Source organism: Gossypium raimondii, chromosome 4, assembly GCF_025698545.1.
Source record: "Gossypium raimondii isolate GPD5lz chromosome 4, ASM2569854v1, whole genome shotgun sequence".
Taxonomy (NCBI): Eukaryota; Viridiplantae; Streptophyta; class Magnoliopsida; order Malvales; family Malvaceae; genus Gossypium; species Gossypium raimondii.
In genome coordinates, this window is record NC_068568.1 from 14554805 (window position 1) to 14626893 (window position 72089).

General features: G+C 33.4%; 4 protein-coding genes and 1 long non-coding RNA gene across 11 annotated transcripts in view; 2 read left to right on the top strand and 3 right to left on the bottom strand.

Annotated features, from left to right (window-relative positions):
* Window positions 1–376, top strand: part of LOC105768105 (uncharacterized) — a 785-nt gene extending 409 nt beyond the window's left edge. The window contains exons 2-3 of the long non-coding RNA XR_001125771.2: window positions 1–94; window positions 252–376. The exon at window positions 1–94 is cut by the window's left edge and continues 59 nt beyond it. This is a non-coding gene — a long non-coding RNA (uncharacterized LOC105768105). The remainder of the gene's footprint in view (window positions 95–251) is intronic.
* Window positions 377–19770: 19394 nt separating this feature from the next.
* Window positions 19771–25334, top strand: LOC105768098 (uncharacterized). Of its 5 annotated transcripts, XR_008195114.1 has the most exons (12): window positions 19771–20293; window positions 20739–21053; window positions 21141–21249; window positions 21338–21431; window positions 22077–22167; window positions 22310–22393; window positions 22961–23057; window positions 23156–23243; window positions 23416–23521; window positions 23609–23701; window positions 24291–24422; window positions 24525–24674. XR_008195114.1 is itself a non-coding variant. In XM_012587843.2 (11 exons), exons 1-11 carry the CDS (start codon window positions 20123–20125, stop codon window positions 24921–24923), a joined length of 1647 nt encoding a protein of 548 aa, XP_012443297.1. In that variant the 5' UTR covers window positions 19775–20122; the 3' UTR covers window positions 24924–25334. The 5 variants fall into 5 exon arrangements, 4 of the variants coding, with proteins under 4 accessions (XP_012443297.1, XP_052485357.1, XP_052485358.1 ...); XM_012587843.2 differs by lacking the exon at window positions 24291–24422 and having other exon boundaries at window positions 19775–20293; window positions 24525–25334; XM_052629397.1 differs by lacking the exon at window positions 24291–24422 and having other exon boundaries at window positions 19775–20293; window positions 21141–21243; window positions 24525–25334.
* Window positions 25335–28917: 3583 nt separating this feature from the next.
* On the bottom strand, window positions 28918–31890 carry LOC105768099 (probable E3 ubiquitin-protein ligase LOG2). Its single transcript, XM_012587845.2, has 3 exons — window positions 31031–31890; window positions 29572–30067; window positions 28918–29286 (listed from the first exon to the last, which is right to left on the bottom strand). The coding sequence occupies exons 1-3, from the start codon at window positions 31507–31509 to the stop codon at window positions 29170–29172; spliced, it is 1092 nt and encodes a 363-aa protein (XP_012443299.1). The 5' UTR covers window positions 31510–31890; the 3' UTR covers window positions 28918–29169.
* Window positions 31891–41733: 9843 nt separating this feature from the next.
* LOC105768100 (V-type proton ATPase subunit G1) lies at window positions 41734–43891 on the bottom strand. Of its 3 annotated transcripts, none has more exons than XM_012587847.2 (4): window positions 43741–43891; window positions 42776–42869; window positions 42272–42372; window positions 41734–42085 (listed from the first exon to the last, which is right to left on the bottom strand). In XM_012587847.2, exons 2-4 carry the CDS (start codon window positions 42861–42863, stop codon window positions 41942–41944), a joined length of 333 nt encoding a protein of 110 aa, XP_012443301.1. In that variant the 5' UTR covers window positions 42864–42869; window positions 43741–43891; the 3' UTR covers window positions 41734–41941. The 3 variants fall into 3 exon arrangements, with proteins under 3 accessions (XP_012443301.1, XP_052485359.1, XP_052485360.1); XM_052629399.1 differs by lacking the exon at window positions 43741–43891 and adding an exon at window positions 43511–43654; XM_052629400.1 differs by lacking the exon at window positions 43741–43891 and adding an exon at window positions 43515–43652.
* A 27428-nt stretch (window positions 43892–71319) lies between these two features.
* The window catches only part of LOC105768096 (aquaporin PIP2-2), a 1334-nt gene continuing 564 nt past the window's right edge, over window positions 71320–72089 (bottom strand). The window contains exons 2-4 of the mRNA XM_012587833.2: window positions 71928–72089; window positions 71708–71848; window positions 71320–71613 (exon numbers count right to left, since the gene is read on the bottom strand). The exon at window positions 71928–72089 is cut by the window's right edge and continues 134 nt beyond it. Coding sequence (XP_012443287.1) covers window positions 71494–71613; window positions 71708–71848; window positions 71928–72089 — 423 coding nt within the window. The 3' untranslated portion in view covers window positions 71320–71493. The remainder of the gene's footprint in view (window positions 71614–71707; window positions 71849–71927) is intronic.

Genomic DNA, 72089 nt, shown 5'->3' on the forward strand with positions numbered 1-72089 from the left:
AAACTTTGCAAAAATGTTCGAGATAAACTTTGAAAATGAAAAAGGGGAAAAGTCTATGGTCTGGCAGAATTCCTGGGCATATAGCACTCGAACGGTAAAATAATTTTCTCTTTACTTTATGTGGGCATCATTAATCATCATTAATCTCAAGTATTTTGTTAGGCAACAACATGAGCTGGATCATATTCTAATCTCTCGAGGCATATGTAGCTCATTTTTCTTAAATGATGTTTTATGTTTTGTATATATAGGAGGTGGGAGAAAGATATGAAAGCTCGAACAAGGGGTGAGATGGGAGCAGCTAAGTCTCTTTATACCCCATTTGAACAGCCTGAACTCCCAGAAGGTACTTGACTCCATCCATGCAGGCATTTCTTTTAAATAATTTAAAGAATAATTTAAATATATTATGAAATTAACCCTTTTCCATCCAAATTTCTTTAGAGCAAACAAGGTTTTATATATAAAATTATATATATTGTCAATGATTATGTTTGATTGATTCTACTGAGTTCAGAATCTTGATAGAGCTGCTTTATAAGAAGCTTAGTTGGCATTTCAATTTTTCAATTCATCTATAGATAAAATAACATTTAGTCTTTAAATTTGTCAAATTTTTAATTTTGTTCTTCAATTTTTTTATTCTACATTAATTTTGAAACTTAACAAAATTTTTCAATTTAGTCGTTAAGCTTGGATTGAATGTTACTTTATCCCTTTCTTTAAAGTCGGTTTCAAATAATAATTGATAAAGCTTAACTATTATCTAATTTTATATAATTATCTTATTTAGGTTATTAATTTTAATTTAATAGTCTGATTGTATATCACTTTTCGTGAATTAAAAAAATCAATTTCAATTAAACCTAAACAACAATAAAATTGGTCAAATTACATTCAATTCCATCTAATAATAACCAATAGATTGATCACTTGCTTACAAAATTATAAATGGAATGCATATACTAAGCGTGATATGTTTATTACATTTTGGGGTTTGATAAATGGATCATATTGAAAATTTTTATTATATTTAAGTTTACTAAATATCATCTACTTTTTGTTTTATTGCCGTTTTTTATAGTTGCCTTATTGTTACTAGTACTTTATCTCATTTGTTTTGGTTTTGGTCATTTCCTGTATTAGAAAGAATTCATAGTGTATAAGTTAAAGCAAACAAAAGGCCTATCCTCAAGCCAAAATGCATGGCTGAATAAGTAAGTGTCTAAACCATTTTTTTGAAAAAAACAAAAATTTTAGGTTGTCGACTTTAAAAAATAAAAATTGGGAGTCGCTACCAATCTTTTATTAAGGTGTGATTGGGTCACCTAAAAATGACTTTGGTCTACAAATTTTAGAAAAACGGGTCCGGGAGTTGGTTACGTATGAGGAAGGATTAGCACCCTCATTACGCCCAAAAATTGGTACCTAGTTAATTAATTAATGTCTTAATGTCGAAAATTTGAAAATCGTAATCCTTAGCAAAAACTTAAAATGTTACGTATTAAGACCCTTATCATTTCAGAGAAATAAAATACCACACCCAATACGTTAGGGCACGACATTCTAATTTTCCCCAAAAATGAATTAGGGCAAAATACTAGTGCAATAAAAAATGTAAAAGAATATTCATTTATTCAAGATTTAAGAAATCGCGGCCCAATACGTTAGGGCACAATTCCTCTAAAATCTCAAATTCGGAATATTTCCTTTATTATTTTTTAAAAAAATATTCATTTCTAGAAATCAATGCGTCACATCCAATACGTTAGGACACAATGTGTTGAATTCCCAATAATGAGTTCTTATTTTTTTTTATTAAAGAGAAATCCTCGATTGTTAGATTTTCAAAAAAAATCGGAACTCAATACGTTAGGGCTCAATTTCCTTGAGAAATCCTAAATACGAGTATTATCTCTATTTTGAAGCGTTTTATTTTAAAATTAAATAAGAGATAGGGTAATATTATGTTGAATATGTGAATGAATGCCCTAAACAAATATCAATAATAAATACAACAATTTCATAGAAATAATATGAATAAACAAATAAATAAACAAAATAATGACGTGCAAAATATCAAATAAATAGGCAAGATAATAATAAAAATATGCAAACATAAATTAATAAGCGAATAAAAATACTGTACACATAAAAAATACATAAGTTTTAAACAATTAATATAATATTAAAATTAATTAAATAAATTAAACATGTGTATATAAAATATAAGTATGCGAAAATTTTAGTATAAAAAACATAAATACATGCTTAAATATACATATAAAAAAATAATAATTGCATATGAGAATTATAAAATAAAAATTAAAAGAATACAATTGCATTATCAAAAAAATTGATTTTTAAAGAAAATATGAAAATGGATTAAATTGGATTGCCAGTAAAGATTCGGGGTAAATTTGCAAATAAATAAAGTCTGGAGGACTTAATTGAACGCTCGAATTACATAGAGGGGCTGGAAGGGCAATTTTTCCTTCTCCTCTAAACGACGCTGTTCAAATTAGACCAAATTGATATAAAAATAAATAAAAGGGTAAATTAAAAAAAACTTAATTACAAAAACATTAAAAGGCGGAGGGGCTAAATAAAATAAATAAAATTCGCAGTGGTATCACCTTCTCCTTTTTTTTTAAAAATCGTAAATAAGTAAAAAATAATTAAAAGAAAAAATAGTAAGCCACCTTTAAAAAACTGTCAATCGTTCTCTTTTTCTATTCTTCTTTTTTTTTTTACAATGAAGAGAGAGGCCTCTATTTATAGTTAAGCCTCCCCAAATCTAACGGTACAGATCAATTACATCAACAGCTGATATTAAAGGGTATCTACAAATTAAATCTCTAAGATTATAAAATCATATCTTCTAATATTATATATCATATCTAAGATTATATATCATATCTAAGATTGCATATCATATCTAAGATTATATATTATATCTAAGATTGCATATCATATCTAAGATTGCATATCCCTGAAGATTATGTTTCCATAAGCTTGTAGATGGACCTTCAACCTTTTCAAGTAATGGGTAATTCCGATCGGGCCAAATGATATTACTTTGGGTTTTCTTTGTGAGCCCGGGCTAAAATTGGGTATTACAATTGCCCCTCTTTGCTCGTTGTGTAATAGGAACTGAGCAAAGACTTTAGAAATGGCCAATTTTTGCCCAATCACGCTGGATCTTAGTGCTCTTCTTCTTTAAGCAGCCACATTCCATCGTATTGCATCTTCAAATGTATAAGAATTGGTGCTTCAATCTACTCCATTATAGTATCAAGGAGATAGGACTTACAATCTTCAACCTATTCCACTGCTGACTAGGGAGATATGTTTACTAGCTTCAATGTACTCCACTATAACCACAGGGAGGTAAAATTCGCTATCTTCAATCTGCTCCACTACTGCTTAAGGAGAGAAGATCTGAAATCTGAAATCTATTCCACTATTGTTCATGGAAGTAGAATTACTGGCTTCAATGTACTCCACTGTAACCACAGGGAGGTAAAATCCGTCATCTTCGATCTGCTCTACTACTGCTTAGGGAGATAAAACCTGAAATCTTCAATCTATTCCACTGTTGTCCAGGGAAGTAGAATTACTGGCTTTAATGTACTCCACTGTAACCACATGGAGGTAAAATCCGCCATCTTCGATCTGCTCCACTACTGCTTAGGGAGATAAGACCTGAAATCTTCAATTTATTCCACTGTTGTCCAGGGAAGTAGAATTACTGGCTTCAATGTACTCCACTGTAACCACAGGGAGGTAAAATCCGCCATCTTCGATCTGCTACACTACTGCTTAGGGAGATAAGACCTGAAATCTTCAATCTATTCCACTGTTGTCCAGGGAAGTAGAATTACTGGCTTCAATGTACTCCACTATAACCACAGGGAGGTAAAATCCGACATCTTCGATCTGCTCCACTACTGCTTAGGTAGATAAGATCTGAAATTTTTAATCTATTCCACTGTTGTTTAGGGAAGTAGAATTACTGGCTTCAATGTACTCCACTGTAACCACAGGGAGGTAAAATCTGCCATCTTCGATCTGCTTCGCTGTCAATGCAGGAAGGCAAGATCTGCTATGCTTAACCTGTTCCACTACAACCGAGGAAGGCAAGGCTTTATTTTCGATCTGCTTCGCTGTCGATGCAGGAAGGCAAGATCTGCTATTTTCACTGATCTATTCTCTGGGGAACATGACCTGTATAATGAACCTAATTATGCCTAATGATTAGGATGGCATGACCAAAATGGATCAAATGCTCCTAACTAGACATGTGTGAATGGTGTTTGCATGAATGCAAAATTTTATTTTTCAAAGAATGATCCCGCTTAGGTTGTCATTACTCGAAGTTTATTAAGGCTTTGTGACTGGCGTGCTACAACGCCTTCTTGCTTGATTGGCTTTTCTGAAGAAACATTTAGCCAAGTTGCCCCCCACTGTGAACCTCCAAGTTTAATCCATTTAAGCGCAAAAATTCATACCATCGTTCTCTCACTGTAACCCAAGAGTATATGGCTTTTCTTCAATCCTTTCCTATCACAATTCAAGGATACAGGATCTAAATCTTTCTAGTCTCTTACACCATTCCCAGGGTGTCGTACCAAAGGCTCATGTGCAAATGAAGGCTCTCTTCCCGAGGCAACCTCTTTCTATTGCCTGGTGATCATTACTTGCTTGTTGATTTAGGCTTTGTTATCAACATGACATCTTATTATTTTGTTCAACCAATGTTTTTAGCAACAAAATCCAAAGAGAAAGTCCTAGTTTAGACTCTTCCTTTTCAGATTTTCAACCTTTAAACCTGGTGTGTTCTAAATAATAGTCTTGTTTCAGGCTCCTGTACTATTTAGAAACTTCTAGAGTAATATGTAAAACTTTCCTTGTGAAAGTTTTATTAGTCCATTAATCATTATTCCAATGCAACATGCTTACAAAAAGGTCATAACAATGGATAAGAATAAATTATAATAAAAAAAAAAGATAACAAAGAATTGATTGGGAATGTGTATCTTTGAAAAGAATGCAGTATTCCAAGAATAACAAATTCAATAGTATAAAAATTGGGTGCCCCAGATATCGCAGCTTGAACTTCTCTGTACAAACTTTTTGAATATCCTTCTGAGTTTGACATGTGTTTAGGAGATCCACAGTACTCTGCCAATGCCCCAAGATTTTGCCTACTCTTTCCTGTTGATTCAGATATAGCTAGATCACCATATACCCCAATCTGATCAAGATTCGAGTTGCTCTGATCACCTCATGCCCCATTTTGATCAATATTTGAGCCGTCCTTTTCGGGTTTTCAACTCAAATCCCCTTTGGTCTTAAGGCGTCCTTTGCGGATTTTCACATTGGCCTCTCATTTTTTTTTGAAATATTTTTTATTGAATCTGAACTTGTAAGATTAGGCATGTCTTTGTTATCCCTTCTATGAAAGTCGATGCTTTACCGGATAAGGCCTTCCATATAAGGTCCTTCCTAGCTTGGGATGAAGTTCTTTTTGTATGGGAAGGATCTTCTTCAATACCAGGTCTCTCTTAAGGAATTCTTTAGGGCAGACCTTTTTTGCAAGCTCACATCATTTACTTTTGGCGTATTTGACAATGACGGATAACTTTGAACATTCTTCCTCAATCGATATTGGATCCAAAAACTCAGAGAGAAAGAATCTTGTCTTCAATAGGCAAAACCGCAATGGACCCAAGAGAAAGACATTGCCCTGGTAGATTTTGTTTTTTTTGTTTTTTGTTTTTTTGTTTTTTTTTTGTCATCCCCTTTTTGGCGATATGGTATTAATCATGAGCAGACTGCAAACTTTTGATATTGTGCTGTTGTTTAGTACATTGTCAGATATGATCCTTTTGGCGTTCCATACTGATTCTTCACGAATTTGCTAACGGTCGACTTTGTGACATTAACATATGAAGCAGCTTCCACTCATTTAGTAAAGTAATTGACGACCACAAAGATGAATCAATGATCGTCAGACTCTTTTGGCTAGATTGACCAAATGACCTTTATGCCCCACATATGGAGAAGTCAAGTATCTCAATGATTCTTTGTAGGGTAAGATCCATTTCTCGACTTATTCTACCATCTTTAAAAGGTCCGGAAATAGGCTACAATCTATGTCATCTTCAAAGTCATGAGATCCCTCTAAACACATGTTTAGCTCAAAAGGAGATTCTGAATCTGTAGCAGCGTCACTCATGTCATTGATATCTAGGGACTTATAGTAAGTACAAAAGAATATACAAAGAATGTACGAATTTAAGAATGATTATTTGTACAATATAATTATGAATGTGGAAGAAAATCCAAAAGAATAATTATAAAATATATTGGCTCAAAAATGAATGCAAAGATGTATTTTATTAGAATAATGACGTTCAGACATGAGCCTATTTCGCAAAGGAATTTTTATCAGTTTTAGGCTAAAAATAACAAAATTGTTCTGAACATTTCTCTAAATAAGCTCTAAAAAACTACAGACGTTTCTTCCGCAATTCAATTACTTAGAACACTTCTAAGTTTATAAGGGCGAATATCTTCAAGGACCATTACAAATTGTGTCTTCAAAAATGGCATTGATGTGAACGCCTCTCAACATTTCTTCATACATCCCATTCACCCCATTATCAAATGTGATTGGGTAGCGGATCTTCTACACTGGATGAATCGCCAAATTTGACAACGCCCATACCGATAAGCCTTTCAACCACTTTTTTAAAGGTAATGCAATTTTCTATAGAATGCCCCGTAATTCCTGCATGATAATCACATTGTGCACTTGCATCATACCATTTGGGATACGGGGGCTGTGGAGGCTTTACATGTAAAGGAGAAACAACATGCGCATTGAATAAGCTTTGATCTGACTCTTTGTACGACATTGGAATTGGCGTGAATCGGAGCTTTTCAAGATTGGCTTCACACCTAATTCTTGTCTTGATGAACTCTGTTGATTAGCAATCGATTTGCCGTACGTATTCACGTTGGTCACCTCATTTTCCTTTTATTTTGAGGCTTGCCTTCTGTTATTTCCTCCAGCATCAATCTTTCTGCTCCTTATGGTGCTTTCAATCATTTCACCATTCATGATTATGTCAGAAAAGCTTTTTGTTGCACTCCCTAACATATGTGTGATGAATGGGGCCTTCAATGTATTAACGAAAAGCATCGTCATCTCTCTTTCTAGAAGAGATGGCTGAACTTGGACGGTAACCTCCCTCCATCTCTGTGCGTATTGCCTGAAACTTTCACCAGACTTCTTCTCCATGTTCTGCAGAGTAATTTTATCAGGTACCATGTCAGTCATATGGCTGTATTGTTTTAAGAATGCCTGTGTTAGGTCTCTCCATGAATTAATCTGGGTACTGCTCAATTGATTGTACCACTTGGATGCTGCCCCTGTGAGGCTATCTTGGAAACAATGTATCAGCAGTTGGTCATTATTAACATACCCAGTCATTCGCCTACAAAACATGGTAACATGAGCTTCTGGGCTACTAGTTCCATTATACTTCTCAAACTCAGGCATTTTGAATTTATAAAGGAGTACTAAATCCGGAACCAAGCTCATTTCTTTAGCGTCAATTCCATGGTAGCCCTCAGTACTTTCCATCGCTTTAAGTTTTTTCCTCCAGCCATTTGTACTTTTCTTCGAGCTGTTTCGGCATTCACCATTTATTTTCTCAACTGTCTCATCGAAGTCAGGGATAGCGGGATTAGCAAGGTTGTCTCTAGGGTTAGAGCCTGATCTAGCTTGAAAGTTCATTGGTGTTACAGCACCGCCCTGAGGGTTGATGGTAATGGAGGATTTGCGCGGATATACCTCCGCTTGTTGAGAGGTAAGTTCTAGGGAATAAACAGGTCTCTCATTGTCTCATTCTTCAATATTGAGCACAGAGCATTTTTCTTTATCAGTTTCTTTGTTGAACCATTGAGTTAATTAAGCCATCATACTCCCTTGAGATTCCATCATTTTGTCTATCATTTTTTGCTGCTCATTCATTTGCTTTTGAAGCTGCTCCTGCATTTCCTTTTGGGATTGTTCTAGTCTTTCCATCCTTTGATCAATATCCTTAGTTTTCGATCGAGTACCGTAGCGGTGTTTAGTAGGCTGGTTGGTTTCCAGATTAACTGAGCAGTGATTTAAATTAATTAGAATTTTTGAAGAATTTTAATGCTATGATATCATGTAATGCGAATGCATAAAATGAATGCATAAAGAGACGTTGATTCTGATTTAATTCCATTTAGAAAGCTTTACTAGAAAACAAATCTCTTTACATAAAATGGATATTTATATGGCCTTGCCCTCATAGGTGGAGATATTCGATCCTCTTCTTCATTCGAGCATTAAGATAAATCTCACCAACTTTTTAAAAAAAATGTCTCTTCCATCTCCTTTTTTGCTCAATTAGGTCGTAACTTGTTGCTCACTCATCCTCGTGATGCTCGTTGGCTTCTCTTTAAGAAGGTTCAGCAGCTCTCAAATAATCTTTGCATCTTGAATCCTTGGGCAACGGAGCCATAGTCGTGTAGTCTTCCATTAAATTATCATCCTTCTCTTATCACGTGTTTTTGGACCATATTCAAACAACAATATTGTCATCCACTTTATCAAGAAACTCATTTCCTTATGACAAGCTCTCTATTTAGCAACTGAACATGAATCAACACCTCCTTTTTTATGATGAAATGAAATGTCATGTCATGCAATCAAAATAAAACACAAAAAGTCAGTATCGAATATAAACATAGAATATAATCAAGAAAGAGTAAAACACCTACTAGGATATCTACTAGGGTTTAGTATAGTTCTACCTAAGGTGAATTCCTAAAGTTCACTATATGAAGTTCGGCTTCTAGGGCCAAGGTACCCGAATCAGCAGATTTCTCGATCTTCACCCATTATAGGCTCATATGGACCGAGTTCAGTTCAGGGGAATACATTTCCCTATGGCTACACGGAGATGAAAATCTCACGAAGACATAGGTACGGATGTATCCCGGAAGCAATCCACTACCCTACACGGAGGTGAAAACCTCACGAAGGCATAGCTTCTCACTCCCACTTAAAAGGGTAAAATTGTTCAGCTCATGGAATGTATAATGCAAACAATATTTAAACAAGAAGATAATGAAGGATGTCATGAGTTTTTTTTATAAAAAATATTTTCTCGACTATAAGACAAGAATTAATCAACTTTGTGGCTCGACTCTCTTAAGTTCCCCAGTGGAGTCGTAAAGCTGTCGAAACCATTTTTTTGAAAAAAACAAAAATTTTAGGTTGTCGACTTTAAAAAATAAAAATTGAGAGTCACCACCAATCTTTTATTAAGGTGTGATTGGGTCACCTAAAAATGACTTTGGTCTACAAATTTTAGAAAAATGGATCCGGAAGTCGGTTACGTATGAGGAAGGATTAGCACCCTCATTACGCCCAAAAATTGGTACCTAGTTAATTAATTAATGTCTTAATGTCAAAAATTTGAAATTCGTAATCCTTAGCAAAAACTTAAAACGTTACGTATTAAGACCCTTATCATTTCAGAGAAATAAAATACCACACCCAATACGTTAGGGCACGACATTCTAATTTTCCCTAAAAATGAATTAGGGCAAAATACTAATGCAATAAAAAATGTAAAAGAATATCCATTTATTCAAGATTTAAGAAATCGCGGCCCAATACGTTAGGGCACAATTCCTCTAAAACCCCAAACTCGGAATATTTCCTTTATTATTTTTTTAAAAAAATATTCATTTCGAGAAATCAATGCGCCACATCCAATACGTTAGAACACAACGTGTTGAATTCCCAATAATGAGTTCTTTTTTTTTTATTAAAGAGAAATCCTCGATTGTTAGATTTTCAAAAAAATCGGAACCCAATACGTTAGGGCTCAATTTCCTTGAGAAATCCTAAATACGAGTATTACCTCTATTTTGAAGCATTTTATTTTAAAATTAAATAAGAGATAGGGTAATGTTATGTTGAATATGTGAATGAATGCCCCTTAAACAAATATCAATAATAAATACAACAATTTCATAGAAATAATATGAATAAACAAATAAATAAACAAAATAATGACGTGCAAAATATCAAATAAATATGCAAACATAAATTAATAAGCGAATAAAAAATATACTGTACACATAAAAAATACATAAGTTTTAAACAATTAATATAATATTAAAATTAATTAAATAAATTAAACATGTGTATATAAAATATAAGTATCTGAAAATTTTAGTATAAAAAACATAAATACATGCTTAAATATACATATAAAAAAATAATAATTGCATATGAGAATTATAAAATAAAAATTAAAAGAATACAATTGCATTATCAAAAATATTGATTTTTAAAGAAAATATGAAAATGGACTAAATTGGATCGCCAGTAATGATTCGGGGTAAATTCGCAAATAAATAAAGTCTGGAGGACTTAATTGAACGCTCGAATTACATAGAAGGGCTGGAAGGGCAATTTTCCCTTCTCCTCTAAACTACGCTGTTTAAATTAGACCAAATTGATATAAAAATAAATAAAAGGGTAAATTAAAAAAATAAAAAAAAACTTAATTACAAAAACATTAAAAGGCGGAGGGGCTAAATAAAATAAATAAAATTCGCAGTGGTATCACCTTCTCCCTTTTTTTAAAATCGTAAATAAGTAAAAAAATAATCAAAAGAAAAAAAATAGTAAGCCACCTTTAAAAAACTGCCAATCGTTCTCTTTTTTTATTCCTCCTTCTTTTTTTTTTTACAATGAAGGGAGAGGCCTCTATTTATAGTTGAGCCTCCCCAAATCCAACGTACAGATCAATTACATCAACGGCTGAGATTAAAGGGTATCTACAAATTAAATCTCTAAGATTATAAAATCATATCTTCTAAGATTGCATATCATATCTAAGATTATAGATCATATCTAAGATTGCATATCATATCTAAGATTATATATTATATCTAAGATTGCATATCATATCTAAGATTGCATATCCCTGAAGATTATGTTTCCATAAGCTTGTAGATGGACATTCAACATTTTCAAGTAATGGGCAATTCCGATTGGGCCAAATGATATTACTTTGGGTTTTTTTTGTGAGCCCGGGCTAAAATTGGGTATTACAGTAAGTACTATAGTTTAGACAATCATTAGAAATAATGCCTATTTGTGACACATGGAAGAGCTATGATTGAGATTGTTTGTTAGTATGGTTCAACTTGCTACTAAAGCTGCACATAATTGTTTGTTATATATATATTTTTTGAGTCTTAATGGCTATATATTTTTTTTTATTTTTAACATCTCTGTTGTTTACCAAGTTTGTTAGTTTATCTGATCATTTGGTTTTGCATCCTTTAGATATTGAAGGTGTAGCAGAGATTCAATCTCTTCAAGTTGGAAAAGCCAAGGCTTAGCACTTCTTCAAGTGGAATGTTATTTAATGTTGCATTCCATGGTCACTTATCCTAGTCAGAACTTGAATTTGGTGTTATTGAAAGTGTTTTGTAGCTACCTTGTGTACTAGCTTTTTTAACCATGATTGTTAATTATTATGTGTTTTGTAGCTTCTTTTATAATTGGCCGAGTTAATATAGATTAGATGAGTTGTGAGGTAGATTTCTTATTTATTTAAACATAATATTTAAAATCTAAATTTAAATTCATTAATTTTTATATTTAGTTTTAAATTTACAATTTTAATAGAAAATTTAATTTAATTAATATTTTTTATCCTTAAATGCATATAGTTTAAAGTTTAAATTTCAAAAATAAAACATTATATAATATTTATCATAGAAATAAATATTATTTAATTAAAATATTTTTTAAAGGTCATAATCTTTAGCGGCGTTTGTGGGAAAAGCGCCGCTAAAGGTCTTGTTCTTTAGTGGCGTTTGTGGGAAGAGCGTCGCTAAATGTCTTGTTCTTTAGTGGCGTTTGTGGGAAGAGCGCCGCTAAAGGTCTTGATCTTTAGCGGCGTTTGTGGGAAAAGCGCGCTAAAGGTCTTGTTCTATAGCGGCGTTTTTCACAAAAGTTAGAGGCGCTATCAATAGCGGCGTTTTTTGCGGCGCTTTCAGAGGCAAAAAAAAAGCGCCGCTAAAAACCTGTTTTGGTGTAGTGATTTATAACTTATTGGCTTGATGCGTACAACATGTAAATCAACATAATCTCATGTTGAAATAGGAAGTTTACTTCTCATAAGTAATGGTTTAGACATTAATTAGAGGAATAATTTCTTTAAACCATTATGCATATAAATAACAAACTTTTACAAAAGTTTTTCAAACTCAATCAATTAATGACTGAGATATAAACTCATTAGTATTAGCAAGATGAATTTTCTTAATTGCATGATCTAAAATTAATTATTTAAACAAGCAATTTTGCAAATGACAAGTTGCAAGTCGATAACACATACGTGATTATTTTGTAGATACATCTACCAAAATAATATAATATTAAAACCATCCACACGGTGGATGAATGGGCTGATATTCATTTCAGAAATGCAAGATATTAAATCTCAACTTTATCTAGTGAGCTTCTAACAATCATTTTTCATTGAGAACAAGCAACAAATGAGAATTCTTTAAATTAAAGAATCTTTTGGTTCTTTAATGAATGTCCATATGAATTCTCAATTGATTTTCGCATCATATATGATCCAGGATGGTCTAACTGGTCACGCCAAGTAGTAAATGCATTTGTAGCAGTAAACTTCTGGTTTACTTTAACATGCATTTCAATTGTACTAAGTTGTAACAAATTGATAATTTTTCTATCATTCATTTTACTTAGAATCACATATAAGTGCTATTGTGACATTTAGTACTGGAAATGTCTAAATCAATGTGAAATCTATAATGTCACTAAGTCAATAAATATAATTTCCAAATAATTATATGCAATATTCGTTTTAGGGAATATGTCAAAGTCTTCAAATGCAAGGCATTTGGTCCAGTGGTATGATTCTCGCTTCGAAGGCGAGAAGTCCCGAGTTCGATTCAAAATACTTTTAAAACTCTTTTAACAAGAGTTTTGCATAATCAGTTAACTACTAAGAATAACTGCCCAGGTCATGTATAGAAACCAGTCTATACTAAATATATCAATAAACGTCACATCTCAAATATAGAAATATAACATAATGAAAAACTAGCAATTTTTTTCATAACCATCATCATAAACATGCATAATATTAATTCAAATTCCAACCATTCAAACTCATAGAAATTTTCATTTACAATTGTCATTTCTCTAAATAATTAACACATGGCATAATATAAAACGTATGAATGACTACCTTTAACAATTCTTTGAACTAAACCAAATTTGAATAAACATAAAATTCATTGGTTTATTAACACAAATTTATATACTAGATATGTTTTAATCAAATATATTATTTAATTATAAAACCTACAATAGCGACATAAATAAATTAGTTATATTCATTTTCATGAAAAATAAATGCTTAAAATAATATGTAATTCATGTAATCAAAACTTAAAAGAATATCATCTCAAATCTTTAAACCATATATCAAGTTGATTTAATATTTAAAGACATACTTTTTTCTTTTTCTTTTTTTTATTCTACGTTGAGTCTTAACGATAAGAAGTAAGCAAATTAAACTTCAGTAGTAGACTTTGAATCCAATCAAAATCTATTAATAGCAAACTTTGAGAGTGAATCTTATTTTCCAAGTGTACAATAGGTACATAACCAATGACTTTTCATAAATAAGTTATCTCTTCTTAAAAAGTTCTTAGAAATTCTTGTTCTTTTCTTGTTTTCTTCATTTTTCCACTTTTAGTGGTGAGAAAATTTATTACGACAATCCCCATGACTATTATTATAATCCAATTTACTACATCCACATTAAAGATTATGTCTTTTGAATTTATTACATATTGTTACATTCTCTTTAGGGAATGATTAGGTTTTGTGGTTAAAACTTTTGTTCAATCATAAGTAAAAAAATTTCATGATATTGCTACCGTAGGAGTACATTTGAATCATGAAAAGTTGAATAAGTTCTCTCTTGCAAGGTTCTCATCAACAATATTTTTCCACATAATTTAACGAGAACTTATTCGAATATTGCATAGTTATATTCAAAGTTTTAAAAATCTTTCAACTTCAAGTGCATCCAACCATAATGAGTTTTAGATAGATTTATCATATTCTATTGCTCATAAATAGATCTTCACAGTCAAATATTTTGCTTTCAACCTCTTAACGGGATGATGACAAAAGAATATCACAAAGATAGTCACGATCAATTCAATTTATAACAAAAGTAATAAATATAAATCAATAACTCAATCCTCTTTTGATTCATATGAAATATAATCTTTTCTTCATTCACAATCCCAATATGATATTCATTATAATGAATATCTTTTAAAACTAATTCATTAACCATAAAAAATTTGTGCTTTTAGATATTAATATATTAGCTCTTCGGAGCCTTCAACTAATTTTGTACTATCAAATATTGGAATAATATTTGTTTGTCTCGAGCCCAAATAAGATAAATATTTTCTATTTGTAATGATAGAATTCATTACTAGATTCTCATATCATTCCTCGAGAATATTAACAAAAACAAAATATTCAAGCATACGCCACATACGTGGCCGATAATGTTTCATATCACATTGATAACATAGGTTATCTTTACCCTTTGAAGAGTTATCTTGAGAACTCTCATTGTTCTCTTATTTATTACCATATTTCCACTTTTTGGTTAATGAAAGCATAATTATTTAAATATAAAATTTGACTTTTTATTATTGTTAAATACATTCATCTAGTTTTTAATGAAATCAAAATTCGTATATATAAGTATTATCAATTTTCTTATAAAGTATTTTTAAAATTAATAATTTTAGTAAAATTAAAACTCTTATTTATAATTGTGATAAATTTTATAAATAATAAAAATATTTAAAATGCCAAAGTCAGTAATATAATGAACAACAAAATTATATTGATGAGTTCAAAAATTTTCTAAACTCGTAATTATATATTTATTATAAATTACAAATAACTTAGTGAATATATTTCTATGATTTTTGTTTGAGAAATAATTTGGTCAACAAAAAACAATTTGTTAATATATAAAAATAAGCTTGTTCTTTTTTTTTTTAGAAAGTGTCAATTTTCTTTTAAAAATTTAAATCATTTTACGAAAAATAACATTTAATGAGTAACTTCATTTTCAGATAAAATTATTTATAAATCAAGTCAAATATTATTATATTAATAATTTTTTTATGTTTATTGTTAAAAATTTTAAAATATCTGTATAAAATATTATAATTTTCAATACTATTGAAAATAACATATAATAAATTATTTAATATTACAATGTTAATTTAATAATAAAATTTAACGTTAATTAATAATTTTAAAGTTTAAATAATATTTTTAATATTTTAATAATAAAATATATTACAATTTAAAAATATTTAGTAATAAATGTTTTATAGTAAAAATATGAATATCTATACTATATAAAATGACCGATCGAGTTAGCATCACGAGTTAACTCGACACTAGCTCGTTGTAAAATTATTAAAATACCATTATTTTTAAAGGGTATTTAATATTGTTTTAATGATTTTTTTCATACTTTTATATAATATTCAAATAAAAGAATTGAAAAACATTATTGGGAATCAAACACAAAACTAACAAATTTATATGAAAATCTCTTACCACTCTACCAATAATAATTTTATAAATATAATTTTAATAAAAATATTTTTGTTCACCCATATTCCTTCTTAACTTCATTGATTATTTTCAACTTTAATATGTCACTATTCACTCTCGAATATGTAATATAAGCAAAATATTGAATTAAGTTTTAATCGGACATTTATTATTATTATTATTATTATTAATTCTATATAAGATATTAGTTAATATAAAATAAATTTCAATCGTCATAAAGAATTACTTATATAATATTTTCTATCAAATATAATTTATGTTGTAATTATTTTACTGAAAACAACTTTTAAAGAAAAATGTTTTAAGAGATTCCAAACAACTTTCAATCAACTTATATAGTCTAAATTCTTTTATTTAAGTCTTATGGATAATAAAAAACATTTGGTCCAATTTTGAGAGTCCACATTGCTCAAGTATGAATTTAATTAAGACCACATTATGCCTACCAAATATTGAAACATCTTAAAAACACAAAGCTTAAGTTATGATTTAACTTATTAATTATATACATTTTCCAACGTTACTTGATTTTTTTCACTTTACTAACTAAATTCAATTTACCCAAAAGGAAAAAAATTGATAGATAGTGCCTTAAATAAAAATATGAAATTGTTATAATTTTAGTGTATCTTTTATTTCACAAATAATCTTAAAATTTTAATTTGTGTGTTTTCTTTTAAATATTTTACTATACCTTTACCAGACATCTGTCAATCCCTTAATCTTACTTGTGGAGTCTAAAAACCCCACTGGTAGTATACAAAATAATTTCTCTTTCAATAAATATTGGTAATCCTTAAGATAAAATGAAACAGAAATGATAATTAAGATGTTAAAATGAGATAAAATTTAATCATGAGATGTGTGGTGGTTGCTAATCCCATCCCTTAACCATGACTACGAGGTTGGGGGTTTGATCCTTGAGAATGGAGCACATTTTATGGTCAGTAGTTTATCTTTTTGGAAAGCACCTGCGGTAAAAGGATTAGTCACTGTTACCAGTGGTGGGCACCTTGGTTTCGACAAAAAAAATTGCATAATGATTTATTTGGCCCTCCAACTTTACAAAAAAGTCATTTTAACCCTCCATTTAATTTTTTGCCTTTTTTAGCTCTTAAACTTACATTTTTCGTCAAACCACCCCAAAATGAATGAAAAAGTTAATTTTTTTTATAACTTTGTTTACAATGCATACACATGGATGATACGTTAGTGTTTAATTAATTTTTTAAAATTTAAAATTTTAAAAATTATAAAAACTATTTTAAATTTTAAAAATATTTTTATAAGTTTAGGTTTAGGGAAAAACTTATAAAAATATTTTTTTAAATTTTAAAAAATTAATTAAATGATGATGTGTCATCTACATCGAGATCCGCGTGTATGCCACATCAACAAAGTTAATAGACATTAACTTTTCTATCCATTATGGGGTAATTTGACAAAAAAATGCAAGTTTAAGGGCTAAAATAGGTGAAAATTTAAATGGAGGACTAAAATGACTTTTTTATAAAGTTGAAGAACCAAAAAGGTCATTATGCCAAAAAGAACATAATAAAGAAAAAGAGATTTTTTTTTAAATACAAAAAAGAAAAGAACATAATTCGGGGCCAAATGGTAAGTAGAGAAAAAAGCCCAAAGTTGAAGGACCACTGTGTGTTTCAGTGAGCCGAACAACATAAGTCACCTATGTGAGAGTGAAGTGGGGTCATTTTGAGGAGGCTATTGGGGCATAGTTCTCTCAAACTCTTTCAGAACTAGGAGATGTTCACAGCTATATGAACACACCCATGAGAACTAAAACCTTGCTAGAAAGGTAGTTGTTTGAGGTATATCATCGTTTATACAAACGACAAAATAGTTCAAGGACATCACATCTACTAGTTAGCTAGTAAAGTAAATATACTTTCACAAGGGAAGGTTCAAGGGTGGATGCTTACCTATTCTATACAACTATCGATCGTAGATTCTATCACCACATCGAGTCAATGTTTTTCCGTTAAAACTATCAATTTTCATTCATGTGGGGGATTGTTGGAAAAATTGTAATTTTTGGAAACTTTGAGGCATATTCTCGATTCGTAAAGGTGGAAAGTTGAATCATAAAATTATGGTTTTATATTCTACTCTATGAGACCTTTACAACGGTATATCATATGCTCAAAATGATTAAGTGATGAATAAGAAATTGATGCTTAAAGTGAGCTACTTGTGAATGTTTGTTAAGGAAAAGAAAAGCTTAGATCCCACATTGGTTAAATATCAAATGTAAGATGTATTTATATATGACAACCCACTTGAAAAGTGATTGAATGACTAAGTTTAAAATCATGCCTCGCGCGTAAGGGGGTGCATATCCAAACCCATCAAGGTTGAGGCGCACCCACATGACGTAGGCGATGCGAAATGTCTGGACCGGTCAGGCCCAAAATAGGCCTGCAGATATTTTAGCCCAACATGAAATTTATTTTTCTTAGCAAATACATATACAAAATCTTATTTAAAAAGACATATGTCTTGATTTATTTGATTCAAATCAATTTGATTTGAATTTAATCAAATTAATTTAATTTCTCCTTTAATGCAAATTTTGTATATTTATTTATGGATATTTCCAAAATTCTTCCATATTGAATGCCTATAAAAGGCCTAAGAATTCTTCTACATTTTTTACACTTACAGACTCTTAAAAACTGAGTTTATTTTTGCTCTCGAAAATTCTTCACTTTTTCTCTCAATATTTTCCAACATTCCGGTGATAAAAGGAGGTAAGGCTTGTTCGTGATCACTGTAGAGGTGTTACTGCTTCGATCATCGTGTTGTTGTATCCTGGACACAGTCAACCAACGTTTCTTCAAGTACCGTAAGAGCGGCCGAATCTATCTTAAGGGAACTGTGTAAAACAGGCATCAACATCTAGTAAAATTCGATTTCTAGTTTTTATAATATTATTTATTGATTTTTCATATCGGATATTTTAAATATAAATTATTTATTTTATTTTATTTTATATAAATAGTTGTTTATTTATATTTATTTTTGTTCGCTAACGTGTTTTGTCCAATAATCTAAAACCCCACTGGTAGTTTACAAAATAATTTCCCTTTCAATAAATATTGGTAATTCTTAAGATAAAATGAAACAAAAATGATAATGAAGATGTTAAAATGAGATAAAATTTAATCATGAGGTGTGTGGTGGTTACTCATCTCATCCCTTAACCATGACCATGAGGTTGGAGGTTTGATCCTTGAGAATGGAGCACAATTTATGGTCAGTCGTTTCCCTTTTTGGAAAGCACGTGCGATAAAGGGATTAGTCACTGTTACCAGCGGTGGACACCTTGGTTCCAAAAAAAAAGCATAATAATTTATTTGGCCTTCCAACTTTACAAAAAAAATCATTTTAACCCTCCATTTAATTTTTCACCTTTTTTAGTTTTTAAACTTACATTTTTCATCAAATCACCCAAAATGAATGAAAAAGTTAACTTTTTTTATAACTTTGTTTACAATGCATACACGCGGATGATACGTTAGTGTTTAATTAAAATTTTAAAATTTTAAATTTCAAAAAATTATAAAAATATTTTTAAAATTTTAAAAATTAATTAAATGATGATGTGTCATCTATATAGAGATCCACGTGTATGCCACTTCAACAAAGTTAATAGACATTAACTTTTCCATCCATTTTGAGGTGATTTGACAAAAAATACGAAATAGGTAAAAAATTAAATGGAGGACTAAAATGAATTTTTTGTAAAGTTGAAGAACCAAAAAGGTCATTATGCCAAAAAGAACGTAATGCAAAATTAAAGAAAAGAAGAGATTTTTTTAAATACAAAATAGAAAAGAACATAATTCGGGCCAAATGGTAAGTAGAGAAAAAAGCCCAAAGTTAAGAAAATGGAGGTGAAAATCTGAGCATGTCAAACTCGATACAAAATAAATTATAATAAAGAAAACCTGGAAATCTTTCCCATTTTCATCATCAATCCCTCTCTCAGTTTATAACTACAAAGACCGAATAAGATCACTCTCTTGAATCCTCCACCGTCTATTCCATTGACTTCCCTTAAACTTCCCGAAAAGTCTAACCTCTTCTCAGAACTCCCACCCATACAGGGCCCTTCTCCTCCTTTGATCCCCCATCCCCCATTTCAACAACAGAAAATTGCCCATAAATGACTCATTTTCTTTTTGGGTTTTCTTTTGGTCTTAGGATTTAGGAAATAAGAAATTTTCAAAATTGAGAAGAAGTAGAAGAAGCGCTAGTGTGTCATGATCAGATGCTATCGGGTGTAAGATAAGCGACACCATGATCAACACGGCCAACGGTACGATTTCGACCTCTTCGTCCTCGGCAAACGCTCAATCGCCGGGTTTGAAGACTTATTTTAAAACCCCAGAAGGTCGATATAAGCTTCACTATGAAAAGACTCACCCTTCTAGCCTTCTTCACTATGCTCATGGCAAAACTGTTACTCAGGTAACTTCAAATTCCTAGGGTTTCCTTTTTTTCTTAAATTATTGAAAAGAAGACTATCTTTTGTGTTACTTATTTTGGTTTTGATCAAGACCGATCATCCGATTTCACTTTAAATTGCTCTCTTTTCTTTTTCTTTATTTCTTTTTATTTTAGTGTGGGTTTTCCTTTTTGTGTTTTTGATACACTAATGTTATAATTAGATAATGAGAACATTTCCAATTTATTAGTGAAAAGAGGGTTTTTTACATGTACCCATCTGTTAGAAGCACTTGAAGAACATATTTTATTAGATCATTTTGTACCATCGGTGTTTAAGCATTATTGATTACAAGTTCAAGCTTGAAAGAGTTTGAATCAATGCCCTTAGTTATAAAGTCAAATTTTGATCGTTTTGCTTATGTATTATTCGTTTGTTGAGATTGTATTGATTAAGTCCGGCTGTCAGGTTACCCTAGCACATTTGAAGGAGAAGCCAGCTCCATCAACTCCGACGTCTTCATCGTCCAGCTACAGTGCCAGTGGTGGGGTCAGATCAGCAGCAGCAAGGTGGCTAGGTGCTGGGAACGGGAGCCGCACGCTTGGATTTGCTGGGGGGAATGGTGGGAGTAAAAGTATTAGTAGTACTAGTAGGATTGGGTCATTGGGTGCTTCAAGTTCTAGTAATTCAATCACTAATATGAATTTTGATGGGAAAGGGACTTATTTAATCTTTAACGTTGGTGATGCTATCTTTATAAGTGATTTGAATTCTCAGGACAAGGTAATTTAGCATTTTTTTTTGTTACGGTTTTTGATGAAAGAGAAGGCATCTGTGGTGGTATTTTGAGAATCTTGGTGTTTAATGTAGGATCCAATAAAGTCTATCAATTTCAGTAATTCGAACCCTATCTGCCACGCATTTGATCAAGATGCCAAAGATGGCCATGATTTGCTTATCGGGTTGAATTCTGGTGATGGTAGTTCTTCTTAGCTTATTCTAATTTGCAATTTTAGCTCAAGGGTTTAAACTCTGCAAATTTATCACTTCTGTGTGTATTACTGTAGTTTACTCTGTGTCACTGAGGCAGCAGTTACAGGATGTTGGAAAGAAGCTTGTTGGGGCGCAGCATTACAACAAAGATGGTTCTGTCAATAACAGGCAAGACTTACATTACTACATACATTATACCTTTCTTCGCCATTTGAGTGTACTTTTTAATAATTTTGAGTTTCAAATGTTTTGTCTTAGGTCTTCCTGCATGTGATTTGTAGAATTTTGTGCTTTAGAGGCTAAACTAGTACATGATGGTGTAAAGATAAATTGTGGTACCCAATGGCTTGGAGCTGGATAATTTCTATGACATCTTATATAGATTTGTTTTTCTTTTAAATGATGCATATTAAGCTTACGCCACTTTATGATATCATTTTCTTGAATCTGTTTTTGTTATTTTAATGGGGCAATATTGCCGTAATTTTTATTTCTAGCCACCTTGAGACCTTGCTGCAGAGCGGCTTCATTTGTTTTCTCTTTAACCTTCAATATTTTTAAGGTATCAATACTACCAAATATAAGGCCAGCAAGAAAGCAACTGACTTGGTCTCTCATTGGGTTGATTGTTAAACCCGCTAGCAATATTCAACTTGTCATCTGCTGCAACTTATAGAATTTGCTTTTCTCTCAGGCTTCCCCTTAGGATGATGAAAGGGGCACTGACTTTTGTTTCTAATTGGCCTTTATGCTGAATTGATGTTTTAAATGGTTGACTCAGCTGCCTATCTTATATATTCTTGTTATTTCCAGCAGTCGGTGTACTGGTATTGCATGGGTTCCCGGAAGTGATGGTGTTTTTGTGGTGGCTCATGCTGATGGAAACATGTACGTGTATGAAAAGGCAAGTTTCTGATAATTAAAGAAGGATTTTATTTATTTTTATATTTTTTAACTTCTGGAGGTATAACGTACAAATTTCATTATGTTCAATGCATCAAGCTGTTTTTTAAGCTTTTTTCTTTCTTTCTTTTTGTGCCATCTAGAACAAGGAAGGAGCTGGTGATTCTTCATTCCCTGTTGTAAAAGACCAAACTCAATTTTCAGTTTCACATGCACGTTACAGTAAGGTACTGGTCAGTGTTTATTTTGGGGGAAAAAGAGCTATTTTAGGCTTTCTTATTTGTGTATGTTTCCTAAAATTGGTGGTGTTTACCTTTGTTGTATAATGTAAAGCCATTAATGATTCATGCGTAAATTTATAGTAGGTGCTGCATGGCTTATCACTATTCTAGTTTCTAGCCAAACGGTAATCTGTTTAAATTAGATGATGCATGTGTTGCTGCATTTTGCATGATCTAGATTGTCAAAAATGGGTTTGACACCCAAATTTCTCAGAGAGCTGCAGGAAAGTTTGCACATGTTTTCTTTTCTTCCTTCCTTCCTAAACCTTTACTCAATGCATTTAGATGTGGTCTTGTGCTTGCCTTCTGGTTTATATGCCCATGGTTATATATATTTCCTTTTTTGTTACAGTTAATGCCATGATATTCTTGATATCTGGCAAGATAGAGCATGCCTTAGCAACAGAAAATGTTTTTGGTCTGACTGTTCTTTGACATCAATGCGGAAACCATATAATTTTTCTATTTTTCCTTGTTTTGGTTTTTTTTTTACTTGCCATTATTTCCTTGCAGAGTAACCCAATGGCGAGATGGCATGTTTGTCAAGGTTCAATTAATAGCATTGCTTTCTCCCATGATGGGGCATACTTAGCAACTGTTGGAAGAGATGGTATCAACTCAAATTGACATCATCTGCATTTTTTGGCTGTTTTTCTTTTCTAGCTTTTTTGAACTTTGAGTTTCTCTCTTTCTACTTGCTGAGTGCAGGCTATCTGCGAGTTTTTGACTATTCAAAAGAACAGCTTGTATGTGGTGGCAAAAGTTATTATGGTGCTCTACTATGTTGCGCTTGGAGGTGCTCTGTTCTCTTTTTCAAAGCTCTGTTTCTTTTGTCCAAACAAATTTGTGCATTCTTTTAAATATACTGCGTTTTCAATTTGTCACCTTCTGTTCTTTGTATATGATATATAAGTCATCACCTTTGGAAAAAATAAATGTTGGTACTAACAACAATGTCCACTGAACAGTATGGATGGGAAATATATTCTGACTGGAGGTGAAGATGACTTGGTTCAAGTTTGGAGTATGGAAGATCGAAAGGTTGTGGCATGGGGTGAGGGGCACAACTCATGGGTACAATTCTTACCTTAGAAGGCTTCTGTTTATCTGTTGTGGATGATGATGGCTGTGTACTCATTTCTTTCTACATGGTGCTGGCAGGTTAGTGGAGTGGCATTTGATTCGTATTGGTCATCACCTAATTCTGATGGCACAGGGGAGACTGTGATGTACCGGTTTGGTTCTGTTGGTCAGGTATAAGGATGTTCTTAGCCTGGTAAAGATAATTATATTCACTCTTATCAGACGCCCCTGTTTACCATTGCTCTTTCATGCTCATGTATTTTTATCTTTTATATGCATTTAACTGTTATGCTCCGCTAATTCTATCTTTACAAGTTATAAATGCTCACACTTACATTAATGTTGTAGCAACCTTTCTGGAGGTAGTGCTTCCCTCTTCTTTCAATGTATTGAGTGTAGACTATATAGGAAATATTTTAATTGTAACTTGATGAAATTATAGGTTGTCCGGTTACTATTTGTTGTAGGTTAGTTTAGGTTCTTGTTTAAATAGGATCTTGAACAGTTAATATGAGGGATATCATATCTATTTAGCATTTGAATGGGGAGAACTGAAGAATTACAATGAAAACCAAAACAGTTGGCAAAGAATCATGGAATACTTTGAGAATATTTTCTGATGAATAGCTTGCTTTTCATTTTTTATGGAATGACAACGTACTGTTGTTCATAAACATTTTTTGGTTAAGGAACATGGTTATAAAGTTAGTTATGATCATCCTTTGCCTTACCTGTTTTCTTCAACATGTGGGGAAAGGAGACCCCCGAAAATCAAGACACACGGACTGTAAAGGTTTAAAGATGGTTTTCTTTTTCCTCGGAGTATCACTTTTCTGTTAAAGGGGGACATCTAACTGCAGGTGTTAAGCTTAATACATTAGAATGAAATTAGGTAACCTTTTTGTTTACCCTATTTCCTTTAAAGGGAAATGTGCTTCTTCCTTGCAGCAACTGCAATATCATTGACATCTCATTATTACCTTCTTCTGTATAGGACACACAGTTGTTATTGTGGGACCTGGAAATGGATGAGATTGTAGTGCCATTGCGTCTATGCCCTCCTGGTGGGTCTCCCACTTACACAACTGGGAGCCAATCTTCCCACTGGGACAACATAAGCCCATTGGGTACCCTGCAACCTGCCCCAAGTATCCGAGATGTTCCGAAAGTTTCTCCACTGGTTGCTCATCGTGTTCACAACGAACCACTCTCGGGCTTGATTTTTACCCAGGAATCAGTACTTACTGTTTGTCGAGAGGGACACATAAAAATCTGGATGAGACCCGGTGTTGGGGAAAGCCACTCAAGCAACAGTGAAACAGTGCTAACTAACAGTTTGAAGGATAAGCCGTTTGTATCCAGCAAGATTGGGAGTTCTAGCTACAAACAATGAGCAGACCATCATGAAAAGAGGCAAAAGACAAAACAAAGATAAATATTTTTTTCTCTGCATTTCTATTTGCTAGTGTGGCCGTTCATCTCTTTATGAAGTTGGGTTTTCTCAAAAAGTACACAAGTGTTTGATGGGAACTGAATTGGAATGAGATTTAACCATCTGAATCCATTGTATATCGAGGAACAAAAAATGGCAGTGACAGCACAAAAAGAGGTCTGGAGGAAGAAACAAACCTCCATTGTAAGTACAAACGGCTTTTCTTAGAAAATACATAAAAGAAAAAAACAGTGACAGTGACCTGAAATTGCACCTTTGAGATGTGTAAATCTTTAAGAGGTGCAGTTGAGATATTGATGATGGCATCATTGCGGTTAATATATAAGTATGATTTTTGATGGATCGTCCAAAGACTTGTTTGAAACTTGCCCGAGCTCTTCAAAGATCAATCTGAGTCACACGTGTGCATTTGAATGAGTTAATCTATTTGTTTGGTCAAGAGTCATAAATATATTCAAGTGCATATAAATAGGAGTGATTTTAGCAGAAGTGAAAGAATTGAACTCTTAAAATAACTCTGCATATAAATTACGCCCATCACCGCCTATTGCTTTTGTCTATCCCAATTTTAGTAAAAGAAAATCCAACACTACATGTTTATTTTAATTTTATCAAATTTTTTATTCAAGAATTTATTGTTTTAGTTTTGCAATAGAAGCTGATTCATCCACAAAATGAACAATGCAAAATAACCAAGGAAGTGGAAATAAATACTATTTTCTTAAAGGCGTATTGAGATGAACTCATTGATGCAACCACAAAAGCGAAACAAAATCATAGCATAGAAAAGTCTTTTGTTATGTCTTTGATATATCTAATGTTATCTCCATAAAATTTTACTATCATAATTTTATATCTTTTATCAATTTGCGCCGATTTTATTTTTTAGTTAAATTTGACCCTTAATTTTTAGTTAAATTTAACCACCAATCTTTCAAAAGAGTTGAATTATTGTTTTTAGCGGAAATATTAACTAAAATATTAGATTTTTAAATATGTCACCTACATGATAATCTACATGCACTTCATGTTTTTTTTTAAATTAAACTTTTTATCATTTTTAAATTTCTTTTATTTTTGAATATTTTTATAATTTTAAATTATTTATTGACGTGACATATAAGACAAATAATGTTATGTCAACATAAAATAAATATGGATTAGCATACGAGTTGCCATGCCAACATCGTTAAAAATTAATGTTTTCACAAGATTTTCATTAAAAAAGTGATTTGATTCTTTTTAAAAGTTGAGAGTCAAATTAACAAAAGATGCAAACGTTGAGAGAAAAATTTAACATTATACCTTTTTAAATTGTCTAAAAGAAGTTTTTATTTAATTTTTGTATTAAAGAAGTTTTTATTTAATTTTTGTATTACTTTTATATGGCTTCAATACATTTAATTATATAAAATTTAAAATTTCAATACATATTCTACTTTTTATTATCATAAATAAATTTTAGTTTATAATAAAATTTATTATATCTTTAATATATTTAACCTCTTCTTGAATCGGTATCACAAGTCAATCACCATCAAATGACGAAATGTCATATTCTTTTATAATGTAATAAATATAATTATGAGGGTTTTAAAAAAATATTTTTATATAACTTAATCTTTACAATCATAGCTACAACTTCATTTATCTTTTACATCAATTGTTTATATATATATATATATATATGCATCTAAGGACATAATCTAGTGGTACCCACAATCCTAAAAATAAAACATATCTTCAATGTTATAAAATTGTTAAGTTGTTAGTGAGTGTTTTATCTTATGGCTCTTCTTCCCCTACCTACTAACTGTTATGCTGCCTTGTCCACCTTTGTTTTTGTCTACATAAAGTATGTTTTCAAGTCTTTCACTATGCTATTAACTATTATGCTTCTTTGTCCACTTTAAGTGCTTTTAAACTTTGTACATAATTTTTAAGCAACAAACATTTTAATTAAGAAGTTTGTATTTTTAAGTGTTGATAGGTGTCTTATCTCATTCTATCATCTTTTTAACTGTCTTTACTTTGTTTGCTCTATCCATTGAAGCTTTTTAAGAGATAAACTATTAATTAACTTAATGTCAAACTTATTGACAAACTTTACTGTTTTCAGTTCACCTTACAATTCTCAATTTCTTTGATAACACTTTAACTTTGGAATAGTTTTGTAACATCCCTTGCCCGACCCGATTGTCGGATCTAAGCTACAAGATGACACATTCATTGCCGAAACAACTACCGTCAAGTTCACAGTAAAACAATCATTTGTAAATTCTAATACGTGTCAATTACCTTTACATTATGATAAACAATCAAATATGAGTCTCAATCGAGCTTACGAAAGCTCTTTTGATAACCCGAACACGAAATAGGACCAAATTGTAAAATTTTAAAACATCAGGGCCGACGTCATGATATCACTTTCTCCATGTCGTGACGTCTTCAAAACAGTATGACATGTTGTGACTTTAGGCCACTTGACGTCGCGATGTGACTCACTGTTTTGTTCGACGTTGCGACAAGCTAAGTTGCACATCGGGACGTGGACTTTATTTTTGATAAAATTTGAGCCATTTGGTACCTTTTCAAGCTTCCACACAAACTTATCATTCTATGCACAAATGACTAACTTCACCTTCACCAAAACACTTCAAAACACATACCAAAACAAGTGCAAATAACACAATCAACTTCCTATCAATTTATATCACCTAATCGACCATTCCATTAGACATATCATCTAATTACCATGGCACATATATATATCAAACAATCACCTAAATACCAACTTGTCAACACCAATTTATATCCAAATATGCCAATTCAATTGGCACATACACATCTCAAATCATTTACCAAAACATACTATTTCATCGAGACATTAACATTGCCAAAATTGTGCATTAAGTAGATTTTAGCTATGTTCAACATTCAAAGTTAACATATACAAAATATTTATGTACATGCCACAAATCCAAACTTAAAACGATCAAAAAGCAACCGGTTCAAAAATAGGATAGTGTGTGTAACAACCCATTTTGTAATGACGTTAGAAACACTGGTTTCAGAACCCCATTTCCGATGATTGAAACCGTAAATACTAAATATTAATGTTTACAAGGTTGGTATAAAGTTTAATTAGAATTTGATTCTTTAATTTTTTTTAATTATATAGTTAATTAATGTACAAGTGTAATGACCTAGTCAGTGATGTTGGAAAATGAGATATCAGAACTTCATTTCCGTAAACCAAACACATAAATATTTTTATTAAATATTTATGGAGTTATTATGTAGGTGAATTGAATTTTGAATAAGTAATTTTTTGAATAAGTGAGTAATTAAGGTATAAATACTATATCGTAAAAGTAGAAAAGTTAATCGCTATTAATTTTTATTGGCTAAAAGGGTTAAATAATATTATACCAAGGGTCAAAGTGGCATTTAGACCATTTTCAATAGTAGTGGATGGTAAAGTATGATTTTCTTTAGTAACTAATATTAAATCATAATAAAATTATAATTTAAAAGAATATGATAAGTTATAATTTAAAAGATTATAATAAGTATTATATCATAAAAATTAAAAGGTAGAAAGCCATTTTCCTTCTTTCGTGAAGATGGGGTTTGAGCTTCAAGCATTCGGCTCTCAATTTGATCGGGATTTAAACTAATAAGAGGATATTCGCGAAAAAAGGAAATTTAAAGAGACATGTTTGAGCTGAGCTGAGTTGTAAGCTGGAGGAAAGCACTGCTGGGATGATGAATCTGCCTACGGAGAATTCTGAGTCATCAGGTGGTTATAACAGCCTAACAGGTCTAAATTCTAGAAGAATGTCAGCTGCCAATGGTGTTTAGGCCGCTATTTGTAAATTCAAGAATCAATGTCATCCATACTAGTTATACAGCTACTTACGTAATACTATAATGAACAAAAGTAAATTCTTCTTTATCATTCAAACATTAGAATAGAGTAGAACACACACAAAAAAAATTTGATGTTCATCTACAAGATGGCACCTATTTGTCTGAATATAGTTTGTGTCGAATTCCGGCATTTCGTTCATATCATGTACTGTATAATTGATTATAACTTCCTGTTTGATTATTAGAAAGGCATGACATAATGATAACAACAAAATACTATAAAGGAAGATAGTTCAACAAACATGTTCTCATCTCATTCATCAGGGCCATTGTTGACCTTTATCTCCAAAAGCCTCTCAACCGGTTGCCTACAGATTGGGCACCGATTCGTCTGGCATCTCAAAACCTTTGCACAAGAGCTGCACATGCACTGCATTATGAACCAAAAGATATTTACATCAGCAACCAGTAAAATCTTATGTCGACCACTTAAGTGAGAGGAAAGATTCTCTGTTACTTAAAAGCATTTTCACTACCGTATCCAAAGGTGATACTTTCAGCTAAATATTTATTCAAATCTCTGCAACCTATTAAGTTATTACTGCAGTATTTCCCTTTGCTTTCTGGTCTACTAGATCAATATTGCAAAAGACCAAACAATGGAAAATAAATGAAATTAACTTATGAAGAGAAAAGAACAAGTGGCTGCTTTTACCATGTGCCTGCAGGGAAGAACAGTAGTGTCCCGAGGTTCTGAAAGGCAAATAACGCATTCTTTTCCACTATCATTTGGATCAACATCATTGTCAACTGAATTTCCGATCCCATATATTTCTTGCAGCTCATACCTCTTCCCATTCACCCACAGAATCTGTTTCACTACTCTGGTCTGGTATTCACCCTTCTCCTTCTCAAACACCGCCTGAGTTATCTGAGAATTCATGGCTCCTGACTCCTGGTTTCCATCTGACACATTTTGGTTAAGAGGCAATGCCTCTGCTTTCACAGCCAGATGATAGATATCCACTTCATCTACTTTCAGTAATTCCGACTCCTCAAACATAGAGAAATCGATCCCTGTTCCAGACGGCAGTCTAAACTTCTGTCCTAGACCTTGTTCGAAAGGCACAATTACTGGGGGTAGAATACTTTCCTTCATTGCCGTCAGATTGCAGTCTTCACCTTCTTTTGCAAAGAAAATAACAGTAATCCTGTTTGCAGCACAAACCAAATCATCTTGTTAAGAAATAATATCAGATTCACATAAAAACTCGCAAATCTGAACTTCATATAAGATGCAACATAACCTCAACACAGAAAATTGATTCTAAGAAGAAAAAGAGAAGGCTTGTGTTTAAGGGTTAGATGTACATGCTCCATTAAATAAGTATTACTTTCTCAAGATGCCAGAGAAATGAAGAAACACAGCAAATAATATATTGTTAGATAAATGAATCAAAGAACAGCAATGCCCGTACTATTGATAGAAACGAATGCACACAGGAAATTGATGATATTAATATCAAATACCTTAGAACATTTTTACAAGATACTCAGCCACCAACATGCATGCATCGTAAGTTGTATTTGACTTCAACAAATCATTCAGTCTTTTCTTTACCTATACTTACAAACTAAAGCGCAGAACTCTCTTTTCCGATCATTTTACCCTAGCTCAGAAGTCATTATATCTATGATGTGTAAATTTAAAAGGATAACAAAAATCACCATCATTCTAGCCTTTGTCGCGGTAAACCTATTGCCATTTTCTCTATCAAGTAGAAACATAAAATCCGGGACCTCAAAACACACCTCTAATGATTGCATTCAAACCCCATTCAAGCAAGGTAACCATAAAACCTTCAAATATACAAATCGATACTTAAATAAACCCCCCAAAAAAAACCAATAAGCTTTCATTGGATTCCTAATCATTTGCTAAACTTTTATCCCTCTAAACATGCATCTCCCCAAGTATAATACACCAATCATATAATTTGACAGAATTTATATCTCAAGCTTTCAAAACAAGTGTAACAATAATCATCATATAAATTATATCCGAGGAGCAAAATTTTAATCAAAAGCAACTCATATTCTAAGCTACAACCATTGGATTCTCACAGATTTCAAAAAATTGAAAATTTTTAAACAAAGAGATTGAAGTTCTATACCTTCCAGCAACAGTAGCATCAAACGTGAAAGAAACCAAGAACTTCCCAGGATTCAGCTCATCAGCTTCGAATTTCAAAGTTTCCTTCTTCAAATTTACGTCATTTTTTATAGTAACCGCCTTTTGATGCTCTATATACGGCGGCGGTGGAGTAATCATCGGTCCACAAGCATATCTACTCCAACTGGCGGGCTCTATGTGGGGTCCACCTCGATGATGGTGATGATGATCGTAAGGCGCCGGAAGCGGCAACGGCACAGGCGGCTGGTGGGGGTAGTACCCTGGGTACTGGTAGTACTGGGGTGCGTTGGTATTCGGGTATTGTGGCGGGTAAGGCGTTGCGGCGGCAAAGACGTAACGGTTGGCCGAGATTTCAGGTTGGGGCTGAGCTGGAGGAGGTGGATGTGGTGGCGGAGGATGATTTCGCCTGCTTCCGTGCCTTCTCCGGCCACTTACTCCGCTACTTCCGATGTTCCCCATGAATTTTTCCCGGTTATTGGAGTACAAAAGGAAAATAAACCGGAAATTTTGCAAATATTTATAAAGGAAAGACTTTACAACCAAGTTCGATCCAGTTTCAAGTAAAAATTTCTGGGTTTTCCATTTTTCCCTCCAGAACCCAAGAAAATGAAAAGAAAAAAAAAACTTATTTGGAATCGAAAGGAGTTTAGAAGAGAAAAAAAATTTACTTGGTCTTTCCTTTCATTTCTCTATCAAATGAAAAATAAAAATAAAAGAGAGAATATTTGGTTGGGTGAGTATTGGGTTTGCGTAAAGCTCCACCAAAACCACCATTGATGAAGAGACAGAAATTGTGCTAAAGTGAACAGCTTCTCTCTTTCTCTCTCTTTTTTTCTTTTGTTTTTTGTTGTTTGATGACAAAAATACCCAAACTCTGGCCGGGAATTGATTAAAGTCTGATTTTTTTTAATTAATTACAATTTAGTTTTATATTAAAGATTGATGTTTGTCAACAAGGCAATGAAAGCTTGAATCTTTTTTAAAAAAAAAAGAAAAGAACAGAATTGATGTAATTTAAATTTACAAGTATATGTTTTTGGGTAAATTCAGAGTCCAAGGCAGTCAATTTAGGTTGAAAAAAAATGAATTAGTTTTTTTTTTAATGCTTTACAGGTATTCTCCACCACCACCATTTTCTGCTTATATCATAACATGGCTTGTTCCACCAATTGGACAATGCAATTTGCAAAGGCAATCAAAATTTTATATCTAGTAGTTGCCAAGAATCAGGATTTTCCTGAATTTTATGATTATTTTTGAGAAATGACAATCTTTGTGAAGTCATTCATATAATAATATCAAAATCAAATTAATAATTGAAGTTTGTGTGTATAATGGCCAACCATATGTCCTTTGATAATGATTATAATGGGGGAAATAAATGAAGGAAACTTTAAAATAATCCATTATTTATGCAAAACTATTTTTTTTAAGATTTATTTATTCAAATTCTGTCATATGAGAAATTGAGATGCTGCTGCTGATTGCTTTGGTCACCAGAATTTGGCCAATCACGGTTCTTTTTTTAAAATAAAAATAATTTAAATTTTTTGCGACTAAATTAACCATATCTGTCAGTTTTTTTTTTAAATTAGGCTTAAAAGTTTTTTTTTTAATTTAGGTAAATAAATCATGTTTGGAGAGAGAAATGGAAAGTGCGCCCAGCTAGACGCCTTTCCCTCAACAGTCAAATCTAATAGCTTTATTAAAAGGGGGCAACAATCATTTTTTTTACCTATAAATACTCCTAATTTTTTTTTCACTCACATCCTATTCTCTCAATTTTTTCTAACTCTCTCAACTCTCTCAATTTTCTCAAGTCATTGTTCTAAATTTTTCAATATTCCCGTTTAAAAATATTAGTTTTTTAATTATTCTGTATTTAATTCGTTCGGATTATGTTTTCACAAATGACAATCTCTCTAATTCGTTTCGACGACAATCACATTTTCACCGCTCAAGCAGTAATGGTAAGACGAAAATTTAATTTTCGTTATTTTCGATTAAATTAATTTTAAGTTATTTTTTAAAAATTAAAATATTTTTTTCTGTAGTTATAAATAGGCAGATGATCGTGTTTTGGAAGCATTCATACATAATTTGGCAAAGCCTTCGATCACCAAAATTCGTGGTTACTTGCAAGAGGCGAGATTCTTGTATACGTCTCGTATGCTCGGGGGTTGCAAACTCAATCCTAGACTCATCAACTTGTTGGTGAAAAGGTGAAGACTTGAGAAACAAACTTTCCATCTTCCATGCGACAAGTGTACAATCACACTGGAGGACATGGCATTACAACTCGATTTGTTGGTGGATGGGCCAATCGTCACGAGAGAAGCAATAATTCTTGATAAAGAGGATCTATGCGCAACATTATTAAGGAAGGTCTCAAACAAATTTGATGGTTACTAGATATTGATGAATTGGTTGGCGAAAAATTTCGAAAAGTTTCTTCCACACGCGATTGAGGTTGTCAAAAAATAATACACCCAGGAATTCATCCTTCAATTAATCGGGGGCATTTTAATGCCCGAGAAATCTCAAAATTTGGTGCACGTAAGGTGGCTACTACACTTAGTAGACTTCAAAGAATGTGGACAACTTAATTAGGGATTAGTCGTGATGATTACATTATATTGGGAGTTGTGTCGGGCCACCGAACCGGATATGATATCAATCGGTAGTTGTCTACTTTTGCTGCAGTCGTGGGCATGGTGGCGACTACCATTTCTACATCCCCGAGTGAACAACCCATATATGTTTCCGATGGTGACAAGGTAAAAATAATTTATTAATAAATACGTAGTTTGTACAATAAAAGTTTTTATTTATTATATGTCTAAACTAACATATAGCTTTTATTGGTGAAACTATGGGCTGAGTTACGTGGGACTACTCGAAGAGTTGAAAATTATTAGGCTACTGTTAGATTAATGCTCAGAAGTCGATGTTAGTTACTTATTCTATCAAACATATATTAATTACGCAATGATTTGTAAAATAAAATTTCGTAATGTACAAAATTTACAATTGTGCATTTCAATTTGAATGGATGGCATACGCTGACATCGATATCATATCTTACATTCTATCGAAAGTGTTGGCCAACCGAGAGATGTGGGACACGAATGTGTCGTTTATAGTGTACGAGATAGTGGAAATGCATGAATCGGACCGGGTGATTTGGCAGTTAGGGTGGAGATAACAAATTCTGCCACCACCGCGAGACTTGAAAGAGCTGCACAATGTGGACAAGTGGGGGAAGAACAACGAGGATTGGCAAGAGGTTCACAATGACTACATCGAGGCTTAGGATCGTAGGATAAAATTTTTACCCATCCGCAAACTATTTTTCTCAGCGGACATGGCGACCTGTTTAGAGTACTTGCTATGGTTCAGAGTCGCCAGCAAGTCGTATCTACTATCGGTGGATGCAAGTAGTAGACAACTTCGTTAGAAGTGGCAACGATGATCACCCTAGCAGCAGCGTAAGGCTTGACGCGGTGGTATGACGGGTTCGTTATTGGCTCTGCCCGAAGAAACGTCGCCTATGTTTACACAATATCTCAACCAGTTCAATCCACTTATTCATGTTCATTTCACTAACCCCGCGTTTTTTTACAAGCATTACACTGCGCACCACCACCGCATGTGTCCGATTCTTCTATTCCTGCAAGTAGATATTTCGAGCCACTAACGTCCCCGTATTCTACACCCCAATACCGACGTCGATGCCGACTCAAATGTCAGGCCAGATGTCGACACATGCACTGTCATCAATGACAACACCAATACAAACGTCAATTCAACAATCGATGCCAATGTCGATGCCCGGGCCAATGTCGACATATTCAGGTTTTATGGCACCTTACGGTTACAGGTCGATAGTGGCACAAACATCGCTCGCATCATTATTTTATCGAGGTGGGTCATCGATGCAACCGTCTGTTAGTGGAGTGGATACACGATAAAAGGGTAAGACGACACCGCACTTGAGCACAGAGGAAAGCGAAAACGAACACGAAGACAAAGACAAAAACTAAGACGAACACGTTGACGACGATGGAGACGGAAATGAGCAAGAGGGTGGGGGTGAAGGTGATGATGATGAGGATGATGGCAACAATCAAGTTTATAGGTTCGCATATCCAGTTGTGTACAAAAATCCTCTTCGTGTCTGTCGTCCACCACCCTACAACACACATTTTTTTGACGACACAATTGATGTATTTTTTTATTACAACTGCAATGTAAATATTTATGACATAAATAAAGAAACCATAAATTTTCATTCCAACATTATTTTTGTCTTCATTACATTTTAAAGTGAGTTATGTGCAAGTTAATAAGAAATAACAAAATTGGAACACTAGAATTATGGAAGCATTATAATGAATATATTCTCTGAAAGAAAATAATACTATCAACATTGAGGCTCCAAAGTACCCCTCAGCATAGAATATGTTGCCTTTGTATGCCCCGAGTTTCTATAGTACCTACATAACCTTTATTGATCGTCCCTCTCCCGTATATCCATACTGTTCCATATCGGGGTGGTATTTGGGCAACCTTTCGGAATGTGATGCAGGTTCATGTTCAGTGCCAACTCGTACAACGCGTTAAAAACTGGTAGCCATGTACTCTCATTGAGAACAGATGGGAATTCAGGACTTCATACTCTTTGCTTGCATTCTAGACTATACACATCGTTGATGTAGGGCGTGTACTCAATTCTTAGGTTCCCATATGCAACAATTACATCTACACATGGGAACCGAAGTGTTTAGAACCTCCCATAGTTGCAAGTCCCTCCTGTTAGGTTGATACAATATAATTCCCCTTTCATGTCCTGATTCGGCTTAACATGTTCCGTGACTCAAAATTTCAAGTTTCAACACGAGTGGCATACTACATACATAGTGTTCACTTTCACTGTATTTTGTCTGATTTCTTTCATTACATCCTCTTTGGAAACAACACAGCCAAGCGAAAGTATGTTTCTTTCACAATCGAGGTTATTGAAAAATGGTGTATCCTCTTTAGAACGAAATTAATACACTCGACTAAGTTTGACGTCATGTGCCCATACTATAAATCCCCATCATAGGATTGTGTCCACTATTCGAAGGGTATGTTAGTGAGGTATGTCGTACCGTAGTTTTTGATAGCGCCCAAGTTGTTCAACATTTCATGAAAATGATGTTAGACAAGCTCGTAACCTTTCGAGAGAATCATACTCATGAATGCAAACAACGAACGAAATAGGGTGTAATATAGCTGTACTCGTAGTTCCAATTACATACCTATGTTGGTGACTGTATCTTGCTCACATTTTGAAAGCCATTTTGTGTGGTAATTGGATTTGGTATGTCGTAAGAAGTACCTATGATGGGTGCGATCCCAAAGGCTAGCATGTTGCTCAATCGCGGACAGAATTCTGGTTCTCCTGTCAGATATGACATATTTGTCGGGCTACGGGTAAACGTAGTGACACAATCGACTCAAGAAGAAATCCCTGTCATTGGTCATTTCTCCAAGAGTTATTGCAAACGCAATCAGTAGACTCCTTCAATTACCCGTCCTAAGCAGCACAATCAACAATCGATGCTGATACTTTTCGTACATCCAGATGTTGTCAATTTGTACCAATGGCTTGTAATGCTAGAAAGTTTTTCTACATTGTTCAAAGGTTTAAAAGAATCGATGAAATACTCTTTTCCTAAAGACTAATCGATCGTCAAAGTACGCTAGGTGCGTTTCTAGATTGGTTATGGAACCTAGAACGTATCGATTCAACACTTGACACCATTACCATAGATAGTTGTACGAACTATCCCAACCGTGCTGCAACTTATTAACAACCTTCTATTTCCAACCCACGCTTTGTAGTACAATGGAGTCTAGTTGTATTGACTATATATGTTCGCAATCAACACCAAGACGAGAATCTTTGAACTCGCATTCACCATCAGTAGTGTAACGTCAGAAATAATATCCGAATCTAGTCTAGGATGATTCTGACTTCACCCACCACAATACAGGTATGTGGACCGAAATACTTCTTTATCGTCCATAACCCGATCTTCTTCCATGAAGATGCCATGATTTTCCACTTGTATCTCCCGTCACAAATTGTGTACTTTCCTTTCAATTTCTTAAAACTAGACTTCATGATGTAGTAGTTTATACCATTCTTAAAGTTATACCGCTTCAGTACAGAAAGAAAAGTATCTTTGTTTGGGTATTTCATTCTAACTTCTAGTACTCGTACATCATGCGGTATGTTTGCATGGCTAGGTGTTCTGTGCGGTAGACGTGAAAACTCTAAACCACCCTTGGCCGATAGATCGATGTTGGTTATATGGGGCAAAGGTTCATATGCTCTATATCGTGGATTTAAATTTAGAGTATTGTCCAAGTCGTCATCGTTAGACCCGTAAGGTTCTGGCTCTGTTAGAACCGTCTCCGATTTGAAAAATAGTCTCACATCTGAACTATCTAAACTATATTGCCTGATTAGCTCAAGGTCTGATTCCTCCCCGTCAACTGCATCTGTTGTCTCTTGTTCATCACTTGTATCTTCTTCCTCATTTACGCCTTCACTATCCCCTTCAAGTAAGGGGTTTAGTGTACCCTCGTCAATCCTTGTTAAAAAGAGCAAATCTTCAATAATCTATATGCCCGCAAAAATCTGTTCCAGCTTGGTGTCCAGTGTACGTCGATGAATCCCAGGTATAAGTACTTTTAACATTGAGCCCGCACTGAAGTCGAAATTGAACGCACTGATTGAATGTCGAGATTCGGGTTACGCTCATACCTCGACTAGTATTGGCCAACAAAGTTTAGATTTGTGCCAGAGACCAACGAGTGTCTACCCATAGATGTTTCGAGGACATTGCAGTAGGAGCTTTGTAACAAACCAGTGAACCCACCACACAACCGTGTGGCAGGACTTTCTACTTCAACTTTAATTCCAACATTAGCTGAAATAGTAACTGAAGATGGGCCAGATCCATCAACCTCGACAAACTCGACATATAACTCCATTACAGTATTTTTGCTTAAGACGTACGATGATATGACCATTTCGAGCTGGAGCTCGCCATTCACATCAAATAAGTCATACCTATAGGGGTCAACGGAAGCAATATATCTACATTGTAACCTCAAAATTCTTTTCCTGATTGATCCTCTGACTTTTCTTCTGATTTTAGTTTGCAACTTATGCAATTGAATGGTACGATTAAATGCCAATTCCACTGAATATGCTCCTACAAATACCACTCCAACCTCTGTACTACATATTTAACCGTCGTAGTAAATAACAGATTTCACTCGTCGACTCATTTCAATATTGATTTCGAATTGGATTAACAAAAACCAAAAAATAAGTAGAGTCAAAAGAAGTACACACGACTCCTGTAACTCAAGAATTTAATTTTTATATTAATTTACTGCGTGTCTAAGTTGTGAAAATTACGTCCCTTTGATAGGAAAATAAGCCAACGAAAGAGGGAATACGTACTTTGAAATCCGTTTATCAATACACGCATTCAGCAAACAATGATAATGAAATGTAAATTGTTATTCAGAAACGTGTTCCTAAAGTTATATAATTTTGTCAAAATAGTGTTTCTTATAGTATTCGACACCTCAAAACGTGCATAAATTATTCCTAAAAGTACTTGCCCATCTTATTTTTTAACCGATTTTAAGCACGTTTTGAATATTTTCCTAAAAGATGCTAGTCCTGCAACGCGTTTTCGACCGCGGGAAATTTTTACATTACAATCCAACCCTTCTCCCACGCTTATAAAAGGGGTCTTCCACTCTATGCTTCATCGTCCTTCAAACATCTTTTCCCACAGCCTTTCTATCCCTCTTCTATAAAACACTTCTGGGTGTTAAAAATTTATCGCTAAATTCTTTTTGTTAATGTTTGAGGTATTATTGAATCGTCAGTGATGCGATATCATTCTGAGCTGTACACATTTCATATATTATGCCGAGATGAGGCCATTATCTTTGAAGCCTATCCTGGGAAAGTCAGGTTTCGGGGTGATTTTACTTTGTATGGTCACAGGTGAAGTATACGTGGAGGTCTCAATCGACGACCGTTATACGATAATGAATCGAGGTATAATGGGGAGCTAGTTGACAGTCGTTACGTGGCGACAAGCTCAAACTTATCGGATACCCGAAAATGTTGCCTTATAAATAACATACAAAAGTTTGAGGGCATAATTAATAGGGGAAAATTGTGGGCCTTCCGATTATAATTAGCATAATTTTTTTCTCCATTTCCAGGCAGCCGGTACCTTTAACCTTAATTCTTATCCGAAGACCGATATCGTCATGGACGTAGGAGGACTCTCAGGTGGGAAGCGACTATTTCGATGGAGTAAAGGTGATGCTCCTTTCAGGCTGACAATGATTTCCATTATTAAACAACCTATTAATAACTACAACCATTGTCGCGCTGACCCGAGTTTGACATCTACTTTCGTCGAAACATCCGCTCTCCCCATGAGAGTTCTCTTGTGTCCACCTCGGTGTCAGCCTTCGGATAAGAATGAAAGGTTAAAGATACCAGTTGCATGAAAATAGATAAAAAAAATTACATTGATTACACAGAAAATCCCTTCGTTTTCCCCTATGATTATGACATCAATCTTATGTATGATATATATAATGCATCGTTTGCGAGGTATCAAAAAAGCTTGAACTCGTGATCGTGTAACGACCGTTGACTGGCCTTCGATTATACTCAAAAGCCACCAATTGGGACCTCCGCTTAGGCTTCAACCCCTGATCTTATCAAGCATAATCACCCTGAAACTAAATTTCCCCAAAATGGATTTTTGAGGTGATGGTCCTATCCCGCCACGACATATGAAATGTATGTGTTATGAGACACATTATTACATCCCCAACTCCTCAAAACTACCTATGAAATTTTGAGGTTTCAGTCGAAAACTCAAAACCCTTTTAAAAAGCCCTAAACCTAAAAATATTAAACCCTAAATCTAAAAATATTTAAAATCGTAACACTGAGAACTTTTCATTTCTCTCTCCAAAACGACTTATTTCCCTAAATTAAAAAAAACAATTTATAAGCCTAATTAAAAAAAAAAAGACATATATGGCTAATTTAGCTAATTTTCTACCATCAAGATCCTATAGGCACGCTCATTGTAAGCCAAAATTGCTAGTTCTTTCCCAAAACCTTCATAAGTTACTTAGTCTATTCTTTTTTATTTTTAAAAATATTTTATTTTAGCAACAAAGGATATAATTTTTTAAAAATATATTTAAAAAATTGGAAAAAAAAAACTTTCATATCAAACACCTACACTAAATTTGTACTCCTTGAAGTGGCTTGGGTCTATAGCTAATGGAATTCCATGCAATGGTGAATGAAACAGAGGGTATGTTAGTGAAGAACATGGCATCAGTAGGTGTTCTACAAGGAAATGCGATGTTTGCAGTTATTGGAAATCATCAGGTGTCAACTTTGACTTAGAACATGGTGAATATTACCCGGTTGTATGTTATTGAAAGTAACTCCAGAATCCAACATTGATGTGAAAAAGAAAAAACTATAGCTTTCAATTACCTATTTTCGGCATATACACATACTATTCTTGACTTGCTGGGCTTATTATTCTTCTTGGATGATGATGGGGTCTCAACAGTGAAAGATAAAAAGGGTAGGAATCACTTTTTTTTTAGTTCCCCTAGGGAAACAACCAATGATTCTTTTGGGGTACTATTCAAACAGTTCCATCACTGTCCTGAAAATGATCTGCAAACTGTGTATTTTTTTTCCAGGTCAAAATAAGAGTACTGTAGTTTGCATACTTGAGAAATGTTAAGAGGAAAAAGAAAAGGAAGTGTGTGTGTGTGTGTAAAATGAAGATTAAAAAAGAGGGAGATATCTAATTGAATCAAGCTGTAGTCAGTCACAGTCAAGTTGGCTTCAAGTTGACTATGCTCCCAAACTACTTTTCCCTCTTTGTTTTCCTCTGTTTTTGTGTTGTCAAATTTGGCATATAGCTAAGCACAAGCTCCAGGCAGAGAATTCAACCTGAAAAAGGCCACTTCTTTTCCAACTTTTTCTGTCTCTAAACTTGGTGAAGGTAGCCAGGGTTTTTGAATGACATGGAAAGAGTAAGAAAGAAGCTCAAGGAATGTAACACAAAGCTCAGTGACCCCACATTGTTTGGTGTAGGGATTTAAATAGCGGTCCGTTACCGAAATAGCGGCCGTTATATAGCGGTAGTGGCACTGTCCGAAACCGCTATTATATTTTACAATAAGTTGTTTTAAAATTCACGACTGCGATACTCGCAATGACCGCAATAACATCCGTTATGTCCGCAACCGCGATAAACGCAATGCGACCGAAAACACGGCCGCGACCGCAATTTAAATCCCTGGTTTGGTGTTTGGGATCCTTTTTTCCTCTTTTTAGATCATAAAGCAAGGGTTCTTTTGCACTTCTGAAAATAATTTGTCTAGGAGTACTTGGATGACTTGGATTCCCATAACCATACACCAGCCGCTCCAAACCAATTGTCTCAAAGGAATTTGGTTTCAAAACTATGTTATAATTGCAAAATCATGTATATGCATGAGAATCTGATCTTTAGCCATTAAGTTTAGGTTCAGAATGCAAAAATATTGACATTATTAAAACTTTATTGCTCTTTTCCCCAGCATAAATAGATAGGCACACAATTTGTCCTACATGTTCTCAAACTGATGTATCTGATAAAAAGGGTCTAATTTACTCACCAGAGTCTAAACCAGGTGAGGGCAACAACGCAAATATTACATCATGCAGGGGAACAACAGTAACATATATTGAATGTTTGCCATCTCAAGGGGACTAATTCTTTACAGTTGTTACATGCTTGAGAAGCATTTGGACAACATCATCTGATATTCTTGCAGCCTCATTTTTCAGGTGGTCAATCTTTGCTTCAGTCTCTTTCTCAAGGCGTTTCACATTAGCACCCGAATCCCCGCTGCTCTGTTTGATGAACATGAGACAGGCATCAGAAAGAGAGTTAAGAAATATATGCTTAAGAGAATGAATTGATGCTACTATTATGCAAGGCAACCCTCATTAACAAACTTGAGAGATAACGAGACACTTTACAAGCTAAATGAAGAAGGGCCAGATGCTTAGTCTAGTTAAACAACAAGAAGTATTTACCTCGGCAAGTTTCCTCTGAAACTCCTTCTCCACTTGAGCTCGATATTCAGCAATCTCCTTTTCAGCCTCTTCCTTGGCTTGTTTCAGCCTAGCCATCTTGGCTAAAGGTACAAATTCAAAAAATATTAAGAAATGAGACAAATTACTTTAGAGCTAAAAATGCAAAGTTATAATAATGAACCAAAACAAACCCCAAGGACTACTTTGAAAACACAAAAAATAATAATGCATGCAGAAGCAATTCCATGCATATCAGGACACAATGCGAATGACCACTAGCATACACACACACAAACACAGGAAAAATATGAGAGAAAATGACAAAGCCAAATCCTACATCGAGTTCATGAAGAGGATAACTTTTCTTTTCTCCTTATTCTCACCAATTCTTGCAGGCATACACATAGACAAACATAGATATCAGTCTATAAGAATAAATCCAGACAAATGGCTTTAAAGGGTTTAATCTATAAATCTGTTGAACACAACAAATAGAGTAGTTACCATTTCTGGCAGTATTGACAATGTGCTGAGCTTCTTGTTCTGCAGCAAGCAACTGCTGGATTCCACCTTGGCCCCTACTGGATTCCATATTTTCCTACAATGCCAAAACCAGTATCCATGAACACAATTGATTGTAAGTTTATAAAGCAATCACACTTCTAACTGGTGAATTATGAAGTCTGAAATAATTTGGAATTTGGAGCACATGACATGAATACCAAACAGGTTTAAGTAAATGCGAAGTCCAAAGTTCATGAGTATAGTCTTGATCCCAAAAACAAAAGAAAAAAAAACGCTACCGCTTTATCAGGCTAGCTGATCACATAGAGATAAACTACTATGGAACAAGGCCAATTACACCATTAAACTATACTTCATCACACTTAATGGCTAATGCTAAGCTCTCAAGAGAAATGAAATGATCAATTCAATTGTCCCACAAATTCTAATGCAAATTCAAACTTGATTCTGCTAGAAATTTTCTTGGCCAGCCCGGAAACTACAACCCCAAACTGTTATAATTCAAATAATCATAAAAAAAAAACAGCATAAAAATCAAAAGTAGTTGCTAAATACCAAGAAAAAGAGTTCATATTAAAGATCTTTCCTCAAATCCCATCAATATCTTATATTCTATTATAGTACTATTAGTAGCAAATAGGGCTTTTAAAGAAATTCTCAGTAATTCAAATACAAGAATAAAAGACATGAAAGTGAGATCTAAAGTCAACTAACCAACCAAAACTATAAGAAGTTAAGAACTAAAACCGCAAAGACTTTCTTCTTAAAAGAAAAGGTCTTTCTTTTTTTCTGTTTTGTTGATTTGATCCTTCACAGAATCTTATTCTCTCCAAAGAACAAACAGAAGACAAAGCTTTGATCTTTTGAGAGAAAATTAATAACCCATATGAATTATAATGGAGATACTACAAAAATCAAGTGAAGGAGAGAAATTTTGGGGTTACCTTGACAGAAAATCTGAGATTTTTTTTCCCTTTTTTTTTCTGGTCCTAAGGTTTCAGTTGAAAATTGAAGAACGCTTATTTGGCTAATCTTGAAAGAAGAAAAAAAAAATTATTATTATTACACAGGGAAAATACAAACGATGTCGTTTTCTGTTTGTCTATTAAAGCTGAGTTGGAAAAAGTTAAGTGGATTTCCTTTCCTTATTGAGTTTGAGTATGGGTGAGTAAAATTTGATTTTATTTAAAAAAATTGAAAAAAAATTAAATATTGAATTTTATCGAATTGGGTTATTTGAGTTAACTCCTATAAGTAACTTGCAAATCGAGTTAAATTTTACAATTTGAATATCTCGAATAATTCGAATAACAAATTAGTGTAAATATGTATTTGTTCTTTGCCAATTTTGAAAATGAGTAAACCGATCTCTTCTAACAAAATTTAAAACAAAAAAATTCTAATTTTCAAAATGATTTTAAAATTTAAAATATTTATAAAAATTCTAAAATTTATATTTTAAAAAATTATAACAATTTTAAAATTTTCTCAAGAATATATAAAGAAAGTTAAAATTTTAAAAATTTTCTAAAATAATAATTTTGGGACCTAAATAAATTAAATGATTCAAGTTTATCATACTAAATTATTATTTTTATTCTTTTCTCTAAAAAGTTTTCAAATATATATGGTTTCAAATTTAGGTGCTCTAACATAGAATTAATTATACTGTAATAAGATTTTAATTTGATTTGTTTAATTTTTTAATTTTACTTGAATAATTTCACTCGATTTGATTCGACTTGAATTTTATTTCATTCAATTTGAAAAAATTCAAGTCGAGTTAGGATGATAAAATAAGACTCCTATTCCGACTTCCCTAGAGCCTCCGGTAGCACAGCCGAGACGGCAATGGGTTCTCTGTCCCTGCGGAGATCGAGTGACAGAAGTTTTGAGAATTCAAGAGAAGGTCATGGCGAGACGAGCCGTTTATCATTACGATAGGTGTCAAGTAGAAGTGTAGTGATGTATGCAGATGAACCAAGAAGTCTCCAGGACCTATTGTTAAGAATAGTGAATTACTATTTTCATTAATAGCATTTAACCAGCCAGGCAACCATATGCTTCGACCCGCATTGAATGCTGGGCCATTCGTTGAAGATAAAAGCACATCAAACCCTATGAAGTTTTATCATGAACAGATATTATATTACCTTCGCTGATAATAGTTAAAAACATTGCCTGTATGTTATTATTTCAATTTCCTAGTGGTCTGAGGATTTAACAGATTGGAATCGAGAAATGCATGTTAAATGCACTTATAATGGTGTTCAATTATCCAAAATGTAATTTCCAAAAATCGGTTAATGATCGGTATTGGATAAAGATCCTATTTCCTTTTTGCCTGAAACCTTGGCTCATCTTTTTTTTTTGTTAATGAATAATTTGTCCACGCCATAGATTGAATTTGAAGGGATGATTTGTGAATCATCTTATTACTGATTATCGAGTCCTTTTTAGTTTCGCCCAATTCATAGGGTTCTCTCAACCCAAAAAATGGAATTTCTAAACTAGTCTATTATGTATATGATTCAGTATGCCAACTATTAAACAACTTATTAGAAATGCAAGATAGCCAATTAGAAATGTCATGAAACCCCTTGCTCTTGGGGGATGTCCTCAGCGCCGAGGAACATGTACTAGGGTGTATGTGTGACTTGTTCAGATCAAAATTTTTTCACTCAATTCAACTTGATTTAATTGAACTCTCACCCTTAAGTTTGAATTCTAAAACCATATGTGGAGATCTATGATTATAAAAAAAAATGTTACAAGTTAAATTATTTCATTTATTAGAATTTTTCATGTTTTAAGCAATTTTTTCATACATTATAAATTACTTAAAATTTCAAAATAATTATTTTGTAATTAACACTTTAATGTTTTTAATAATTATCATATATTACAATTTCTCAATTTTTTAAAATTTCAATGTTTTGAGTAATTTTTATGCATTATAAATTACTAAATTTTTCAAACATTTCATGTTTTAAATATTGATTTTCATCGTTGATTGAATCTTAGCTCTGCCAAGATAAACATTATTTCTAGTTTAACATTTTTTTAGAAAAAATAAAATAAGTTAAATATTCTAGTTATTTTATCAAATTAAACTAAAAATATTACTAAGTTTATCATAAAATTTATAAATTCTAAAAAAGAAATCAAATTAAAAGAAACTTTGGAAAACTTTGAGGGGTCAAGTACAAATTTATCCTATTTTTAAGTATTAATTATAAGGTTAAAATAAAAACTTTTAAAACTTGTTGAGTAATATTTTCTCATGTTGTATTAAGGGAAACACATGGGGTATTTACACACATTCCTACTACTACAATTACAGCTCACAATAGGGCCCACTGTTTTGTCTTGGCCTTTGGGCAGAGGGCACTGACATTCCTTGACCCTAGTGCTGACATTCTCTAGGCCTCATTTGACTTATTGGACGCTTGCCTGTGGAGCACGCGGTCCTTTTTGACCCTAGAACTGACTCTCCCAGCGAATCTCACGCCTGCTAGTCACGACTGGGGGTTCTCTTCGCAGACATGGCTCGTGACCTCGTCCCTGCGAGGTTTACGCGAGCTCCCTCTTACGATCTTACTTGTGCGAGGCTTATGCAAGCTCTCCCACGCGAGTTATCTCTGTGAATATCTTGCATTCCCATGAGGTCCTCAGTTAGTTGTGCCTGTAGGTGAACATTCTTCTTTTGCATCAGGTTTATTCGGGTCGAAGGTCCAGATCCTATCGGTCATTAGACTATCGGTTCCCAAATTCTAACAATCTAATCCCCCCTTGGTGGGCCTAAGGGACATTATAAAGTGGTGGGCCTTAGGTCCATTTCAGACGCAGCTTGCTTGGCATGTGGTGAGGCCATAGTGTTTAACAACTGCCTTGCCACGTGCAAATCCTAGTATTGGACATGCATATCCAGCCGTTAAGACATGAATCAGTTTTTTGTGCTTGCATATGGGCTGTTGGTTCATTTTTGGTTACCCGAACGGTTTCAAGAGTCTCCCTTTAAAAGGCGAAGGTCGGGGTTTTAGGTTTCCCCATTGTTTGGCTTTTTTTGCAAATCAGAATCGAGGTAAATCTCCCTAATTTCTCTATTTCTTAACACCAATATCTATTTTCTTTTTTCTTTTGCTTGCAATATGGTAAGAATGAGAGGAGCTCATAGCCAGATTGTCTCGGCTTGTCTGATTCCAATCATCGTGACTGAAAAACCCTACGCCTACACCACAACATCCGAAGAGATGAAACGGGTTCTGGCCGTACGGAGAATCGAGCTTCCCCACTTCGCTTATGACTTTTCCATTCCCTCAGGGTCATACCGCGTGTGTGAGATGACAGAAGACAGCTTCTTCCATTATATGTCCTGGAAGCGGGCTTCCACCTTTCTCTGCACCCCTTCTTTTGTAGTCTCCTCAACGACTACAGGCTCGCTCCCGACCAACTTTCTATTTTTCCTAGTGGTTCGCCATGCTTATTTCCTTGACTGCTACCAGCAAGGTGAGGTCCCTATGCTCTCCATCTTCTAGCATTTGTATCAGTTGAAAGGGACCTACGTAGGGGAGTCTGTAAGGTTCTACTATTCCTTCCCCCAGTCGAAAGGTGCAAACAATAATAAAAAACCAGTGCAAGAATCTTCGCCTGAAGCGAGGGAAATACATCCAAGTTCGCAGCTTACTTGGCAAGGGCTTTAGGTTCCCCACTAGATGGACCTTCCCCAACAAGGATATGCACGCTTTTCAGAGGAGCCTTGCTACTGATGAGGCTGTTGCTTAGTATTAGGGATTGCGCATTGGTCGCATGCTAGCCCTAGAGGAGGTTCTAATTGCTAGAAATGTCTTTAGATTCTGTCTGAAGGATCTTATCCCAAACGGTTGAAGGGTTGGTGATAATCAGGAGGTCGCGTGGTCAATTGGTGGGTGACTAGCTAGGGACACTTGGCCCCATGATTCCTTCGATCAGTTGGGAATGATATTGATAAGGCGCTTAAGGAAACTTGCTAACTTGTTCTACCATTATTGTGGGAAAGTGCTTTGTCCCTTTGCTCTCCCAGAATTTGAGCAAGAGGAGAGGGTTGAAGGAGGTACTCACTTGTCACTTATTTCTACTAATCTTAAGGTTCTTGGTGATGTAAAGGGCGATTAGGGCAATGAAGGTAGCTCAAGCGACACTAACAGTGACAGCATCTCAGGCAAGCTTAACAAATACATTGACATCAATGCTTTAATAAGTAGTGGTCGCAAGAGGCGCAGGACTTCAACTGGGACCACACGTGTCAGCCCTTCTAGCGAGGAGGAAGGGGATGGTCCTTAACTGGAGTGCCGCTAGAAAAGGAGGGTTGATAGCGGAGGCCTTGCTGCTGCAGTCACCCCCATCCGTTCTTCCCCTCTGGCGAACTTGCCAACTGTTGCCCAAGCGAGCTCGCCCATTAATATCACCGAGGACACTCCCCTTGCTCGTGAGGACTCTCTAGTGGCTCCCGTAGCTGAAAGGGTGTCTGTTGAGGCTGTGGAAGACTTCCCCTCATCTTTGCACCGCCTATTGTCTGAGGTTGGCACTCTCGGCCTAAGGTATGCAGAGGCCCGTGATAAGGAGCTCGTTGATATTTAGTGTAACATCCCGATTTACACCCTAGTTAGACAGTGGTTTGAAGATCACAAATTCGAGTCAAAAAAATATTTTAATATTATTTTATGTGCTTATAGTATGTGAATTGATATGTGTGAAATTTTTGTGATTTAATTTATCTGTTTGTGTGTTTAATTTGTGAAAAGGGCTAAATTGCATAAAAAGTAAAAGTGGCATTCTCATTGTTAATATGCTAATTCGTTATGATTTGATTTATGGAAAGTCCTTAAAAGGTTATTGTGCCATTATAAAGTTAGTGGAAATTTATGTCCATGATTTAAATGACTTAAATTATTGTTTTATTTAGGTTAAAATAGTAAAAAGGTTAATAACATTAAATTAAATAAAATAAAACATAAAAAAAAAGAGGCCATGCATGTTCATTTTTATTTGGCCGAAAGTTGACAAAGGAAAATAAGCTCTTGAGCTTTCAAGTATTCGGCACTTTGGAGCAAAAAATTTGGTATGTTTCTTGTTCAGTTTTCGATAATTTTTGCATTTTTGAGATCGTTGCTTCGTATTCTAGCTAGCCCGTGTACTAATTTTTGAATTGGTTGATGAATTTGTGAGTTGCCATTGATGATAGCTTGGTGTTTTTGTTGCTTAATGATGAAAAATAAATATTTTTGATAGATTATTAAATTTTGTTAAGTTATTTTTTTATAAAAATTCAAATTAGGGATTTAATTATGAAAATGAAAAATTGAGGGGCTAAAATGTAAAACAAATGAAATATGTGGGCCTATATAAGCTAAAGGAATATTCGGCCAAGCTATGATGTTGTCAAATTTTGAATATTTTGTGTTTTGTGAAATAGCGACTAAATTGTAAAAAATGTGAAATGTTAGGGGTTAAATTACAATTTTCCCATTTATATATTGTTGGAATAAATTTGAATGAAATGTGTTATTAAATAGCTAAATTTGAATTTATTTAGATCAAGAATAAAAGAAAACGGAATTAGAACGGGAGAAGTCGAAAGTGGTCGAGTAGTCGATTCCATCCGCTTGTCTTCGTCCTAGGTAAATTCATAAGTAAATTATTGAAGTTAAATTTACTGTAATTATTTTATGTATAGCTGAATCTAAATGTGTATGTGTATCCTATGGTGCCGAATTGTATTTGACAAATGATAATTAATTACGAGTTTTTAATTGATTGATTTACAACATCCGAAAGTCATACGAACTACAGAAATGCTAAAATGTGACATTGTGTAAGACCACATCTAGGACATTGTCCTCGATTTGAGATTTACGTGTAAGACCATCTCTGGGACATTGGCGTCGTATATGATTACGTGTAAGACCCTGTCTGGGACAGTGGCATCATTGTTTGATTGCATGTAAGACCACGTCTGGGACGTTGGCATTGTACGAGCTTCTTGAGCCGATCGAGTATCATTTCTCTAAATCCGGAAGCTATAAGGGGAAATCATATGATAAAATCGAATGTGAGTTTGGGTTAAACAATTCAGGTATGTTTAAGTTATACGAAATTAAAAGTAAAGGTAGATAATATATATAAAACATGAAAAGATGAATTAATCGTATAAAAATGATTATATATGTATGTGTACATGAATAGTAAATTCAGCCTACTGGTGTTATTTTTATTAGTTCTTTGAAAATGCTTAGAACTTATTAAGCTATTTAAGCTTATTGTGTGCTTGTTCATTCGTTGTTTTATAAATTTTGGAATCTTGTCACGAGTTTGGGAGTCGTCAAGGAAGCCCGTCACACTATCAATCTCTATCTCGGCATGTATAGGCTAGTATTTATCTTGTTTAGTCATAAAGTGTGTATATATATTTAGCCATGCGAAAATGGCTTAATCTTGATATTAATACTTATGTGTTCTGTTACGGTAATAGTATATTATGAAAATATATTTCATGGTATTTATATATGTGTGGTGTTTGATTATATAGATTTGTTATAATGTTAAGCTTGTGCATTATGGCCAAAGTTTGAACCTATTATGAAAGTAGGTTATTGGTATATATATATGTATGAGATGTGAAAATAATTTTGAATGGTGGATAGTTGTATAATTTAGTTTAGTAATGTAGTAATGATAGATATGTAATGGATAAGCATGCATATATTATATAGGTTTGGATAAATGAATTTTAGGTATATTTCATGATGAAATTGACATGATTTATTTTAGAGGTTAATTGCGATGATCGAATATGTGGTTAAGGGATTGGATATGTGTACGAAAGTTTTAAGTATGTGATTTAGGTGTACTTAAAGTATTATATATATTCGAAATAGCATGGTCTCTTAGCATAAAATTGTAATAAAAATGTATGATTTGGTGTAATAATTTGAAGTATAATTATCTTGGAAATAGTTTGGGAGTTAGTATATAATGTGTATGAAAATTCGGATATTCAATAGTGAAAATAAATGTATCAACTAGTAATGTAATCACTTAAGGTTGGTTTACTTTGAATAGGTTTGTGAGGGTATGATATGTTTCAATATGAGTGATTGAAGTTTGCTCAAAATATTGTGGATATATGCACATAACCTCATGATGAGTGAAGTGATAAATTTGGCCTTACTGTAATGTTTATATATATGGTATGGCTTGATTATGGAATTTGTAAATGAAGTATACTATGATTTGTAGTACGTGTTATAATTTGGTTTATATGTAGGTGTACTTAAAGTATTATATATATTCGAAATGGTTCGAAATAGCATGGTCTCTTGCGCATAAAATTGTAATAAAAAATGTATGATTTGGTGTAATAATTTGAAGTATAATTATCTTGGAAATAGTTTGGGAGTTAGTATATAATGTGTATGAAAATTCAGATATTCAATAGTGAAAATAAATGTATCAACTAGTAATGTAATCACTTAAGGTTGGTTTACTTTGAATAGGTTTGTGAGGGTATGATATGTTTCAATATGAGTGATTGAAGTTTGCTCAAAATATTGTGGATATATGCACATAACCTCATGATGAGCGTAAGTGATAAATTTGGCCTTCTTGTAATGTTTATATATATGGTATGGCTTGATTATGGAATTTGTAAATGAAGTATACTATGATTTGTAGTACGTGTTATAATTTGGTTTATATGTAGGTGTACTTAAAGTATTATATATATTGAAATGGTTCAAATAGCATGGTCTCTTAGCATAAAATTGTAATAAAAATGTATGATTTGGTGTAATAATTTGAAGTATAATTATCTTGGAAATAGTTTGGGAGTTAGTATATAATGTGTACAAAAATTCGGATATTCAATAGTGAAAATAAATGTATCAACTAGTAATGTAATCACTTAAGGTTGGTTTACTTTGAATAGGTTTGTGAGGGTATAATATGTTTCAATATGAGTGATTGAAGTTTGCTCAAAATATTGTGGATATATGCACATAACCTCATGATGAGTGAAGTGATAAATTTGGCCTTACTGTAATGTTTATATATATGGTATGGCTTGATTATGGAATTTGTAAATGAAGTATACTATGATTTGTAGTACGTGTTATAATTTGGTTTATATTAATTAGGTAAATTGAGTGTAAGACTATAATGATTAAAATTTCATACTTGTCCACTTGTTGAGGTTGTTTAGGCCGAGTATGTTGGGTCTACATGCTGTGTGATATTGCATAGTAGTATAATTTGAATGGTATAAGTTTTATAAATAAAAGCAAATGAGATGAATTTAGGAGTTTTAAGCTCTGGAATTTGAATGGGATAAATGTATTGATGTGGTTAATTTACGAAACATGAATTGTAATGAATGCCTGTTATGAGCTATGATCTGTTTGGTAATGCCTCGTAACCCTAATCTAGTGACGGATACGGGTTAGGGTTGTTACACTTAGGCTGAGCTAGACAGCGTACGCGAGCTATACAACAAGGTGAGAGAAGAGAATGAAATAATAAATGAGCACAGAAGGTCTTCACCGAGCGTCTGACGATGATAGAGACTAAAGCGGATGAGTGTGGTGCTAAACTCACCGCAGAAAAGGAGAGGCACATAATCACATAGGCGGAGCTGAAGAAGGTTACTGCAAGGCACTCCGTTGAAGTGGAAAATATCATTAGGGAGTGTCAAGAGTAGGTGGATACTACCTTTTGGAAGCAGAAGAGGTGCTGGCAACTTTCAAGCAACAAACTTCCCAGAACATCTTGTGCTCCCTTCAAAGGATCAAGGAGAACTTGCTTCTACATACCCAAGTCGCCTACGACCCCTTTGATGTCCACAAGGTAGATTTCGATGCGCTTGCGGACATGGATGCGACAGCCTAAGCTTTGATGTCTTTAACCCTTCTAGGTCTACTTGGGATTCTTTCGCGGCCACCTAGAAGAATGAGCTTTTTGTGGAGGAGGGAGAGGGTTTTAGTACTGCGGACCTGGCTCTATCTGTTGCTGAGGATGTTATGACTTCAGTTTGTCCCTCGGTGACTGGAGATGTTGTGGCTGCTGCTCCAACTGTTGAGAATGTTGTTCCTGCTGATTAGGATCAGGGTAGGGGTGATGATGTAACTAAGCAATGATATTGTACTTATTATTTTTTGAATAAATAAACATAGTTTTGATATCTAGTTGGTTCTCTTTGTATTTTTTAAAATGAAGAGCGTTGTTGCGAGCTATTTTAACTTGAAAATTTTTTTGGAAATTTTTTTATATGAGAACCATAGTTTACAGCTGAGAGTTTTGCTCTCGCTAACTGTGCTGGAGGTCGCAGCTCTTCACTTGCGAACCTTAATTTTTCAGCTGGGAGCTTTACTCTCGCTAATTGTACTGGAGGTCACGGCTTTTCGCATGCGAACCTTAATTTTACAGATGACAATTTTGTGATGAAGATATTTTATTTATATGATGGGTATTCATACATAATACTTTTTGAGATGTCAAGCATTCTAGGTTTGTGGTATCATAGCGCCTTCCATTCTTGCCAATTTATATGCTCCGTAGCCTATCTTTTTTACCACCTTGTATGGTCCCTCCCAACTCCGGGCCATCTTCTCACGCTGAAAAGCGGGAAAGCTGACTTTGGTGTTTCTTAGCGCGAGGTCGCCTACTTGAAACTGCTTTCCTCTAACCTTGGAGTTATAGTAGCGAGCTACTTGTTGGGCACAAACTGTATTTTTTATCTCAGCCATTCCCTGATCTTGTCGATTAAGTCCAGATTGAGTCTTAGGGCCTCTTGATTAACTTCTTCATTGAAGTGTTGCGTTTTGTACAATCTTAGGCCTATCCCCGCTGGGATGACAGCTTTTGCGCCATACACGAATGAGAAGGTCGTCTCACCCGTTGCAGTGTGGGGCATGGTTCATAATGCCCGTAAGATTCCTGATAGCTCTTCCCCATAAAGTTGTTCGAAGGTGGTTTGAGATTCTTCGGTCCATGAGAAAGGTTTCCTCAAAGCCCTAAAAAATGGTAGGCACTTGTCTACCATCCTAGAGATAAATCTGTTTAACGCCACCTCTTTGCCCGTGAGGTGCTGGATTTCTTTTATAGTTTGCGGTAGGGGCATCTCCGCGATAGCTTGAATATTTTCTGGGTTCGCCTCTATTCCCCTATCTGATATCATAAAACCAAAGAACTTGCCAACTCGCAAGTTGAAGGTACATTTTTCGGAGTTAAGCTTCATGTTGTGGGCCCTCAACGTCGAGAACGTGTAAGATAGGTTTCGCACATGCTCATATATGGATTCACAAGTTTACAAGCATATCATCTACGTATACCTCTAGATTGCAGTCTATCTGCTATTGTCTATCTACTATTTGAATATCTTGTTTACCAACCTTTGGTAAGTTACACTCGCATTTTTTAGTCCAAATAGCATAACTAGGTAACAGAAAAGACCTTCTTTAGTGATGAAAGTTGTCTTCTCCTGGTCGCCTTAGTCTAACAATATTTGGTTGTAGCCTGATAAGACATCTATGAAGCTCATAAACCTTTGCTCATCGGAGACGTCGACTAGACGATCTATTGATGGCAAGGAGAAATTGTCTTTGGGGCATGCCTTGTTCAGGTTGGTGAAGTCAATACACATCCTCCACTTGCCTGTCGCCTTTTCTACCATTACCACATTCGAAATCCAATTCAGATACTCTACTTTCATGATAAATTTGGCTGCCAACAACTTGGCGACCTCCAACCTTACTGCTTCGATTACATGTGGTGCAAACTTTCTCTTTTTCTGCTTCACGAGCTTCACCTTTAGGAGTACATTTAACCTGTGCACTATTACTCGTGGGTCCACACCTAGCATATATGTTGCGAAGATGTCCGAATTCCCACTAGTAAAATCTTTTCTTCTTTACTTAGCGCTGACAAAATTCAAACTGTTCTTCCTTTATTGTCGCAAAATAGCTGTAAGGTCTCTGTGTGCTCCACTACCTCGAGTTTTGTTTCTCGATGTTCTTCCCTCACATCTAGGTCATCTAAGTTGATGGCTTTACTTAGCGAACTCTGATTCTCGGTCAGAGGTTGCTTCACCTGCTTCATAGACATCATAGGGCACTGCGTCGCAATGCATTAGTTGGATCGCAAGAAGCCTATGCCGGTACTTGTCGAGAACTTGATCTTTATACAGTAGGTTGTCATCACCATATTTATCATTCGCATGATTGATCTACCAAAGATGGCGTTATATGCAATCGAGTGATTGACCACATAGAACTGGACACATTCTATGGTTGTATGCTCGGCATCACCTAGAGTGACCGCCAATGTGACAGTGCCCCTTACTTCGACAGGATGGTTCACGAAGCTATACAAAGGGCTGGCTGCAGATAAGGATTGCCCTTTCAAGCCCATTTCCTTGTATGCTCCCCAAGATAAGACTTCTACTGCGCTGCCGCTATCAACAAGTATTCTCTTAACTTCGACCCCTGCGATCTTAGCCGAAACCATCATTGGGTCATTCCCATCCTCGTCGTGGATTAGCTCATCGTTACCACTTTCAAACTCCACACTCCACTGTTCCTAGTGTCGTGGTTTTTTTGAGGTACTGAGTGCCATCATACCACTTATGTGGAAGAGAAAGATACTAATAATTGTTGCTTTCTTTTAGCATCATAGAAAAGGCTTTGCATTTGGCAGCATCTAATGCTCCCAACATGCTCATATAATTGTTATATTGCACTAAATGGGCTTGCAGATCCCTTCTTCCTTCAAACATGTCCTTAGGAAATTTGAAGTTGCGAGGCAGACCTACTGTCGCGATCTTGAGGGCTAGCGGGTTGTTAGAACAGAACAACCAGTCCATGTCCTGCACGTCGTGACGAAGTTCATCCATCTCATTCATCCATTCCTTTACCTGAGTGCTCAGGGGTTCATCTTAAGCAATAGTATTTCCCTGGGATCCCGAGTTATCAGCACGTACCTTCCGGTGTAGTTCCTCATTTTGCCTTAGAAACTCCTATTGAAAGGCTTGCTATTCTACAAACCATGCCCATTACGCCGCCATATGTTCCCTCATGAATTTCATCTTCTCCTGCAGGGCCTAGAGCTGCGGCGGGGGTGGTTTTTGGTTGAGGGAAGAGAGCATTCCTTGACCATATGAGAGATTAAGGTCTAAGGAAAGAAAAGGCCTCTGATAGATCACATTGTCGAGGTTTTTGGGCCAGTTAGAAAAAAAGTCCATTTCATCACGTCGGGGATCGAGACCCGACGCTCCTGTCTGACAAAAGGAGGGGATGAAAGAAGAGGTCTCGTCGGGGTGAGTCTTTTTTTTTTTTACTTAAGGTTCAAGAGAACTAAATCAAGTTAGATAGTATTTGTTGGCCGAAAGTAGTCCACATTCACCGCACCAATTGTTGAGTAATATTTTCTCATGTTGTATTAAGGGAAATACGAGGGGTATTTATACACATTCTTACTGCTACTATTACAGCTTACAATAGGGCCCACTATTTTTTCTTGGCCTTTGGGCCGAGGGCACTGACATTCTCTATCATTGGTGTTGACATTCTCTGGGCCTCATTTGGTTTATTGGACGCTTGCCTGTGGAGCACGCAGTCCTTTCTGACCCTGGGACTGACTTTCCTAGCAAACCTTGCACCTGCTAGTCACGAACGAGGGTCCTCTTCGTAGACATGGCTCGTGACCTCGTCCCTGCAAGGTTTACATATGCTCCCTCTTGTGACCTTACTTGTGCGAGGCTTACGCGAGCTCTCCCACGTGAGTTATCTCTTCGATCATCTTGCATTCCCACGAGGTCCTCAGCTAGCTGTGCCTGTAGGTGAACATTCTTCTTCCAGGTTGGGTTTATTCGGGTTGGAGGTCTACATCCTATCATTCATTTGGACTATCGGTTCCCAAATCTTAACAAAACTTAAACTAAAAGAGCTGAATTGAAATTTCATAAAATTTAGGAGGACGAGACTCCTGCCATCCCCTAAATTCATTCTGTTACTTTTTCATCCATTAGTATCTAAATGAAATGGAGTGGAGTTAAATCCCCTAAATTTGCCCTGGATTTAATGTATCATGAATTATTTAATTATTTAATAGTAATGCTTTTAGGTTTTAAATAAATTTTGCAGTGTATTACTTAAATCTTTTAACTTTGTCATATTTTAAATAATTTTTTATGTATTACAAATATTCTAAAATATTTTTAATTTTTAAGTGTTTTTTTTAATTTATTACTAATTGTTGTTTTCATGTAGTATCCGGATAAAACAAATTCTTTTAAATTGTAAGTTGTATTTTTTCCTCAACGATTTAGATCAATTGGTTTTGATCTAATGATTCATATTGTTCCAACATGGCTCTTTTTAGAAATTTCTATAGTCAAAGGTTTACAAATAGCCGTAAGATCCTTGTAGTTAGTAATTTAATCCTGTACTAGAAATTCAACAAACAAAAAGTTAGTGTTAAATATTTTCTTTAATGCATGACACATGGTCAACTATTGATTGAGTTCTAAAATATATATTCAAAATTTTAAAATTTTGTAGAAATTAAAAACTGGAAAGATTAATAATTTTTGAAAATATTTTTAAAAATGGTAAAAGTTTCATGAAAACCTTTTATTACATTTTGCCCTATAATAAAAAAGGGTAAAATAGTCCTTGTACATTAGATCAAATAGTAAATTGGCCATTTATTTTAAAAATTTTATCCCTTTGTACTATTAAAAACTAGCATGGCTGACAGAATAACCAGACAATGATACGTGGCAAGCTAGTGTGCCTCATGATAATGAACATTGACCAATTTTTAATAGTAAAAATGGATGAACTAAGACCAATTTTCTCTTTAATCTAACGTACAAGAAATAATTTGTCTATTTTTGAATATAAGAACCAAAATGCAATCCAACTTCTAATATAAGGGCCTCCATGATACATTTACCAAAAGAAGTCTATTATGTAATTTGGAGTATTATTTTTTAACATTTTGACAAATATTTTGCAAAATTATTTAAATTTAAAGAATAAGTTTTCAAGAAAAAAACTCAATTGAGTGAGAGTCTGCAAGTTCTCATTATGTTAAATTTTGTTATTAGTCTCTGTACTTTCTTAAAGTTGTGGATTTAATCTACATGTTTTAATTTGATCAATTTTAGTCCATGTAATTTTTAAATTTCAAATTTTTTATCCTAACCAAAACAATAGCAGTTAAATTTGTCTAATTCAATTCAATTATTAATCCTATACTCTATGTACAGTTGTAGATTTAATCTATATTTTCCAATTGGATTATTCTAAGTCCTTATACTTTTGAAATTTGAAGTTTCTATATTGACACGATGATTAATCCATCAACCTGGGTTTTAGTGAGTCACTAATTTTCTTTCCTACCAATGTACAAATTTAATCTATGTGTAAAATTATTTAGAATATAGTATATCGTAATATTTTAAATATGAAAAAGGATTGTATGAAATAGTGGTGCCATATCATCTCTATCCATTTTCAATAGTTTAATGCTACATCAATATTTTCATCCTGAAAAAATCAAATCTAAATAAAAATCCTAAAATTCGGATGAAATTATCAAGTAACATTAAACCATTGAAATGGATAATATCCTTATTTCATACAATCCATTCTCTTTAAATGTATTACATGCATAAAGGTTGTGAAATATAAATCTAAATATTAAACAAATTAAATATGCATATATGAAACTATAAACATATCTTTTTATGTCTAAACTTTATTGTATATGATATGTATGATGTATATGATATGAGTAATTTAAATAAAACTTGATACATTTTAAGACTTAATTAGAAATATTTAATAATGAATAAATATAATTACTTTCGATATTTTTCAAGAATGAGTAAATAATGCTAATGTTATGAAAAAGTAAAATTAATTTGTAAAACATCAAATAACAACAAATCATTTTCTATTAAAAAAGTCATATAGCTTCTTGGATGATCCCACCTCCATTTTTTTTGTAAGGAAAAAAAAACATTACAAAGAATTAGAAAGAAACTAGAGAAGAAACTACATATAATTGTAAGCTTTCTTCCCTATCAAAAGTTGATTTGGTAATTTGATCAGCTTCCATGTTATCTTCTTTAGGAACATATTCTATGGACCAATTCTTTTCTTTTCGTAGGAGTTGCATAATGCATCTGATTAAAGCAGAATTTGATCCCTTCAATAAGGACTCCTTGATATCCCCAATAACTTCCATATTATCGGTCTATATCAAGATTCTATCATGAAGTCTTCTTTGTACCAATGTCGCACCATCGAGAATACCCCATAATTTAGCTTCAAAAGTAGAACATATCCCTAATCTGCGATTGAACCCAAGGATCCATTCGCCATTTTGGTCTCTTAAAACTCCACCTACAGAAACACAACCTGTGTTGATTTTAACAGCTCCATCAGACCTTATACGAATCCACCTTTCTGTTTCCACCATTTTCCCCTCGATATATGTCTAATAGAACTCCCTCTCTTGCGAGTAGAAATGTATTTTTTAGCCCAACTATACGCGCCTTTGACAATCTTCTCTATACTCTACGACACCCCTCGAAAAGTGCATATATTCTGGTTCTTCCAAATCTGCCAAGCAACAAGGCCAAAAAAACATAGCCAATCAACATTCCTCCGGTCAATATTAAGATGATTTTCCAAATTGGGCTCAAGCCACTCTTGCAAATTACTTAAAAAGAAAGCGGTTAGTTTATGAGGTGGAATGATTCAGTGCCATACCTTCTTTGCTGCATCGCAGTCCCTTATAGCATGAAGAACATCCTCTATTTCATGGCCATAGATTGAACAACTTGTGTCACTACTCACATCACGCCTTAGCCACTCTTCTTGAGTGAGCAACCTTTGTTTGAAAGCCAACTAGAGGAAAATCCGAACCCTTTGAGGACCCTCAACCTTCCATGGCAATTTCCAAGCATCCTTCCTAAGATTCCACAACATTTCCTTAATCTTACGATAACCACTTTTAATAGAGAAACAACCTAATGAGGTTCCCATCCAAGCAATTTTGTCAGGACCTATTAAAGGATGCGAAGCCCACCTCCATTTTTGAGCAAGAACAATATTAATATATGTTTTTTCTTCTCACTTTATGTCCTTAAGTGTTTATCTCTTTTTTATATTGGTTAGTAGCTTTTTCAATGGAAAATATTGTAATCTTTAACTAGTAAAAATTGCAAAATGAAATCGTAAAGAATATTTTATTAATGAAAATTTGTGTATTCTTTGATTATATCCCTAAATAGTAGGAATAATAACTAAACAAATTTTTATATTTCATTCTTTTACTTCTAAATCACATTTTTTATTAAACCATTTTTATGATAACCTATTAGATTCTTTTTATTGCTTATTTTTGCATTTTAATATGTTAAAATAGAATTTTTACCGTCGTCATCATATTAGTGTGCCAAATGGTAGCTTATAAATTTCCATGGGTTCTTTTGCATCTAAAGGAAACCAGTTAGGTTTGTTGAAAAAATTGGTTAACAAAATAGTTTTACAACTATAGTAAAAGTTTTTAAAAATTTTAAAGCCAAGTCCTCTTGTCATATTTATAGTAATAAATCCTAAATCAGAATAATACTTGTGCTTTGTGCGAAATGAATTTAGTTGATCTTAGCTTTCAACTAAACAGTATTCTCCACTATCATCATACCACAAATTGCGTCGAATGTGGGTTCAAGTAACACAAACCAAATCACAAAAAAGAAAATGATCTACTTACTTTCAATAAGAAATCAAATTATCTCTATAAAAACTGATAAAGACCATAATTCCTATAAAATAAAATTTATTCTAAGTAAATAAATTCTTATTACTTTTAGGTAGAATAACGATAACTCTAATAATGTATGAAGTGTCCTTTTAGGTCAACTGGTGCTCTCTATTTATAAGGAGAGATATAAGAATCTTGGTTGAACAAGCCCTTGATAAATAATACTATTTAAATAGAAAATACACTCCCACTCTAACTAGAGTAGGGAGGGGGTGGCACGCCCTTGATAATATTACTAGGGTTGCCGCACATTGTGTTCACACAATGACTAAGTTAGGTCTTTTATGTATTGAGTTCAATTATATGTACTTTTTGAACTTTTGACCCAATACTTTATAATTTAATCAACCCAATATTTATTTTCTATCTGCCAAAAAAAATATTTATTCAATTAATTTAATTAATTAAATTAAATTAATTAATTTCTCAATTAAATAATTTTCTCAACCCAATTCTAATTTTGTTAAAGTATAACAACTTTATCGTAAAAGAATCTATGAGGAAATATATTTAATTCCACTAAACTAACGAGTCGGCAATAACTACTAATCTCTCAACCTCATAGTCCAAATCGGTTCGGGTCTAAGGTGTTCACGGATAAGTCATACCAATTTTGGGTTAATTCCCACCTAAATGACTTCCTAGGGTTGTCAGACATAAGGTTTAAGTTCTTTCTCTCCCCAAACAACTGATTTGCTAAGAAAACCCTATATAACAATTAGCTAATCCCACTTCCACTCACTAACCCCCCATAAGAGGATTAGTTCCTCATGGAATCTATAAACAACATATACTTGATAAAATAAATAAACATTAATAGCAGATCAAGAATATAGTTTAAGAAGAATCATGAGTTTGTATTGATTGATGAAGCGTAGAATCCACAAGAGTTTGGTTGAATCTACAAATAAGATTCTTCAAAGAACACAAATGAAAATAAATCTAAAGCCAAAAACAAAAGAAAAACTAAAAACTAATTATAGAGAAAATTCTAAAATATGAAAGTTGTCCCTAAACAAGTGTTAAATGAGTCTATTTATAGAGTTAGGGTTGGTAGTCATCCTTAGCCCTAGGTTGGTTGACATTTTTGGGTTAGTTTTCATTGTGCGGACCAAAACACCGCTCGCTCATAATTTTTCTTGTACAGGGTCGATGTCGCGACACCCAGTTCCTGTGTCGCGACATTGAAGGAAGTTTGCCTGGGCTCAGGTTCAGCTTCAGGGGTGTGTTGCGACACCAAAGTCAGTATTGGTATTCTTGTATTCTGCGCCCTATGTTGCGACATTGGACCTTCTTGTTGCAACACGAAGACCAAGCTTGAGCTCTTATGCCTTTAATAGTGTCCTGCACACTCACTAAATACGTTAGCTCACCCTTAGGCCTCATTCGGCCCCTAAGGTCATAAAATGACTCGATTTACACTTTTTATTAAATTAAAGCTAAAATAGAAAAACTAACTAAAACACAATAGAATTGCTTGTATTCAAGCTCCTCAAGTATGAAAACTAATTTAATTTGGTACACCGAATTAGGACAAATTACACCACACGAAAATAAGCGTAGCTCCTTAACATGACTGTATCACTCGCATGAGAAACAAATAGACGGTAAGGATTCATACTTAAATCTCTATAATTTACCTTTCATCATAATCTGAGAGATTAAAGATTTATCTAGATTTACGAAGATTGCCATTCGGGCGAACTGTCCCTTCAACCTATTGTCAGTATTGAAATCAAGTTTTATGACTTTCCCTATCGATCCGTCAATTCAAGAACCTTTTTATTAAACAGATAACTGGGAAGGCCTAGGAGTCGAATCCATGCCAATCCATGCCATAATAACCATCGGGAAAGGCTGGAGCAGGTTGGAATCTAGTGTCCACAGGTAGACCGTATGATATTGGCCAAAAACAATCCAAGGTTCCTCGGTAAGTACTTTTTCAAAGTCTTCTTTGCTCTGAAATTTTACAAAAAAAAAATACACATTCTCCACATCAATAAGTTGAAAGGTTTTGATGGCCGCTATAGAGTCGAACTTCTATTTTGAAGAGTAGAATAACCAATGCTTCGCTCCAAAAATTTAACCACAACCTTGGTTTCCATGTCCTTCAAAGGTAGTTTTGAACCTAATCTAAGAAAGCAATCGCGAGAATTCCATTTATTGATAACCTAGTGAAGTCTCCTACAAAGTCAAAAATTTCCCCATCGTCTTTCCCTGTTTCCTTCGAGGATTCGACTGAGTTTCCTAGAAGCATATCTTTCCATGACAAAGTAGAGGTTGAAATCGAGTCTACTAACATTTCTACACTATCGATTCCTTTATCCTTAAACCAAAATTTTTTAGTATTACGACCATCTACTGGGCAATCATCGTTGTCTTCAATGATACCAAAAGTTGACATCATAATTTTTTTCGAATGTTGTTGTATTTGTTAAATCTAAAATTATTGGTAATAGTATTTTATTTCAATATTTTCACCCAATAAATACTAAAGTATTATAAATAAATAAATATTTAACAACACAATGTGTCATGCCCTTATTTGTCATTTTACACATATCACCTTTCAGCTATCAGCTAAGTTTTACCAAATATTTTTAAATAAACAGTTAATAGAATCTGTTGGTTAAACCAGCCATTGCATTCAGTTATCAGTTAATTACCAAACAAGGCTGATATAAAACTATGAAAAGACAAAAGTGATATCATAATAATATTAATTACAATTTAAAAAAGAGATATTTTATAATTGAGTTGACAACCCCGTTAAGGGTCACACTAACTCAGTAAAGTGCATTATAAATAGCATAAATATTAACTTTCTTTAAATATACTAGAAATCCTATCACATGTACATGTGTGTGAAAACCACATATTTGGAGCACAAATGTGCATTAAGGTTTTACTAATCTAATTGGCGAGGGTTCAAATTTCACAATATGCATATTTTTATTAGTTTTCGTTAAAAATAAAAAGACATTTTCATAATTTATTTAATGAGTAAGTTCCGGTTGACTTGTGACACTAACTCAGTAAAAAACTTAAATAATAGTATAAATAAATTTATTTTAATTATTTTCTTAGGAGGTGTGATATGAATCCTCAAACAACTAGCAAGCCAACATTGGCATTAAACTTTTTTAGATACACAATTTAAAAATAAAAATATTAGAAAAATAAGTATTAAATATTTTCTTAAATAATAATATAATTTTTTCAAAATGTTAAAAAATGTACAAAAATTGTATAAAAGATATTTTTGACAAATGTCATATCACATTTAAATTATAATAATTTTAACAAAAATAATCAAGATATTTTATTCTTTATTAAATATTTAACTAAAATAGTATTTCAAACAAATATAAAAGAAAATCATTCATAAAAATAATTATTTATGAATTTTTTTATATCTAAGAAGAAACTATTTTAAGTTCTTAAAAAAAGTCAAAACATCAAAATCAATATATATTTTTCTTCAATAATTATTTTCAACGAATATTTTAATTTCAGAAGAATAGTCTGAAATATTTATTTTAACTGGTAATATTTTTTATTTTATAATATTTTTAATATTATGTAATTTTTATTATTTAATTTTAATTTTTGAATTTATATAATTTCTTCAAATTTCATTGGAAAAATATTATATATAAATTTTTTGAAAAATTACAAAATTGAGGGAAGAAAATGTCATTGCGTGGACTTGAACTTGGACCTCAAATGTTAGTAGAGAACTCTTAGGTTAAATATGTAACACCCCCCGACCTGGTTTAAGAGTTTTAGCTAAGTTGAAGGTGTTATTCGATCACCGAAGTGATCTTGTAAAGCCTCTCTTTTACTTGCATTGATTTGTTATGAAAAATCGCTCTTTGTTTTTAGGTAAAACATTCATTAATTTAAACCGACTTTACTTAACAATTTAGTTAAAATATTATTAATGTGAAGACTTTGGAAACGAGGTAAATTTTTTAACAAATGACTTATCAAAACTTTAAGTATTTTGTAAAGCAACATGAAACATTTAAAGTAATGGTTTTCTAAATCGAAAAGCATGCAAATATCAGAGTATTAGCTAAGTGTCATGCCTTAAAATAAATAAGCTAAACAACTTTACCCTAGATATAAAAGCGAGAAATAATTGATAATTACAATCCTGAAAACAAAACGAGTAAAGATAGCTTTGAAATAATAATAACGAAAAATGAGTTGCTAGTCCGAGGTTCCTCCGATGCCATTCCGAGTCCTAGTTTTATGTGCTACTTGAGAGATAAAGAAAAGGGGAATAAGCTTATAACTGCTTAGTGTGAGACTAATCTTAAATCATTATATATAATCATTCAAACAATAATGTATTTAATTTATAGCGTAATAACAGTTTAAACAGAATATATTTATAATGTAATGCAAGTACAAATTTCCCCTCCCATGCATCCTAATCGCCTTCGAGCATTGCTCAACACACCTTCACATATATAAAAACTGACCATCCCGGATTTGTGTTTCCAGTGACGATGGCCATTCATTTGTCATCTATGATGATGACTTTTACTACAATAACTTATCATCTCGGTTGCTCGATTTTGATGGCTTTTTACTACAATAGCTATCATCCCGGTCGTCCTGATTTAGTGGTTTATTAACCTACCATCCCTGCTTATCCAGTTCTAATGACATTGCCTTCTATTTCGTGCAATACTAAGTTTCGGTGTGGACTTAAATTGCCACTGTCTCCTATGGAACTCCTCCGTCCTCCATATCCAATTTTTTGAAATTATGCACATATACTCATCATATCATACTCATTATCAACGTTTGATACTATGTTTAACAAGCAAATTTATTATCATATACTAACATTTAATGGCATGTATTCATGCATTTATTCTCATCAATTTCACATACACATATAATTTGTGCGAGTTTAAAAACAGTGTCACATACTCAATATCTACATGTGAATTAATAGGCCTAGTTTATCTTAACACATACATACATGTTCGCAGGTAGGGTTTGCATATAAAAGGGGGTAGCATGCTATGTACAGTTCACATAAATAATCACCTAGGGTTCGCTTGCTAACAAATAGAGGGTTCACATAGTACACATGTAAATTTTCATATAATTAACAGATAAGTTCGCATGTATATTTCTCCTAGTGTTCACATAAATACAAGGTTTGCATATTACCTAAGGTTCGCATGATATAGATAGCTCACATAATACCTAAAGTTTGCATGTTATATATGTATTGTAACACCCCTAACCCATATCTGTCACCAGAATAGGGTTACATAGTATTACCAGAGTTTACAGATCAAATATAATTAAATTGTATCATTTACTATTCATATCCAAAATCAAACATTTTTTTATCATATTGTCCCTTAAATGGACCCTCGAGACCCAATTTATGACTGAGAAACAAGTTGGGACTAAATCGAGAACTCATAGAATTTTCACGAAAGTTCAAAAATTTTCCTAAATACAGGGGACACACCCCGTGTGGGTAGGCCGTGTGGCTCACACGGCCAAGTGACATGCCTGTGTACTAGGCCGTGTGGGCATTCGATGTGAGGCACACGACCGTGTCCCAGCTCGTGTCTTTACCCGTTTAACTCTCTGACTTGTGTCATATGGCTAGCCACATGCCCGTGTGCTAGGTTGTGTGGTAAATTAAATTTTCAAAAATTAGGTGCAGGGGATACATGGCCAAACCACACGCTCGTGTGCATGGTTGTGTGTCACACACGGCTAAAACACGCTCGTGTGGACAAAATAAGGTCATTTCTAAACCTTATTTCTCACCCAACTTGTCTTACACCTACATTGAAATTTCAACATATTCACCAACCAATTCAAGGCATATAAATCAAACAAATAATTAAGTTTTATGCATGGCATGTTCGTTCATACCTTCAAGTATTTATCTTACCTTTTAATCATATACTTACCTAAACATGACTATACCTAAAATACTAATCCAAGCATACTCACATACCAAACATAATATAACCTCATGCATATATACATTAAAAATACTATCACTAGCCATTCTAATGGCTAAATACAACCAAAACATTTACATACCCTCATTTGTCAACATTAACCTATACATGCCATTATACCAAAATAAGTTTTCTATTTATACCAAAACGAGCTGGAGGATAGTGTGATGATGCTCTGACTGAACTCTAACCTTTATGAGCTTCTGAGCACTATAAAACAGAGGAAAGAAAACCAAGTAAGCATCTAATGCTTAGTAAGTTCGTATAACAGGAACTTAACTTACCAGTTATGTTTATTTTAAGTAAGCATATAAATAACATACATCCCAAGCAAATTGGCCAAATGCCTAATCACATACACTCAATCAAGCAAGCTAGTTATGAATTTCTAATTACTTTTCAAGTAATAAAGATAAGCTCATCATATAAACGTTTCATGTATTTCCCATTGAACTTTATGAAATATCGATGGACATCGGGTAGTACACATGAAGTGCACTAATCTATAATCCCTCAATTCATATTCTAGAGTGTTCATGAGAACACTTAAACAGGAAACACTCTTTTGAGCCATAAAACGAGAAGCCCATGTGAGCTATGTAATAAGAAGCTTACCTGGGCTATATTAGGAAGCTCATAAGAGCTATAATTAGGAAGTTCACAAAGAACATTTAATCGGGAAGCTCACGAAGAACCTATCGGGAAGCTCACTAAGAGCCGTGTAACGGGAGCTCCGGATAGCCATATATTAGGAAGTTCAAGCAAGCTATATCAGGATGCTCACAAAGAGCTGCGTTTGTGTCCGTAACATATACATGATCACAAGCGATCACAAACAAGACGTTCACAAAGAGCTGCGGTAGTCCACAACACATGCAGAATTACTACCGATTAGGATGCTCGCAGAACTATATAACGAGAAGCTTGAGAGGGCTAATAACAGGATGCTCGTAAGAGCTATGGTGTGTCTGCAACATATGCAAGACTACAACCAATTCGGGAAATCCAGTATCTATCGAATTCCATTATTTATACGAGACTTATCACACATCGGGCTCTGCGGAATCAATAATTGTCTTCAATAACATAACATAAAAAATTCATAATTCATATATACAACATTCAAATCAAACATGTAAACATACATAATTTAGTTACACGAACTTACCTCATCATTTTGTTCGTATACAAAAATCTACTAATCCGACACTTTTTCTTTTCCTCAATCTAACTTCGTATTTGAGTTATTCAGATCTATACGAGTAAATTTAACTCAATTCAATACAATTCATATTCAATTAAGCCAAATTCACATTTTAGACAAAAGTACCATTTGGCCCTTATACTTTTGTTAAATTCCAACTTCATCCCTAGGCTCGAAAAATGAAATTCATGCAATTTAATCCTTATTCCAAGCCTAACCAAAATTTTCATATAACATTTACAGCCCATGTATTTCATAAAAATTAGAAATTTTCTATGAATTTTACATCTTTACAATTTAGTCCCTAAATCATAATTTCATCAAAATTCACCTTACAAAAGTTGTTTATCTATCAACAATCTTTCATTTTCTACCATAAATTTCAAAATTTAAGCATATTAATTGATGTAAAAACTTTTATCCTTTGATAACTTTACAAATTGATCCCCAAAATAGCTAGATTAGGTTATTCCGATCTCGAAAATATAAAATTACTAAAAACGGGACAAGATTACTTACCCAATTAAGCCAAAATAGCTTGCTTGAATGTTTTTATCTTAGCTAGGGTTTCCATGTATTTTTAATTTGGGGAAGATGATGAAATAAGATGATATTAGTATATTTCATCTTTAATTAATTTAATTTCCAATTTAGTCCTTTTCTTTTCTTGAATTTCCATGGATCAGTCACCATAAATATCTACTAACTTCTCTTAATGGTCTAATTATCATATAAGGACCTTAAATTTTGAATTCCATAGCTATTAAATCCTTCTAGCTATTAGAATTCAACTTTTGCACTTTATGCAATTTGGTCCTTTCCTCCTAATTAAACATAAAATCGGTAAAATTTTCTTATTAAAATTTTCATACGTCTTGCCTATCATAATGTAGATCATGCAATAATATTAAAATAAATTTTCTTTCTAACTCAAATTTGTGGTCCCGAAGCCACTATTCCGATTTCATTGAAAACGGGCTATTACATGTATATACTGAGAGTTCACATACTTAATCCTATGAGGATTTGCATATGGTTTCACATACAGGTTCGTATACATGGGTTTACACACATGGGGTTCACCTATTTTGGGGGCTCGTTTATATGGGTTCGCATGGGGGTTTGCAAGGGTGTTCGCATGAGAGTTTGTAGGGGGTTGACAAGGGGGTTCGCATGGGGTTTTGCATGGGGGTTCACATGGGGGTTCAAGTATAGATTACTTATTTTCTAACACTACAATTAATTATACATAATGATTTAAGTTTAGATCCCACACCTGGTTTGAAGTCACGAAAACCTTAATTTGGAAGAGGAGGTTAATGATCCACTTGGGGGAGAGGGATGAGTTTGAAAACTTTGACTGCTTTTTGCTTGAAAAATTGATTTGGAAAAAGAACTTGGGAGTGTTTTCTTAAAATTTACTAGGTAAAAATCCTAGGGTTTTCTTTAAATTTGGCTATTTATAAAACTAATTTTCCCTAATTGAAATAGGTTTTAGGAATTCATGTAGAATTAGGACTATTTTAAATCAATGACTAAATTTTAAAAAATGGTTTTTAGCTGGGCTAATTCGTAAATTTGGCACTTTTTGGGGTAAAAATAGGAAAATAAAATATTTTGGTTGAAAGCACACAAGGGGTTTTGAACTTAGGACCTATAGGTAAACTAAAACTTTACCACTAAACCAACAAACTCATTCTTATTTTTAGCACAAGTAATTTTTAAGGCATACTAAATTTTCTTACCCTTTGTTTTAAAAATAAAATAAAATCTATTTTTTATCCCTATTTCTTCTAAGCTCATTTTCGGGATATGACAAAATAGATAGTATATGTCTTTTTTTGTTAATTGGCCAAATAGGTCTTTTTTTTTTTGAAAATTTAGGGAAATAGGTCGATTTTGGAGAGAGTGTGTGCTGGATGTGCTTTCTCTTTAAGTTGCATTTTTTACTTCTTTAATATAATTAGGTTTTTTTGTTTGATGGTTAAATGTTTGTGGTTTTTATCCTTGAGTCCCAAATTCGATTTCTCTTCCACTCACATTCGTATTTTTTAAGCTTTTTATTATTTTTAATATATAAGCTCCCTTGTTTGTGGTTAATGATTTTATATTTGTAATTTTTATTTTATGTTGTTTCAAGTTTTTTAATTAATAAATATATTATTTTTAATTCATCTTTTAATTAATATCTATTTTATTCATAAAATCAAATAATAAATATGTAATTATATAATAAAATATATATTTTATATATATCATTATGTTAAAAATATTTGAAATTAATAACTCCTTTATATATAATAAAATATATATCACTAATTTTTTATATATATTTTATAATATTTATCATCAAATATTTATTTTCTCCACATATATTGTGGGTATGGTGATTTCTCATATTATAAAATGAAATAATTATTTCAAATATAATAATTATTTTTATGTAAAATATTTCAAATATCATTATTTATTCACCTACATTGTAGGTATGATATTTTAAATATTTTTATATGTGAAATATTTTAAATACACATATAAAATATATAATACTAAAATTTACTACACTCATGATATGGATTGAAAAATAAATATTACACATATAAAATTATATTTACTAAAAATAATGATATTTATAATAATTATTCGATTTTATAAATAAAAGAGTTATTAATTAAAAATATGAATTAAAAATAAAAAGTTTGAAAACAATATATTTATTAATTAAAAAAACTTGAAACAACATGAAATAAAAATTACAAACATGATTAGAAGAGGAGGAATTGAATCGAGACTCAAAGATAAAATCATTATTATTTAACTATTTAACCAATAAAACTAATATATTAAAAATAATAAAATGCTTAAAACAACATCAAATAAAAAACACAAATGTGAGTAAGAGGAATCAAACCCAAGACTCAATGATAAAACTACTAACATTTAATTATTTGACCAAAGTAACTAATTATATTAAAAAAAAAGTCAAAAATACAACTTAAAGGAAAAACACATCTAGTTGGGTATGCTTTCCTACCACCTGTGCAGAAAATATGTCCAGTTGGACGCGTTTTCACACACTCTCACTAAAATCGATTTATTTCCCTAAATCTTAAAAAAAGGTTTATTTGGCCAATTAAAAAAAGAAGAAGAAGCATATATTGCCTATTTAACCGAACTCTTAACCATTAATTCCTTTAGGTTGTTTTGCAAAATATTATAATTTTGTTTCCTTATCATGCGTTTAAAATCACTTAGATTTATCTTATCATATAAAATTCTTTAGGTATCAGGTATCTATGAGAGTGGATTTGATGATTAGTCCTTTACGTTTTCTAAACCTATTAAGAGATTAGATGTTGAACATAAATTTTAAAACAACTCGAATCTATTTTCCATATTTTTTTTAAAGAAAAAGGAAAAGGAACTGAACTCCATTTAAATAAAGCAAAGTTTGAGGCACATTAAAAATAAGTGCCACATGCATAGAGAAGAAGCATTACACTTTGATTATTCTTTACAAATTCAATGGTCTGAAGAAAACTTCATTTCATTCATCCAAGCATGCCAGCCTTTACTTTGAACTCATGGCTGCACAATTCTTGCTTCAACATATTTTACATGGCAGAGCTGCTCCTGAAGGATCCCAGAGCTTTAGCACCCGATGCCCTCAATATAAACTGGTGATAGATTGCGGCAATGGCAGCTCCAATAAAAGGTCCTACCCAGAATATCCACTGCATCCATTTCAAATAAACAACAAAAAATTTATAAGGTGTCATAAGACAAGGGCCAAAAATAAAAAAGTTGTATAACTCAAAAGGTTCATACATGGTCATCCCATATCTTGTCCTGGTTGAAGATAACAGCAGCCCCCAAACTACGAGCCGGGTTGATACCGGTTCCGGTGATGGGAATAGTGGCTAAGTGAACCATGAACACAGCAAACCCAATGGGAAGTGGTGCCAAGACCTTAAACAACAATACACAACAATTCATAACTGATAGAATACAATTTACGTTTGTGATATGGTTAAAGTTAGAGACATACAGGGATATGGGAGTCTCTTGCATTCCTCTTGGGATCAGTTGCAGAGAAAACAGTGTAGACAAGGACAAAGGTGCCGATGATTTCAGCCGCCAAACCAGTTCCAGTGCTGTATCCTTCAGCCAGGCTGTTGGCTCCTCCTCCATACTGGTTGTAGTACGAGTT

What these genes read in the sequence shown, in the direction of transcription:
- LOC105768098 (XM_012587843.2), top strand. Translation starts at nt 20,123, where the DNA reads ATGATCAACACGGCCAACGGTACGATTTCGACCTCTTCGTCCTCGGCA. An exon ending in GATGGTTCTGTCAATAACAG is followed by an intron (nt 21,432 to 22,076) that starts GCAAGACTTACA and finishes TGTTATTTCCAG; the next exon opens with CAGTCGGTGTACTGGTATTG. An exon ending in CACATGCACGTTACAGTAAG is followed by an intron (nt 22,394 to 22,960) that starts GTACTGGTCAGT and finishes ATTTCCTTGCAG; the next exon opens with AGTAACCCAATGGCGAGATG.
- LOC105768099 (XM_012587845.2), bottom strand. Translation starts at nt 31,509, where the DNA reads ATGGGGAACATCGGAAGTAGCGGAGTAAGTGGCCGGAGAAGGCACGGA. An exon ending in GATGCTACTGTTGCTGGAAG is followed by an intron (nt 30,068 to 31,030) that starts GTATAGAACTTC and finishes TGCTGCAAACAG; the next exon opens with GATTACTGTTATTTTCTTTG. An exon ending in TTCTTCCCTGCAGGCACATG is followed by an intron (nt 29,287 to 29,571) that starts GTAAAAGCAGCC and finishes TTCATAATGCAG; the next exon opens with TGCATGTGCAGCTCTTGTGC.
- LOC105768100 (XM_012587847.2), bottom strand. Translation starts at nt 42,863, where the DNA reads ATGGAATCCAGTAGGGGCCAAGGTGGAATCCAGCAGTTGCTTGCTGCA. An exon ending in TGTCAATACTGCCAGAAATG is followed by an intron (nt 42,373 to 42,775) that starts GTAACTACTCTA and finishes TTGTACCTTTAG; the next exon opens with CCAAGATGGCTAGGCTGAAA. An exon ending in TTCAGAGGAAACTTGCCGAG is followed by an intron (nt 42,086 to 42,271) that starts GTAAATACTTCT and finishes TTCATCAAACAG; the next exon opens with AGCAGCGGGGATTCGGGTGC.